At 42.8% G+C, this 69185-nt stretch overlaps 1 protein-coding gene across 1 annotated transcript; it reads right to left on the bottom strand.

The window, feature by feature from the left end:
- Positions 1–9700: 9700 nt before the first annotated feature.
- Positions 9701–68121, bottom strand: ARHGAP20 (Rho GTPase activating protein 20). The gene is made up of 15 exons (XM_015643046.1): positions 67961–68121; positions 57848–57933; positions 40435–40605; positions 35241–35390; positions 33365–33406; positions 32309–32393; positions 29521–29598; positions 26013–26079; positions 23893–24075; positions 19465–19643; positions 16365–16526; positions 15235–15344; positions 14811–15000; positions 14249–14360; positions 9701–12670 (listed from the first exon to the last, which is right to left on the bottom strand). The coding sequence occupies exons 1-15, from the start codon at positions 68060–68062 to the stop codon at positions 11586–11588; spliced, it is 2802 nt and encodes a 933-aa protein (XP_015498532.1). The 5' UTR covers positions 68063–68121; the 3' UTR covers positions 9701–11585.
- Positions 68122–69185: the final 1064 nt, after the last annotated feature.

Raw genomic sequence — 69185 nt, 5'->3', positions numbered from 1 at the left:
CCATCCATCCATCCATCCATCCATCCATCCATCCATCCATCCATCCATCCATCCATCCCACCGCAACGGGCGAGCTGCCTGCGCTCCAACACAGGGACAGCCCTGCCAAAAATGTCCTAGAGAGCAAAGCTCAGCCTGCAGCCAGTGTGTGTCTGCAGAGAGGAAACCAAAGGGAAATTACCGCAGCTCTGTGCTCACATTCTCCTCTTATTCTTTCTCAGAACCTAAAGAAATGGCTGTGGCTTTGTGTGGAAGTTAATTAATGATAGTAAATAATATTCCTTTGTGCTAGGAGTGAATAGCGCCCTTTATTGGGGGCTCTCAGCGTGCCTAATGCTCTGTATTTAATCCAGCTTCCCAGCTAAAGCCAGCTGAATTATTCATTGCAAATAAATTATCTGAAGAATACAGTCCTGTTTTTTGCTGCCTGTGAGCCCAGCCCGCTCTCTTTGATGCCCTTTTCCAGAGCCAGCAGTGTCTTTGCAGCAATTTGGGCAATTTGCTAATTGTGGCAGTGCGTGTGCACGTGTCGGGGCGGCCGTGGGACGAATGGCAGAACCCAGGTCCTGCTCCTGCTCCGAGCCAGCCTCTGAAGGGCGAAGGAAGCAATAAGCAATGCTGAACAGGTTCCTCCTCTGCCCACACAGATGAATACATGCGCATGCATATGTATATGGAGCTTTTCATACGCGTTTTCTGGCGCCCACAAAGTGCCCAGACTCCAATTAAGACCAATTTCGTATGGGAAATCGGCAAATAAGGGATTCAGACGGCATCCTTCTGGACTGGTTTTTGGTATAACGCTCAATGTTATGCACAGAACGCATCCACTCCCTGATATTCGGCCAAATAAAAACCTCTCCCCCACACCCTCAACCAGTAAAAAGCTCTGATCGCTCAAAGAGTGTGAGCTCCATTGCTCCAGGAAAGCAACAGGCTGCATGTGACCCGACTGCTTGAGGTCCTGCAGCACACACGGTCAGGCCTGTCCACTGCTGGATCCCAGGGCCTTCTGATGCCCTAGGTCTGGGGAGGGGGCAGGTTTGAAACTTTGGTTGTGGTTTTAGCCAACCCTTCATCAGCATTTTGTTGCAGGTGGCAGGTTTGAAACAGATCCCCAGGAGACCTTTCTCATGCAGGCAGAGCTCAGCCTTGAACTCACTGCTACCAACAAGTCCGAGATGCCAAAATCTGATGTGCACCCAAAAAGCTTTTTGCAGCACTCCCCTGCATGGAAACATGCAGGCATCACCTGTGCAAGGAGGCAAAGGCCACCACCACAGCTGGACCTCCTCTCCCATGTCCTCACTGCCTGCCCCCATGGAGGGAGAAGGGGGGCAGAGCCTATGCTGGCTCCAACCCCAGTGTTGTAGGGAGGCTTTTCCCACATGGATATCCCATCGTGGAACAGATGCATGGGGCAGCCTCATCTCCCCACCTCCAGAAGGAGTTGCTGCTCTGGGCAATTTTGTCAAGAGCATTGGTTACTTTAGTATTTAATGTGTGTCTGTGTGTCCTTGAGCAGTGAGCCACTCAGACCTGGTGGCCATTGGGGAGCCCCCCCAGGACAGCTCCCTGTGGTGGATGTTAGGGGCTGGGCTGGACATGGATATTCCCCAATCAACAGCTGAAACCCTGAGCAAAGTGTCACTAAACCTCTAGGTTAAGTATCGTGGTAAATCGATATATGACTGAAAATTATGATTTCTGAGGTTTTAACATAAAAATATCTGCTTGCTCTTTTTTGTTGTTTTGCTTATTTATTTTTGAAAATAAGCTCACCATTGTAGGAACTGTTTGGGTTTTTCCTTAAAAAGATCATTCTACACAATTTTTTTTTCCCTTTTGGAAGTAGCTGAGCTGCCAAAATAAAATAAAAAATCATAGGTGCATGTTTTTGTCAGTTCCTTGTAGTCAATAACACCCACCTAAAAAAAGCTGAAATCAGCAAGGGAACATGCTGAATCCATAATTACCGGGCTAAGATTTTGTAATCACGTCTACTGAGAGGAAAATAAATGAAAGTAATCCAGCCTCCTGCCTCAAACCTGGTGGGTTATTTTGGATTTGTTGGGTGGTCACCCAAAGGCCCTCCAGGCACTGAGTAAGGAAAGTGCTCAGACACCTGGGCTGGGCTCAGTGGGGATGTGATGCTCAAGGGATGACAAGAGCAAGATTCATCCTGCCAGGAATGGGCTTCCCAAATGTGCCCCATTCCTGAATTCCCTTTTCAGTTGATCCATGTAGGATGTTTTCATATTGACTTCCAAATGTATGGAAATCCATGGTAAAATGGCTGTCCTGCTCCCCAAGGACCCACCTGCTGGAACTGAACCCTGAGCTGCTGGGTCTGATACATTCCCTGTTGGGGAATTCAGCTGTTCCAGTGTCACCTGGACAGGAGACCAAACAGCAGGAGACTGGCAGAAACAAAGGAGCAGTGGGCTTGCAACAGAATGACAGTGAGATTTTCCAATCTAGTCTCTCACACAGGTTGGCAGTTCCCAGAGTCCTCCTTTCTGCTGTTTTTAAAGATGGGTACAATATTTTCCTTTTTCCAGTTACCTGGGGCTTCACCTGACTGCTATGACTTTTTGAATATCATGGAGAGTGGCTTGGCAGCTACATCAGCCAATTCCCACGGGGATGCACCTCATAAGGTTCCACACATTAATGTACATTCAGGTTCCTCAGGTGGTCATGAACCTGGTCTTCTCTTACAGTGGGAATCTCTGCTGCCCCAGCCCCCATGTTGTCCACCCATGTGAGGTGTGGGAAGAGAGGCTGCCATGGGCAGAATGAGGCAAAAAAGGTTGTTGAGTACCTCAGCCTTCTTGTCCATTATTACCAGTTCACCAGTCTGGGGTGGAGTAGATAGTTCCCACTTACGTCCTGCATGGGCTGAACACCTGAAGTGCAGTCAGAAACAGGCCTGGCAAGGCAACTCCAATACACCTTCTTTTGCTTTTTTACAGAAAATTATTTACAAGATGTTTCTGAACCACTTCTCTTGGAAACAAGCAGGAAAAGGTCTCCTGAGATGCTTCAAGGACAAGAGAAGCAGATCAGTGTTTGTTCTGGACCTGAATCCAGATTCCAAGTGCTCCTTCCTGGCCACCTCTGTCCCTGTCCTGCTCTGGAGGACTGTCCTTTCCCTGTTTCTCCTCAGAAGGTACTTCACAGCTAACTGGTGACACAGACCTGAAGAGCAGAGAGGTGCTGTACCCTGCTTTTGGAAGTCTGGCAGCAAATCCCACCTTCTCCCATTCATTGCAATAAACACAAATAAAATAAATTTGTTATAAAATAAATAGGTTTCAGGGCCTGCTTCTGCATCAGCCACAGAAGAAAATCAGATTTGGGAGCACTCATCTTTTTGTGAGATGGCAGTCTAAACATTCCTAACAGAAAGGGAAGAATGGGGACTGTATCAAGGCCATAAATACCTTGGAGTGATGAGCCTGGACTTACAACCCATTTTACAGTGGGACCTGTCTGCACCCACATCATGTGGGTCTCCTCACCCTGAGGCAGGGCTGAGATTTTGTTCACTGAGACCTGTTTTCAGAATTATGTATTTTATGGCCTTTTTGAATGTGAGAAAAGCAAAGAATTTACACAGTAAAAATTCTTGGCAAAGTCAGAGCCTTCAGCTTCTGCGTAGTAAACCAATTACCATGTTGTTGAATTTACACACTTCAGACAAGTTGACTGTAAATTCATATCCCAAGGTAAAAAAAATGGAAAAAATTCAGACTTTGGCTTTGCCAAGCATTTTAATGGAATTTTTTTTTTCTTTTTTTTTTTTTATTATATCTAGACAGGATGTATAAGTATTGAATCCTTTTTATTATTTCTTACACAATAAAAGAATATTTTGGAAGTCTCTATCAAATAATAGATATACCTCTGTAATATAAATTAAAATTGTAAATGGAAATTTCATAGGAATATTTTTTTTTTCAATAAAGTAGGAACATCTGTTATGGTTTCTAATTTATTTAGAAAATAGGCACGGCTCCAGCCCAGTAAGGAATTTAAGTGCATAAGCAATCTCCTTGGACTTCTCTGGGACTATTTACACATAGAAGCTAAGCCAAAGCCCAGGAACTCTGCTGAAGGTGACCTTCCAGACTCCTCATCTATCTCTGGATGAAAAGCATGACATCATTTAGATGCTGCACATTTCTGTAAGTATTCAGATATTCAGCAGAGGGATAGCGATGCCATGGAAGTATTCAGATGGGCCTGAGCAATGAAAAGCATCTTTCAACTACAACTACCTCTGGAGACCAAGTCCTGCATGGAAAGATGACTTTGGACCACGAAGTTCCTTGTCTGCCTGGTCACCTCAGGTTCCTCAAGTCACAGACACCTGTGTACTTGGTGTCAGATGTCCCTGTCCCGAGCAGCTGTGCCAACAAAACAATTAAGCTCAGCCCTGCCTCCTTCCTGACACCCCCACCCAGTCAGGCCCCCAGCTCTGCTGAGGCAACTTCCAATGGTGCTTTCAGTGGTGTCTCAGGTGAAAACCATTTGTTCAGGGAAAACATTTAAGTTGCAGCATTAACAAAGCTGCTGTTGCCTGCTCGAGGTCAGGCTGCACATGAGCTGCTCCCTGCAGCAAACAGTGCAGGAGAGGGATGATCTCCCCAGATCCAGTCAGAGCCACCAAGGGGCTAAGTCCTTTCAAAGCATTTTACACTACATCTCTGCAAGCTGTCCATGGGGCACTTGACATTTAAAACCCCTCTTCTTGTTCAAAGCTGCTCACTCTGTTGGGAGGCAGCCGCTTGAACGTGGTGCTGGCATGCACATGTGACAGGAACTGCTCCTTCCAGCTCATCAGGATTGACATCCACCAGGGAAATACACACACACACAGAAAATGGGTCTCTCCAGTATCTGGCATTGGCTATTCAGTGTGCCCCAGAGCTGGCCCCTGGTCACCCAGGTGCTGGCACTGGCACCCTCCAGACCCTGAGGTTTGTGGTCTCATTTCAGCTGCTGGCACTTGGCTCAGTTGCAGCTGCCCATCTGTCTGGTTTAAAGGTTGGTGCTGGTCTCTCACGTGGACTCAGAGTAGAGGGTGTGCTTGCAAAGTCAACTGAGAGAATGTAACAGTAATTATTAGTATTATTATATATTAAGTTACATCATTACCTCTGAATATTTAGTAAGACTAGGTCAGGCTGTGGCGATGAGGTACAGGGCTCGCTCAGAGGGCTGTGTTCTGACCAGCCAGCTGCCACCCACACCAGCCCCCTTGATCCCCTTTTCCCTCTATTTTTTCATGCTGGTTCCTCTATGGTCCATCTTAATCCCTGCCTGTCCCTGCCTTTGATCCTTACCCTGAACATCCCATAATGAGCCTGGCACAGTGCTATAGCCCACTTGGAACATCTCCTAAGATGTTGTCCATCCAGTGACCTCAAACGCCTTTCCCCACAGCCCCCCATGAACCTCATGTTCCTGCAGGGTCCCACTAATGCCTTGGTGGGGCTCACCCCAGAACCCTGAGCTGACCACTCTCCTCTGACAGTGCAAGAGAAAGGGATGGGGCTCCCTTGGTGTGACTGGGATCCTACAACCAGCACTACCCTTTGATTCCTGTGTGGATCCTCTTGAGTCCAGGCTTCAGTCACCAGTGGGTGACTCTCCACTTCCTTTAAAGACAGGTCACTCTGTTTATCAGCCCTTACTGTCAGGGCTCATTGTCTAAACTCTCAGCTGGGATGGTGTAGCCTCAGCTGTGCACACTGGCAGCATATTCCTGTTTCTCCCTCCCTGGCAGACCACCCAGCTCCCCCACCCATCCCAGCCTTTGGGGCAGCAGGGAACCCTGTGGAAACTCTTAAAAGCCAAGAGGAGGAGAAGGAGGAGGAGCAGGAGAGCCTTGCCTTCAATGGTCATATCAGAATCATTGCTGAGCCCGAGAGCAGATTTGTAGCACATTGACGGAAATAGTTTGTGACATGAGAATCAAGTGCAGAGAAATAATTTCTGTACTGGAAACACCTCTCCCATGTAGGGTCACAGAATGGCTAAATTCTGAAATATTTAACTTAATGAAACTGGCAGCAGCTACCGAGTACTTGTCCTCGAGGAACTGCTGACATTTGCAGTGAAGCTGCAATGAAACCGACAAAATAAGGCCTGGAGCAAACCTACTATCAAGGAAAAATCATTACAGACTGCATTGTTCATATTAATAAAACACAAATGATGTCCAAAACCCTTAGGCCTTGTGTGGTAACCATGCCCTAACAGAAATATTCAACACCTTTAACCAAAGAATCTTCCCCTTTGGACACCAGTGGGTCAATCAGTTTAGCTTGACAGTGGCCTCGATACAGAGGCGTCGGTAACTGAACTTGGGAGCAAGTGAAATCATGCGAGCACGTCTGTGAAAGAGAGAGCTGGCTCCCTTCCTCTGATGTTGATGTGGGGGCTCTGCTCAGCCAGCAGACATCATGCTCCAGTGCCTCTTACACTTGGCAGGAGCAAAGGACTCTTCCATGGGGAAGTGGCTTCGCGCAAATGCCAAAGATGAGGCTCGATGCAGCCGCAGCCCCTCGCTCAGCCTCTTCCCACATCAGGCCTTGGAGAAGAAAAAGCCCCCAGTGTGGCTGGTGCCTTGGGTCTCCTTCCAGATGTGAATGATTGAGGATGTCCAGTGGTGACTGAGGCTATGTCCTTAGGCAAGTTCAGGTATTCCAAACACAGGATATGGAGAGATGCTAAATACTGGGGGGAAATGTATCATAGTCTGCTCCTAATAAATAAGTTTACTGGGATAACCTGAGGAATGGATGTAAGACTACAGCTTTTGCTGGTTTCTTAGACCTTTTCTGCGTTATTTAAGGCATCATCATCATTACTCTTGGGCACATGGTGTGACTCTTGGGGATGGTGCTGTGCAGGTTGATTCTTTTGGGTCCCTTCTGACTCAGCATATTCTGTGACACTCGATTCTGCAATCATTGTCCCAAAACATTATGATTATTTAATTTATCTGAGTCAGCTGCTTTTAATGCTTTTAGTGAGATTGTTTGGGACGTTTTGTAGATGCACAGGCTGATCTGCAAGACATAAAACAACTCTGTTTGCACAGGTTAAGGCAGCCTCACCGTGTGCATGTATGTGTGACTGCACTTCTGCATTTTGTCCCCAAAAGCACCAGCCACCTCCCAGCCCCCCTGTCTGTTTGTAGGTGGGTGAACAGTTAGGTTTAGAATGGCAGGAAACACCAAACACCACCCTGACCCAGCACACCTGGATACTTACAGATAGTGAGTGGTGCAAAACAGGCAGCAGAGGAGGCAAACAAGTTTGCCAGATATGATAGAGTAGATCATGAGCAGAGCTGGAAACGACGTGTCCACCACCAGGTCCTGGGACCACATGTGTCCCCAGAACTAAAAAGGGTGTGAAACAGCAGCTATTAACAGAAATTCAGTGATTTGGAGTTTTGGATAGACACCTTCAGTTTAAAGGTCATGCTTCATTTCCTGGATCTACAATCTATTTTGCTTGAACTCTACAAACTTGTGTAGACAAGTATTAGATGGTACATGTCTTCCTGCTTCCTGAATTGGGCTGTGCTGGAGAGATAAAGCTTGCAGGGATGAAGCAGTAGCATTTATGAGATTGATGAAGAATGGAAGAGCCCACAAAAAAACCCCAAAAAAACCACCAAACCAAAAAAACTCAAAAAACTTTCAAAGCAGGCTGAGAACAAATAGCTCTAAAATTACCTGAAAGGAATGATAGCTAGCACTTGGGAAACAGAGATGCTCATTAGCAATGAGAACATGAACCCCTGTGGGACAGAAAGTCCAAGTAGAGAGGTAATTTGTCCATTTGCTGCATTTTCTGTCTTTGACAGCAGTAGATGAGAAGTCACAGCCACTGTTTCTTCCCCTAGTTTGGTCATTTTATTTTATGTTGGGTTTTTTTTCTGTGAGGTTTTGGTACTTCACGAAAGAAGTAAGCATTTGGGAAACATCTCACCTACCATTTGTCACAAAAGCTTGAGCAGCTCCTCCAAAGCAGCCACCCTGGTTTATGGGGACGGGTGACCCACAGAGAGCACGATGTGTGGGGGACACTCAGCTGGAGCCAGGGCAGAAGAAGGGGCTCAAGCACTCGAGGCCATCCCTACCCCACCACCTTCTCACAGAATGTATTGGATTTACATGGCAGGGTTTTGGTAGTGGGGTGCTACAGAAGAATGTGTATGGGTGTGGGTGTGGGTGTGTGAAATGCTGTCAGAAGCTTCCCTGTGTCCAACAAAGCCAATGCCAGCCCACTCCAAGATGGTCCTGCTGCCGGTCATGGCTGAGACCAGCAGCTGGGATAACAGAGTTAAGAAAGGCAAAAAAATGCACAATGGCAGCTGGAGAGAGGAGTGAGAATGTGTGAAAGGTCTGCAGACATCCAGCTTGGTGCAGAGGAGGGGCAGGAGGTGCTCCAGGCACCAGAGCTGAGATTCCCCTGCAGCCCCTGATGCACACCATGGTGAAGCAGCCGTGCCCCTGCAGCCCATGGAGATCCATGGGGATGCAGAGATCCACCTGCAGCCCATGGAGGAGATCCACAGCAGACTCAGGGGGATGCTTACTGCAGTGCTCAGATTGGTATCTGACACTCTAAAAAGGTTCAGTACAATCCATTTTGGATCTTACCAGCATTTAATTCCTGCACTGTGTGCTCACAGCCCAGAGCCACTGCAGACAGTGATTTTTCCCATTAGTGCTCTTTTTTGTGATTGTCACAGAACACACCTCGTGCAGCAGCAGGGTGTATGTCTTGTAAGACAGAGTGCATTTCAGATTGTGCTGGGTCTACATCCAGCTTGTCTGCCATACATTTAAAGCTGAAAGCACTCTAGCATTAGCTACATCTCAAAAGCAGAGACATAACTCACTTCACATCGAAGCACACTTTGATATACTCTTTCTTCAGACAGCAGAGATAAATGTCTTGTAGGAAGATACCATTTGCAGGACAGAATATTTATGTTGCAGAGACTAGAGATTTTCTAAAGCTTTCTTATTGATGCAATGAATCAGTATTTGTTACTCAGTGTAATCTTGGCAGCATAGCAATACGCTTTTACTGTTTTGAAAAGAAATGGAAATGCAGAGTAGCTGTTTTATTTCAAAATAGCATCATGTCAATCAGTCTTTTCGCTTGTTTGTTTTGAAGGAGGCGTATATGAAGGGCTGTTAGATGACAGGTCTCAAAATGTATACAAAGTATTTCACCTTTGTAAGGTGACTGTTACAGATCAGATTCTGAATACTACTGTTTTCATTAAAACAGCTGGATATCAAAAAGAAGAACCTGGTAATATTAAAGAATAAATCTTGCTCTCATCTATTGGTTTACTCCCCTCCTTTCCTTGCTCCCAATCCTTCTGTGTATCATCCCACAAGATCTCTCTTCACTTCCATATTGTTGACTGAATCCCATTAGCTGAAAACATCCTCCTACCACTAGATGAAGAGAAAAAGGGTAGGAATTCTTGTTTGAGAATTACTAGAATTTCCAAAAGTCAACAGGATGACGGCATGCCATAGGAATGATGCCACCCAAAGTGGAGGTGCTTCAGTCCTTTCTCACACAGGATTTTCAGTGGCATCATTGGGACTCCTGCTGCTTCAGCAATAGCTTGTAGAACTGACACATAAAAAAATTCCACAGAATATAAACTGAATTTATGACATAACAAATAATATTTAATATATAGCATTGAATGCATACACATCAGTACCAGTGCCGTAACAACAAAACAGAACTTGTAAAATTAGCAGCAGTCTTTTTGCAAGTACAAAAATACACATTTTTTCAGAACATATATAATAGCAAAATTTAACAGGATATATTATACAAACTCAAAGCATTTAGATAATGCATTACTCTAATATATTATATGATGTATGACACAGACAGACTGAGTGCACCCTCGGCAGGTTGGTAGGTGACAGGATGCTGAGATGTGCAGTTGACACAACAGAAGGATGGGATGCCACCCAGAAGGACCTGGACAAACTTGAGAAGTGGGCCCATGAGATCCTCAGGAGGTTCAACAAGTCTAAGTGCAAGGTTCTGCACCTTGCCCTGGGAGGGACAAGCCCAGACACAGGTACAGACTGGGAGAAGAACTCACTGAGAGCAGCCCTGTGAGAAGGACTTGGTGGTGCTGGTGGGCGAGAGGCTGGCCATGAGCTGTCAGTGTGCACTCCCAGCCCAGAAAGCCAAAGGTGTCCTGGGCTGCATCCAGAGCAGCGTGGGCAGCAGGGCCAGGGAGGGGATTCTGCCCCTCTGCTCTGCTCTGCTCAGACCCCACCTGCAGGGCTGCAGCAGCTCTGGGGTCCCAGCACAGGGAGGATGGGGACCTGTGGGAGAGAGTACAGAGGAGGACCATAAAAAACTTTAGAGAAATGGAAAAACTCTTCTGTGTGGAAATGCTGAGGATTTGGATTGTTAAGTCTGGAGAAGAAGAGGCTTCAGAAAGACCTCACTTAGGCCTTCCACTACCTTAATGGGACTTATAAAAGGAAGGGAGATGATTTTTTTTATATGGGCAGATAGTGGCAGGACAAGGGGCAAAGTTCTTAAACTAAAAGAGAGCAGAATTAGATTAGAAAGAAATTCTACTCAGAGAGTGGTAAAGCACTAAAACAGGCTGCCCCAAGAAGTTATGGATGCTCCATCCCTGGAAGTCTTCAAGGCTGGGTTGGATGGGGCTCTGAACAACCTGGTCTAGTGGAAGGTGTCCCTGTCTCTATGGCAGGGGGTTGGAACTGGATGATCTTTAAGGTCCTTTCCAACCCAGTCCATTCTGTGGTTTTATGTTTTAGATGTTGCATAATAAAATTACATGTGTTCTTCTTGCAATAATACATAATGCCATTTACAGCAATGTTAAGAAACTATTCACAACTTAAACATGAACAGAACAGCCAATAAAGCACAATAAATGAAACACAGAGCTGCAAAGGTGTTAGTTACAAGATTCAGCATTTCCCTTTACATATTTTTGGGCTTCCTTTTTACTTTCTTTTGCAGTGAAAAAGAAATAACTACACCTATTGAACATACTGTATAAACATACAGAAAACAACACACTTACTCCTTGGAGGACAATGAAGGTAATATTTATCAGTTTCAGAACAGTAGTATAATACCACAGTTATGGAAGCTATGCTGACTTTGCACGCTACATCAAAAGCACAAAGGACTGGGACTCACATCTGCAAGGCTCAACACTTGAGCGGTCAAGGAGAGAGGCCCAGCAGGCAGCCCGCTGCCCTGGCGGGTCAGGGAACAGGACACTGGCCTTAGTTACCTCCTGGGTCCCTTCCAGATTTTCAGGAGACTTCTGTTTGCTTGCTTTTAGCAATTTTTATTATTCTTACAATGTTCTTGCAAAGCTTTATATTGGAACATTACTCAGTTTCCTAAAAAAAGAAAACCCGTGAGTCTGGGGACTGCTCAATTAAATTTGAACAATCTGGATGTTAAACTTAAAATGAACACACATCAACACCAAAGGCATTTTCTTTATGGTGTTTATTTTAAGCATTAAAATTCCTCTGCAAAAAGCTTTGGTCAGTCTCTTCAAACTTTGGATTGCTGTAATGCTTTTCTAGACCTCCTCTTTGATCATGAAGTCTGTCTCCCCTGGTGACTTTCAGAGGCAATGGCTGAAGGTCAGGCTTAATGCAACAGCCGCCAACTCCATCAGTAGGTTTCAGGGGTGCTGACCTGCTGCTGGGCCCCACCAGGCTCTCCTCAGCCCCAGTGTCAGTAGATTGTGGAGATGGCAGCACCGTGGTGAGGGGAAGCAAACAGTCATCAGCCACAGCAGCAGCAGCATCCTCGTGTTTCTTTAGCGACTGGAAAGTGCTATCGAAAGGGCAGGAGGTTTCACTTAAGGTAAACAGAGCCTGGTCTGAAAACTGGGAGAAAGCACTGTCCAGGGAGCAAATTGATGACACAGATGGAGATGTCCCAGAAGAAGACTGGCTAAAAGAGCTAAATCCTGAGCAAATATTTAATCCCTCTGGCGTTGGAGGCAGGAGACAATGGGACAGGTCTTTCCTTTCAACGTTTTGGTTTGTGTTGTCACTTTTACCAACGTTAATCCCTATATGCAAGCTCTGATTGCCGAGCTTTTGCCTTTCCACCTGCAACGACCGGCGCTGGCAGACACACTTCTCGTCTTCAGGATACAGGACAACGTCACAGCTGGCTTTGCGCGTCGCCTTCTCACGCCCAGCGTCGGCGCGGGCGGAACTGGAGGTCTGGAGGCCAACTGCAGGCTCAGACGAGCGCCGCTGCCTCCTCACAGTCTTGGGAGCACCCGAGGTAGCTTCTGAGGGGAAACCACTGGAGTAGGGAGACTTATTTGAGTTTTCTTGCAAGGAAAATTTCAGGTGTGCATCGGCAGAAATTGCCAGCTTCAGTTTGGTTTGGCTTTGGATTTCATCCACCTCCGTCTGCTCCGAATCGCCGTCGCTCAGAGTGAAGACAGACTCCCTGCTTCTGTTATCCTGATCACGGGTTTTAATCCAGTCACTGGAGGAAGAGTCAGCTTCATCATTTGCCTCATTTTCCAGGCTATCATAGGAAGAGTCATTCTGATGGAGAGAAGCAACATCTGCAAGGACAAACCAAATGTTAACACATCGTGACTGAACCACCCTCTTGACAAGCAGCTTCTTTCTGGCAAGTATCCTTTACTTTCAGGAGCCCTTTTAAAGACTCTTCAAGCAAAAGTACTAATAATTTCATTAAAAATTACTGTCTTAATTTTGAACTGGAGAAGCTGAGGTGAGTACTAATCTACAGTTCAAGAAATAAAGTCGGGATAATGGCACAAATAAGGGTTAGGGGGTTTTTGCTGTAGTTTTGGTTTGGTTTTTTAATGTGGTAATAGTAGCTAATCCATCTGTAAACAATAATTTACATACATATATACACATATTGAATTGATAATTAATTTCATTTTTTCTTTTCATTATTGGATATTGAAAGCAACATTTAGCTTTTCTTTCCTTCTTTCACACAAATGAAGAGAACAGGGCATACTTCTTACCTCTGCTTCTTCCAGAAAATACAGTATTTTTAAGAGCAACACTATGAAGTTTTAGGCTCAGTTTAAACAGCCACCTCATTTGCACTGAGCAGTGCACACCTGGGCCCTATTCTGTATCTGCAGTAACTGGAATTACATGAAATCTCTTTTGCTCTGGGTTAGGCTAAGCTGCCTTATCTCACATTTGCAGCAGACACAGTTCATGCACAGGCAGTCACCATGCCTCAGTGCCTGCCCAAAAGCTCGTTCAGCTGCTGTAACCTGTCGTGGGTCTGAGCTCTCACTGCCAGCACATCCCAGCACAGCAGATCCCACGTGCTTCACTCTTGGGGAGGAGGCAGGCAAAATTTCACCCAATCTCACTGGAGGCAGAGCATGAGGAGCTTGAAACAGCCACACTGACTCAGCCAGACATGCTGACACAAGTGCCATTACCACTTTCAGTACAGGCCACCTGTGATAAAATTTATTTTACAAAAATGCTGCTTTAGAAATACTTTAAGGAGAGACACAAAACTCCAGGCAAAATCAGAGGGCTGAAGAGAAAAAAAAGCATTAATGATTATCTGGAAAGCCCTATCAACTAGTCTGCCAAACACTTTCAGTCACCAGTTCCATGATTTTTCTGTGCTAGAAGCAAAACCTGGATATCTCATTCAAACTCTGGAGAGTTTAGTTTCCCATAAAAACTCTCTCTTTTGATAGTGAATAGACACTTCCAACCCTAATGTAGTGGTGTGACAGCTGTATTATGACCATTGCTGATCAGTGACCTCCTGATATTTTGGGAAAACACAGGCTGATGCAAAAATTCTAGATTTGGGAATAAACCTTTGCTAGATTTTTTTTTTTAAATTTTAATTTTCTTTGTTTCCCCTCCCTCCTTTTTTAACTGTAATGGTTCAGATGACTGGAATAGGAGCAAGAGTCTTTGTGAAAGCATTTTGTGGTATGATCCAGGTCTATGGAAAGTTGAATCAGTGATTATAACCAGTTTTTTTGGGAATTTAAGGGAAGGAAAACAGCAGTATCTGGGAACATCACATGAAGAAGGAACAGCGTTCTTCCATGGAATATACCAATCTTTTGCCTGGCTGAGTTCAGCTGTCTTAATGGAATCAAAACATTAGTCTGCATTACCTGAGCTGTTCTCTCTCTTGCATGTCATCAGTATTTCTCCGAAGAGGGAGGTAATTTCATCTCCAAAAATCCTGCAGCAATTCTCAATGAGGAACTGTACCAGACTAGAAATCTGCAACAAAACAATGGGAGAGAGATGTCAGATCTTCTATTATTCAACCCATGACAAGCTCACCATACAGATGAAGAACAGGAGCAAACTGTCACCCATGAAGGCAGCCAGAAACTACTCTCTCAGTCTCCTGGGCCTGATAAACTGTCCTGTTATACATCCTTGTAAACATCTTTTCCATTCTACTCTGTTCTGTTCCAAGGTCACCACAACCAGAGATCTTCTTGATGAGAGAAGCATGTTGCTGATACACTGGGCATTGCTTTATGACCTCTCTCCTCTTCTTCCAGGAAGATTATGGGAATGGATTGATGAATGTTGCTGGAACCCTGACAAGAGGACAAGTCCTGATCTGAAGAGGTACTGAATGTTCTCATGTTTGTAGCCAACAGCCTGATTGAATGGGATGAAGGCTGGTTTGGTTTTCTGCTACACCAAAGTGTTTCTTACCTTTTTAATATATTCACTTTCTATATCAGGAGTGGAGGAAACAGGAGGCCAGAGCAGGCTAGGTGCAATGCAGACAGCCAGATTAAATGCATTCATCTGGTTCTCTTCAGATCGCATTTCTATCCCATGCAACACTCCAAAGATGTAACGTAAGAGAACAACATTAGCTCTGGGGAGATGCTCAATTAACCTGAAAACATACAAAAACAGAATTCTTCACATTAGTGACCACTTTGCATAGATAAACACAAGTCATGATAATGGAAATGTAGAAATAGGGTAACGTAGTCCACTAATTAAATCAGGAAGGGTGTCAAAGAGATGTTTGTATTAAAAAAAATATAATTGTAAGTTGAATATTTGTGGTTCTGCATTCTGGGATGTACATTTATAGGAAAAGAATATAGAGAAAATAAATAACTACCTTTGGATGCTTTTTATCTTCTCTTCATTATTTCCTTGATCCAGCACAGAGACCCACTTATCACACAGCTGGGATGATAAAATACTGCCTGGGATGTTGCGAAGAAAATCCTTATCAAGAGAAAAGAAGAACAAAACATATGGGCAGCTGTTCTGGGGCAAGTGAGGGAGTAGGAATAAGATACACAGATACAAGAGGATGTATCCATGGGACAGCACTCGCTGGCAAGTATTGTTACACACAACCACCAAAATCAGAAGAAAATCATCGGAGATAGAGGCACTTTAGATTATGCTTAAAGTGAATATTTTCCAGCCTTTCTCTGAATTTTCCTGTCAAAACAGAGCTATTTGAATGCTTCATGTGATACTGCTGAACTAAAAAATCTGCAGTGAGACCAGTTATTTTGATGTTGCATAATGTCTGTCTTTACTTATCACTTAACTTCATCTGTAGTCCCTGTTTCTTCTCCTCAGCTGACAAGCTCAAATACCTCCAGATCATAAGATCACTCCAAGGCATCCCTACATTCCTTCCCCTAATCAATGGAGTACTTAAACTAGTCATTGATGGTCTTGCTATTCCTCTTTCCTAACACCTCAGCCGTGGGCATGGAAATTGTTGCAGGAATTTTAGGAAGAAGGCCAAATCCTAGCTTTCCAAAATAGCTAGGGTGATGGAAGCTATGATGGTTTTTTTGCATTGGTTTTGACAAACAAGACTGTAAAAAAAGATAATGCATGGAAAAAATAATCTAAATATTTATGGCAACACTATAAACTCACTAGGATCTGCAGTGTAGGGCAGTACTGATGTGTAAGGAGACAAGTCTGCAAACATGCCTTTTAGTATTTCATATGCAGAGGGTAACAGGCCTAGGCTGTAGCAGAGACCTCAGGAAAGCTGTCAGAAAAACAGACTGGCTACTCCTCTTCCTCCTCCTCGTTCAGTGGTATCCTCCTTTGGAGATCCTCACAAGGTTAATGTGCCAACCCATTCTTGTTAATTCAATCCACCAATTCCTCCTTGGGCCTGTCCCTGGAGGAAAGGCCTCCCTGGCTGTGCACAGGATCTGTGCTGCTCTCATCAAATGCAGAGCAGGGAGGGAGTCAGGAACGTTCCTCACATACCTTAAACAAAGATGCTGTCACAAATATGGATTCACGGGCCAGGTCCACTTCAGTGCCTGAATCAAGCTTCTCTTTTAGCTCTTTGAATGTTTTTGCACTTCCAGAGCGCCTGAAAATACCCTTGGTGGAAGGCCCCTCTTGGTAAAGGAGGGAAAGCATGTCCTAAAAAAATTAAAAAGGCAAAGAGGATTTCTCATAAATATATTTTATTCTCCAGTGACACTAAAATGGAGTTTTGCCGTTTTTGCCACAGCTGAAAACCTTTTAGTCCTAAAAAATATCAGAAATCAAACACAAGTCAAGGCTTGCCCTCCAAACCATGCCAAACTGCCCAGCAAAGCTGTGATTTGGGGCTCTCATTTTGGAAAATACCCCCTCAGAAATACCGTGCTGCCACTGCTGAGCGTTAACTTTCTGCATGACCTTCCAGGAGCTGTGCAAGTTTCAGCCAAGTCATTTAAATATATAAATCCTGTGGGGTATGGGAAAAGGAGAGTGGTCTATCTAACTCAAAGCTTTGCATTTGACAGTGGCCTCAGCCAGACACTACTTTTCAGGAAGATATGAGACCCTCACTGCTCATCACTGTAGTTAATATTGTCACCAACCACAGACAGAATTCTGTTTCACTGTTGATATCTGAAAAAAATTAGATTTTTATCTAAACTAGAAAGTGCTTTGTTTCTTAATATATATCTGCACTTCTACAGCAGATCAGAGTCAGGTTTTTACCCCCTTTGCTGCTTGTGAGTGGTATCAGACTCTGCAAGCAGCCAGGGCTGTCAGCAGAACCAACTCTGAGGCAAGGTGCTCCTGCTTGAGAGGTCATTCCAAGGGGGATAATGCTCACCTTGTGGCTCCCCTGAAGCCAATGAGGCTGCATATGATTAAACAAATAGGCAGCTTATTACAGAGAAGGGAAAACAAGCAGATTCCTGCCTAGCTTTTAAAATAACAGGAGGGACTGAGTTTTTTATGTTAAATAATAGAAGCAAGAAGAAAAGGAACTGCTGAAACTTCTTCTAAGATAATATGTTTAGGATGTTTGCCAGATGCTTAGTTCTCTGCAGTCTCCTGTGGGCCATATCTCAGACATGCAGGTCAACTCTTGCAGGCCTGTTCCAAGCAATGTAGAATTTGTCAGGTTTTTCTCTTTGAAAGGGGAAACACATGTAGACAGTCTCTGGGATTATGTGTATACACGCAGTGGCCTGAGGACCAAGTTATCCAAAATGATGCCAAGAAAAGGGACACAGGGGTCCTGGGACACAGGTCTATCATCACTAAACTGAGTTAGTGAACAGGAATGGGTAAGGAATGGAGTCTGGGGACTATCCTAGTCTGGGCTGTAAGGTAGGTCTTCCTGACACACAGCAGCACAAGTAAGTCTAATGGAAGCTATTACTTTTGCTTGTATTCTTTAATGTTTCTTTCTCACTCTTGCAGAAATCCAAGATCAAGAATTCACGTAAGTGCAGATGCTTTGGAGCAGCACCTTCACGGCAGCAGGACTCATGTCAGCATTTTCATTCTCTTTGCAGGAATTTAGAGCTCTCCCCTCAAAACAGGCCGAGTCCCACAGCACAGGATGTTAGCACATGAACAACCTCTTTGAAAACACATTTTGAACAAAGTATTCAGGAGATAAAAATGGGAAGCCCCTATTAAACCAACAAACCCAGATGAAATTACATGAACGAAGCTACGGTGCAAGTTAACTCAGTGTGGCAATGGCTAAAAGAGAACCCTTCAGCTGTGAAAGCAAGCTGGAAGCTCTGAAGCAATTATCCAGCACACCTGCAGCATTCATCCCTGATATTTTCTTTCTCTTGCAGGTAAATCCCATTCAGTCCCCTGGTATTCTATTCTCTGGAGATGCTGCATGAATTCAGAAGTAAGTTCTATTTTGTGGCATAAACACAATGTTTAAAATTCAAAGCACAAAGTCTACCAAGCTTTGATTCTATGCTTAGTAACTCCAGGGATTTTTTCAAATAAAAAATTACTAATATTTATGTTTTGGAGAAATTTTTGAAATGCAGCATTGGCTCATCTCTTAAACAGAGAGAAGGAGGGATCAGGTGATCACAGTCATACAGAGTCCATCTCTGGAAGGCTTATTTAAACAACGTAAATAATGAAAATGCACACTTCTCCTTCAAAAGAAAACACTATTAATAGACCTGAAAAATCCCAGTATGATTCACTATTCAGGCAGTGATAAAGCAGCACATCAAGCACCAGCTTAGGAGACAAAACATCTCTTCCTGTAAACTGGAGTGACCTCATGATTTCAGTGGGGTACTGGCAATTTCTTCCAGCCAGAAGTCAGGTTGTTAGGATGAGGGGCCCAATCCTGCAAGGCTCAATCACACTCCATAAATACTTTATTCGCTGTACTGACAATAGGGCCCTCTAATGACCAAAAATGTCATATCCATGCCTTAATTATGCCTAGGAATGGGCTCTAGGATGACCTTTTTCATGATCCTAGGCTGCTTTTGAGAGGCACCCACAGCACCAGAGCTCCCTCAAGACAAGATGAAAAGATGCTACTGTAGCCTCCACACTCCCACCTATTTTTGCAGTGGTGCTGTCAGACCAAAAATGAGGACTCAAGAGTGGCTGTCTGCCCTGGAATGACTTCAACAAAGGCTCTGGAATTGCCTAGCTATGGGCAAGTGGCATTTTTATACATGCGTGGGCTGCCTATATGGGACAGTAGATGAGACATTTATGGATGTGGGGATTTTACAGAAATCTTGGGAGTGGTTTAAAAAGTATGTGTGAATGTGGCATTTATTTACATGGTGCAAGTGAGGATTAGGAAACCAGCCTTATAGCACGGGCTATAAAGGAGAAATAGCCCAGAGCAGCAGACTGATCATACACATTTCTCAAGCTGTTATTAACAGGGCTTGACCACAGTAGATGTTAAAAAACAAAGTTCTTGCTGGGAACCAAAAATGAGGTTTCCCTATGGAAACCTTTCTGGTTTCTTTGCTTGGGTAATTTCAATGTCCCATTTGCAGACATATCCTCATTTACTACACAGAGAAATTCCACCACTCTAAGACCCAACCCTGAGCCTGGGACTCACCAAGAGGGGTTTGGGCAGGTTGTCATCCTCACAGATGGTTGTTAGTAAGAGGCCAAAGAGCTTCCCAGGAGCAGCAGATGTTGAGGAGAGGGGTGCATTGTCCAAGTGAGTGCCTGGGCCACGCCAAAAAGCCCAATTTATGATAGATCTTTTCCTTTTAAATGACTTTTGGCTGAAGTCTGGGGAAAGAGAAAGGTGTTTATTACAAGAAATGCATTTCAATTCTAGTTCCAGTATTTGGGTTTTGGTGGTTGCTATGGTTTCAAAGGAAAAAATGTCATGAACTCAACCAACTCCTTGCATCCAGCTAAGCCTAATCCACGATGTACATACCTCTGTGTGTGTATGTGTGTACAATGTGTTGCCTTACTCATGCCCTGAAGAGCATCACCAGGATCTGCCCTGCACTGCTGGAGCAACGTCAGCACTCTTCACCAAGTGCAGGATAGCAAACCTCAGCCTGCTGACTTCACACACAGCTGTACTCTGCAAAATAACTTGTTTTCCACCTACAGGTGCAAATCCACTGCCCCCACCTCAGCATGCTGTCCAGGGCCATCCTAGCTCTCCTGACAGTGTGGGAGACTCCCCACAAGTAACACCAGAGAATCAACTAATGGGCTGAGCCATTTTCAGACCAGGAAAAGCCACTGCCTTTGCTCTCTTGCCCACAGCGCAGGAGTATCATCAGTGTCCTCACTCCAAGCATTTGCCAAAAATGGCCCAGGGACGGTGCCTGCCGTTTAATCAATGCCTTCCAGATGGCATTTCAGCATGCTGCTGGCACACTGCTGGGCTCTGCTTGTCTTCATTGTAACATTTCATGAGGTATCAACAGAGCTGTACTAACTGAAACTCTTGTTTCTTGAGTGTGGACAGAAGGAAATACTGGTATAGGGACACAAAAAGGTTTTTTTTTTTAATATGACCTTTCTCAACATCAACCAGTGTGAAATCTTAACAGCATGGGTTACTGCTAAAGGGAAAAGGAGTGTGGACTGTTTATGACAGTAGTGCTAACCGGGTAAAACTTATTCTAATATATTTTTCCTTTCTGAGGTGTTTTCTAAGCCAATCAGCATTGATTTAGTTGCTTGCCTACCCCATACACATTTTAATCAGCTGGTTCCTCCAAACATTTTACTTTCTGCTGTTGTGCAGGCCAGAACCAAGGCTTGCAGAATTAAGGATTGTGGTACAATAGCAGATTTTTCTCTCCAATATTTTATTTTCTCCTATACTTTATTAGAATTGGGTTTTTAGCTCAATGAGTGATTTTCAGTATACGTCATTCCATCCCAAATCATGGTCCTTTTGGGAATGGGTGGAAGTCTTTTCATTAGATGATTACAGGATGAAAAGTTACAGTTTAACTCAAAATGTGAACATATGAATGTGAAAGCCTGAATAAAAATGCTTTTCATAAAAAATAATGAGGATATACATTGTAAGTAGTCCAAAGCTTCAAGAAATGTAAGTCCGGCAGCGTCTAAGGTTTTACTTGACACATCATATTTTGGGAGAACACAACTGACCTGTAACTTTCAAAATGACAATTTTTTTTCCTTCAGATGAGCTGAATATTAACACCTGAATATGGTTTGCTTCACAAACTAAGGTTTGCCAGCATTCTAGTGACACAATGGCAAACACATACTGTTTGGTTTTTTTTCTGTAAACCCCTTAGATCTCAGTGGAAGCAACAATGAAGATGCTATTTTGGAGAACAAAGAATAGCAGAAGTGAATAAAAAAGTCTTAAAATTAGGAACTCTTCTCAGTCTCTTACTGATTGTTCCCCTCTTAACAGCCATGTCTCAAACTGAGAATGTGAACAAGGGGTCTCTGCAACTAACTGCAGCTCTCTCCTGGGACAGGAAGGAAATCTTAGCCAGTGTTCTTCAGCATATCAGGGCAGAAACCAGCAACTGATGTGTGGCAATGAAATGTTCTGTTAAAATTAATATGTTAAAGAACACTAAAATGTTGTAAAAATTAACATTGAAAAATATGGAAAAAAAACATTAACATGAAAAACAGGAAAACTCCTCCTTTTCATACCCCCTTTTAAAGGATGTTTAGAATTCTTAAGCTGAAGGGGAGATGAGAAGGGATGGATGTACACTTTCCTTCCTTGAACCTGTGCAAAGTTGTAATACTAGGAGAAAGCCAGACTCCTCTCAGCCAAGACAGATGTCAATTACTGCTCTGCAGATGTACTTCCATACAAAAACTTCATGGCCTTGTTCTGGTGGATTATTCTAAGCCATAATCAGAAAAAAGTAATACCAGTTTTCTGGAAAATTTTGGTCAGAGCTCACAGCAGCCACCTCTTCTGCTCATATTTTATATGAAGGGAATGTCTATTCATAGTTAGTGTCCTAGCCATGGAAATGGCATTTCCTCTCCTTGAAACTAATCAGAAACTTCTAAATAAATCTTCAGCTCTATTTAATATTGTGTTCATGAGCATAATTTAATGGCTATGTTTAACTGGTAGGTGACCATTCCTGTTACAAGCTGAAAGGCTACAGCAGAGGAAACAGAAACACTCAGTTTCTTCCACACAGAAAATTCTCCTGTGCTTTTAAAACCATCCTGCCAGGACAGTTGATGCAATTACACCACCACATTTGGTGTCCACACAGCGACATACTTGACATGAGGGCCAGCTGTCAGTCATGCCTGCCTGTCAGCGCCTGCACTGCTGTCTAACCATGGTGCACAGTGGTGGAGCTGGGCAGCTGCTCCTTGCTGCCTCCAGAAGGGACAGCATGTCCAGCACAGTGGCATCCTGCTGCAGAGAGATGATGGGAGGGAGGACAGCACAGCATGTGGCAGTGAAGTGGGGGGTTACAGATACTACTCTCTGTAAATGCTCTCTGTATGTGGCAGTGTGCTCAGTGGGTACCAACAAAGATTTTGGCTTGCTGTTTTGAAGATCAAAAGCTAGATCATAGCCTTGGCTTGCATGCAGGTAATTTTTGCCATTTTCCAAACCCAAAACACTTAGGAAAAGCACAAGGAACAGTGCTGTATGTGAGATAACCTGCTTTGCAAGCAGTTACACCTATACATTCCTTTAACAGGTTTTATCTAATGAAAGAAGGAAAGGTGAATAGACTAAAAGCCTTCCTCCCATTTATCACAGTCCTTGTGCATGACCTGCAGGCTGCCCCAGGCTTCTGCTGCCCCTAGCCAGGCTCACTCCACTCCTGCAGCTTGCACATCACCGATGATAACACATCTGCATTAGAACTCTACAGGCCTGATTTGCATTTCTATTTTCTTTTGCCAGTCAACATCAGCTGCCAAAGCAGGGCCTGTAAACCTAATTACACCCCTTTGCAAGATTGCCTCACTCTTAAAATATGCCATGAAGTAATATATGATACAAATTACTGGGAAGGGGGTGGATGAATGCATGTGGAAAGGAAATTAATTTATATAAAATGTAATCAATTTCCAGAATAATTTGTAATGGACTCTGGTATAGCTTCACTGTATTTAATTTCTAAAAACATTTCAAAAGGATTCTATTCAAATCCATATATTGTGGGAGATCTTGGGTATTGGGGAACACCCAAGATAACAGTGTGGATGTTATTTATTCTATGATATGGTTGTTAATGGTAAAGTAGGGCAGAGTTCCTAATTGAGCTGAGTATGGTAGTGTGTTAAGAACAACAAAAACACACCATGGAATGTATCCTTGCCCTAAGTCTAGTTCCTCAATCCTGTCACTATCTCCTTATTTGTTTTATCATGAGCAGAGCACAGTCATTATGTTGTTGACAACAGAGTGCAAAACGGAGAGCAGGTGCTCATATTTTTGCAGCATCAAGGCCAAAGGCACAAGAAAATATTACTTTCTTTATTTTACTCAAAGAGCACTGAAATAAAGTTTTATTTGCTGACCTCATCTAGACCCCCATGTACCTGCCTAGACTTTGCCACTTGAGGGTCCCAGTGAGGTCCCAGTGAGGCAGGTGTGTAGTCCTAAGTACCTTATTGGGATGAAGGATGCTGGCAAATGTTGCATGGGAATTCTGTGCCAAAGTCAAGCCTTGACTCCTGAACTGTGAAACCACCCTGTCTTGTTACAGAGCACAGCAAGGGCAACAGAGGGAAGCTCAGCTAACACACTCACAAAAATTACAGGGGAGGGATTCTGTCTTTCTTCTGCTGATTTTAGAACAATCACTTGACAGGCAGCTTGTCAAAATGTAACACACGAAGATGCCACATATACAACAGCACACTCAAATCAGTGAGAGCTACACTGCAAAGTCCCCTGAGCAGCTGGAAGATACACCTGCACGCTCCTCTGCGCTTCCCACTGCGCCCCCAGCCCGGCACATTTGCCTTCTGCAGCAGAGCCAGGTGGCCAGGCAGCGGGGAGAGATGCTGGGGTGAGAGGACAACGTACCGTTCAGCTGCTGGCACACGGCCACCTGGCTGGGCTTCAGCACAAACTGGCACTGCAGCTCCTGGGGCAGCTGCTCCGTCAAGAAAGGGCCCTGAAGCTGCCTGGGGCAGGCACAGTGCTTTGATCCGTGGGGCATAGCATCACGAATGTGGCTCATTTTAATTCCAAAGGGATATTCATGTCCTGTTCAAAGAGAAATCGTAATAATCTCTGTTGGATTGACTCAAGACTTGCAAAATTCCATCTGCCCTGGAGAAAAAGCAGATTTTGCTTGCTGGCCCGCAGCACTTTCTCAGTATTCTAAGAATTGTTGCTTTTCTCCATATTTGCACGGGCATAAATCATACGCTGGTAGATAGGGAGTTACTGAGTTTGGTGTAGTTAAACAGATGTAAAAGTAAAATCAGATTTATTACAGCTGTATCACATAAAAGTCTGTCAGAAAAAAATAAAAGTGACTATTTCTGAATTCAGTGTTTACTCTTTCTACTGCTTTTATTGTGGCACTGAAAGTTTAGGTACTGCTTGCTCATATCATTCTGGAGAGAAATGAGATTTTGGGAGCAGCCAAGCCAAATTTTTGCTGAGCATGCAAAACCAAAAAAATTCCAGTGTGAAAGTGATCTTCCCTCCCATAACATGTTAAGTCCAACAGCCATTAACTCAGTCAAGTGAGACACAATTATAGTTCCTGTCTGAGGCTGAAACAGGAAGGAAACGTTAATCACAGGGCTGATGCAAATGAGCTATGCTTGGCTTTAACCAGCATCTTTGGGGACTACACAGAGGCAATTCATTTCTGGAGCTTTCAGAAATGCCACCGGAAAGATGCTTTTCACACTTGTCTAAAGACCTGGTGGATTAAATATATTGAATATGGATGCAGTGCTAAGATGCTTTAGTTAGCTTGCAGTTAGACTTGAACACTAAGAGAATGGAAGAGATGTTAGTTGAGATTAAAGGTAGTATGAAACTATGGCACAGTCAAACTCTGCTTCTGATGTGCACATATGATAAAAGTTTGCCTAGATAAGGCAAACCTTTGCATAAGTATCAAGAACAGCATCACTTTCATGTCAGACTCTACTTTTTTAAAGACTGCAACTTGAATTTGCAGTGAGAGTCAGTCAGTTAGGAAGACCTTTCCCATTTCTGAATTCTCTCATTCTATGTTTAAAGCCATGGATGTGATTTGATATGAAGAAGATGCAATAATGGTCAGAAACCCGAAGTCTGGTATGTTTAAAAGGCAAAACAGTATGCACTCTCTATAAGGTGCACAAGTTAGACATTTTATAAATATTAGTGTTGTCTGACTCCAGAGAAGCATTTGTAGCTAAGGCTGCTTTGAGAAGGAATGTTAAAATTTACTGGGATTAGATTTGCAAGAGGAAAAAACCCAGAAAATCCACAAGTTTTCCTTGTTCTAATCATCTGCAAACTCATACTGCACAAGTAATGCTGGGCTTCTACAGGGAAATGTTCTTACTAATGGAAAGGGATTTGTTCTTAGTGAATCATGGGCCAAAATCAAATCACTCCATCCAATCACTTGTGAGATTTGTGTTGATTCCTGGTCCTGAAATGTTCTGAAAAGCATTTTAGAAAGTTAACAAGCACTAGTTTGCTCCTACTCAGAGGGGAGCTGTCAGCCAGCATGAGAAATACAGGATTGAAAAGGACTCCTTAAATGAGTGAACTTGAGTTGTGGAAGGAAAGATCATTTCTCAAAACTGCTGAGTTTTGCTGAGGAGGGGAGTAAACAATGCTATGGAGGTGTAGGAAGAAATATGGGAGAGCTGGACAACCTCCAGAAGAGGAGGTGACTGGAGAGGCCAACTCTGCAGAAACACTGGGGCTCATGCAACAAAACTGGGGCAGAAATAAGTGAACTTCCTCAACCTCTTAGTGACACAAGCAGACAACTGCTCTTCAAAACAAAGGATCAGCATTTCACTAACTCCCAAGATAGGCAAACTTGCGTGATAGGGAAGTAAGAGAAAAAACAGGAATAACAAAATAAAAGAGGAAACTGAATTTCAGTCTTCTCTCTAATTCTTGCTGCCTACAGCAGTAGTGACCGAGTGAATATTAAAAACAAAACAATTTCAACAACTTACCAATAAGAGGGTAAGGAGAATGTTCTCTTCCTGAAATCACCCATAGCTTGTAGTCTTTTTCAGAGCCCTTTAAAAACAAAATTAACAATCAGTTTGTCAGCCATTAAGGACAGGCTCTCACATAAAAGTTTCTCACAATATAAGGATAATCTGCACCTTGCCAGCAGGGTCTAAGGAATCCCCTTTACTTTTGCAGTGCCCAAGCCTGCCACCAGCAATATTCCTGCAGTGTGTCTGTCATGTGCAATGTGATTTGTGTGATCTGGGCTCAGCTCTGAGCAATGAGAGGTGCTGGAGCCCATCATTTCTGAAGAAAACAGGGAGATTTGCCCCCATTTCTTTCCCTCAGACTAAAGTGCCTCCTGGCATCAGAGGGATGAATGTCAGAGCCCACTTCACTACCCTGCTCCAGTCTCTCCCCAGGTTTTCTATATCTCTAAGCAGGAGGAGCTCAGGCTGGTGAGCCAACAGCATCCTGTGACTGACACTGGAGCACAGGGCAGGAGCACCTTCACCTAAGCCCACACTAATGATGCCAAGACAAGGATGGAAGCCACAGGCTCCTGGCACTCAATGCTACCCCAAAATTTTGTCGTAGGGCTGCTGTCAGCCTTTCTGTGCAGCCTTTATGTGGAAGGTCCTGGGACTGCTGGATGGTGTTGCAAGACTACTGAGCCCTCTTTAAAATGTACAGCAAAGGGGATAAATTTACATCAAAAGAGACAATTTTCAAAAGACTGGGGAATGTGATGATTTTTGGGAAAAGCTGTGAAAACCTCTGATTTAAATCAAATCAAATTAAAGCAAATTCTAAATATTGCCTTTAGCATAAATGTACAAAAGAAAATAGAAAGTGGATAAATACACTGCATTAAAAGTGATCTATTTTGCCTTAAATCCCTTTCTGGTGACATTACTAAATCAGGATTGTTAAAATCTAGATGTTTTCTAGCTACAAAAACTGATAAATACCTCATGACAGCATTTATTTAGACCTGAAGTTAATTCCTACCTCCTTTTAAACAGACTTGCCTACTATCCTGCATTTTCTGGACCTTCACCCAGTGTTCCTGACTTTTGAGACTCTTCCTACTTTCTGCATGCACCTGATGTAATGCTGATACACCCAATAAAGCCTTTGCAGTTTGCTCTCTGACTGCCAGAGCTTTCTGGCCCATATTAGCACTGCTGTTAAGTCAGCTAGCAGGGGGCAGAAGGAAAATAAATAGGCTTTGGAGACATCTCTGATGCCTCAGGGCAAGCAGCCAGGAGCAAATAAATACAGCTGAAGAGCACAAGAAAGGGTATTTACTTTTCCTTTCACATACATATATGAAAGGGTTCGTTGCTGTGAAGGGGAAGCAGGGGGAAGGAAGAGTCAGTAAGCACGGTTCCAAGAGGCAGGCTGTTCATCTTTGACTGCAAATGCTGTCCTTTATGGCTTTATGAGGCCATTTGTCAGGATAAATGTGACTGTCCCAGAAAAGTCAGCAAGTGTACTTACAAAGCTGGGAAACCCAAGGCCCTTCCTTCTGCCCCACTTGGTAATTTGGAACAGATGATCAATGCCATTTTGCACGAGCTAGCTGTCGTTTTATCAGAGAAACCACAGAGGAAAAAACCCTGATGTGTTAAACCAGAGTGAACTCAGCCAAAGTAATAGCCCCATTAATCACACAATATGTGAAATGTAGTTTTTATAATTGCCATTGAAAAGTCATGGAGCTCCTTTCAAGTGTTTCTCTGTGGACAGAAATAAAAAACCTTAATACAGTGTGTAAGGCAGAGCTTCCTTACAGCCAGAACAATCCTACCAGGGGGCTGGGTGTTTGATTGATATGCAGGCTACAGCTTAATTTATTTAGCTTGTTTGATTTTATTGCTAATCTTATGCCGCTAATGAAAAAAAGGCTTTCTGCTATAAAGTGAAAAAATGTAGTAAATTACTTGAGCAAATAATTCTGCAGGCAAGATTTTACATCTTTCAGATGGTTTTCATTCTTTTTCCACTTGAAATAAAAATGTAAAGAGGAGGAAAAGGTTGATTGTGATAACTACAAAAGAACACAGCGCTGAAACCAAACCAGCTCCTCCTCCTGCTAATCTCAAACAAAGTGTTCTCATTAAATACTACCATTTTTCTGGGTTTTTTCTGTACACAGAGTGAGGAGGTGCAAATGACACCCATAAGATGGGTAAAAATGAAGCACATCACAATGAAGACTTGCAGCTGTAATAGCATTTAGTCTCCTGATTTTTGGTGCAGAGCAGGGGAGACAATCTGCAATTAAAATCCTAATTTTATCCACCTTTTATCCTTTTCACCTTGCAATCCCTCTATTGACTCCAGAGATTCCTTAATTAAATGGACTACTGGATTCTGAGCCAGGGCCCAAGCCCTGGTGTAAATGAGATGTCTGAACCATAACAAGATGGGTAGACACAAATTGCTGTGCCTGGGAAATGCCAAGCTTGCAGAATAGACCCCTGCATTAAAAGCCTGTATAAATTAGGGATAATGGATGCTGGGGAAGGCAAAATCTGAGGTTACTCCAACTTCTGCTGTGAGTCTCCAGAAGCCCCAGGGAAGCATAACAGTGGCATTTTGCTCATCATATTTGACTCTTCACACTCAGGGCTGTGGTAAGGAAAGACTTGTCAGACTCCATGCAATGACATCGTCACAAGTAAAACATTTTAAAAAATCCCGTAACCCAAAGAGCAAGCTGATAGACCAGTTAAAAAGCTGTCATCCAGGAGCTTCTACATGATCACTGGTATTGGTTGGAGCCACACTGTGAAACACAGTGAGAGAGCCAGAACTCTTGTCCCTGGTGCTGATCCTCTACTACACCTGAGGCACCACCTAGTCTGGTTTAGGGTAAAGAAAGCCAGTTGAGGCAGTACTTGATCTAGCAGGGATCACTGCATCTATCTGGTACACTACCCTGCATTATCATAAGTTCTTTAAAAGCCTTTTTCCAAAACAGTTTCATTGTTTAAATTGAGTACAATCACTTAGTTACATTCGTACCTCACATAACTCCAAAGGTCCATGGATATTTAGAGTACCTGACTGGGACACTTGAGAGCAGTGCAATGTGAGCACAGCTGATCGTGCATGCTTGCACACTTTGAAACCAGCTAACAGGCAGACCAGCAGGTTTCTTGTTCATATTAAATGCAAAAGGAGCTCTATCAAACTCTCACTTCTTGTGTCAAGATATCTCCTCTTAGGCATCAGCAAAAGAGATTTAAAAGCAACTTGAAATATGACTGATCCCTTACAAGGATGAGAGTCTCGTTTGAAACTTTTAAGGCACTTGATAATCTCTGGAGGTCTATATGTTAACAAGGCACTTCTGCTGCATTTCAACAACTCTGAACTACCATGTTAAAGGATTTAATTAATGTTCATATCCTAAAACTTGGAAAAAGTGCAAGGGAAAATCTGATTGTTAAAAGTAACTACAAAGAAAGACTCATTAAAACTGGTGCAAGGACTTACATTAATTCCCAGCTGCTGCAGGGCCATCAGAATTACATCATTTGCTGTATCAACATTGGTTACACTTAGGGTTTTTGACTGTGAACAGAAAAAAGGAGAAGGGGAAAGTGGCATTAAAAGTTTGGATTTGCAAAGAGTATCTGAAGTGCAGTAGCACTGCATAATTCATTGTTAGAAAAAATGAGAAGATACTGTTAATATTTTACTTGATAAATAAATTATACTACATAGATAAAGGTCCAGCTGTCTGAGACCTAGGTTTGGCTCCTTTGCTTTGTCACATACTTTCTGTATTTGCTTCCTGCTTCCCCAACAGCTCAATCAGAAGAGAGAGTATTACAATTACCAGGGACACGACTTCCACATTAAAATACGCAAGAAGTCAGAACCACTAACTGCACTTTTAGACACTGCATAAGGGAAACATAATGGTTTTATTAATTTAAGAGCATGGAAGCTTCCTTTGAAAAATGAAACATTTCAGGGACTTTTTTTCAGTGAGATATCAATTGTTAATTTCTGCCCTTTTCAACTGAACATCTCCATGGTAAGAAAGTATTGTACACAGGCTGTTCATCCCCATAACCTTTCCCACATTCTAGATAGATTTCTCAAAGCTAGATTTGGCTTAGTACCAGAAGCACTTCCTCTTGGTAATGTTCCATCCAGTTAAAACATGACCTTTCCAGCATCCTCCAGAATCTGCTGATAGGCAGTTTGGAAAAGCACGGAGCAGCAGAGACCCCACTGCCTAACCAGCCACAGCAACCAGCACAAAGCACCAAGCCTGGTGTCAGCCAAAGTGCCACTTTGCACAGGCAGTCTTTCCAGAGTGATATTTCAGCACCTGCTACCTGGCACCAGTGCTGCTCCTGTACTGCTGGGCAGTGCTCTGTACCTCAGCTCCGTGGGTTGCTCCAACGCTTGCAGCACCACACCCACGCTGGCCTCGCTTCCCAGCCAGCTCCCACACACCAAGCATGGGTCACTGAGCCTCTGTTACAGGCTGGCTTGGCTCTGCCACCAGGACTACACAGCTTGTGGATTGCAGCTGGTTCATGGTTCAAGCCTTGGCAGAACAAAGACAAGCCCACTGCAACAAACTACCCAGGCCCACCTGATGGCCCAAAGAAGGGAAGGCAGCAGAGCTGGGATGTAGGTGTTAACTGCCAGTCTCAAGACAGTTTACAATACTCTGACACCTTGTGTAGCACATCAGTTTTATGCTGGCCATAAGATGTTCAGGTGAAACAAACACCTGACATTTTGCATTTAAAAAAGATCTGAGCTGTACCTTTGTGTAAGACCCTGACAGTAACAAGCTGCCATGGCAATGAAAGGAAAGTAATGAGAATACTGTGTATCTTGCTTCAGGACAGATCTAACGTTCATACCATAAAAAATTTAACATTTGCCTGAAGCAATGACATCTGGCTCTCAGGAGTAGGTCAGCACATTTACATAAATTTTGCTCTTGGCTAGAATATAGTTTGTGCCTTGTGTTCAGCCTACCTTACTGTCCAAATATGAAATAATTCTTGGGCATCTCCAGCTGCTGTAGCACAGGAACCACAGCACCGTAAGAACTACGTGCATCGCAAAATTTCCATCTGTTCTGTTCCTCCTCTGTTTTATTACTGATAATATCTAGACTGCAGTGTGTGGTTCCTAGGACTGCCAGTATCAAGAGACCATATATGGCACAAGAACTAATTATAGCTAAGGAGAGAAGACAGGGCAGAAAGCCCCAACAAACCCTGGTACAAGACTGCAACACCTGAGTGCATGTATGATTTATAGACTTTTACACCTGAGCAGACCTTGATCTACAGTCCTGCATTTGAACTGTCACATTACTAGTATTGCTTATTAACATTTGTTTTAGCAACATGGCAATTCTATCATTGTTTACCTTAATAATGATTTTCTGGGAGATAAAAAAAGAAAAAAGACAGACTCCTTTATGCGTACATTTATGATAATATAGAATTCTAAGTGGAGAGTCATTGTTGGGCAAAGACTTACAGTGAAATCTAACTTCTGCAAAAATTTCTTATGCCCTTGCCCATGCTCCTTAGGAATCTAAGTTTGAAATACAGATGTCACAGGCACAGTAAGAAAGAAAAGACAAAAAGCAGGGGAAGAATTGATTGATTATCACTGAATGGTAGGGTATCTCTATGGAACTGGCTATATCCAAGAAAGTAGCTTAAATTGGTTAAAATTATATAGTCAAAAAGGTACAAATCATGCTATGGATGACTTTCCTTTACCATCTACTCTTTGTCTATAAATTCACTGACATCAATTACTTGATGATTAACATGCTTAAGGCAATTTCAGGGTGTTCTCATACACTGCTTTACTGACTAAAGATCATTATAAACAATAAAACAACCACAACTTTGCAGAATTTAATGACGGCAGCTGTGGGATTAGATAAGTTTTACAAGCAAAAAAATAAAGGAACATTATACTGACATTTCTAGAGATGCTTATGCATAAATTCTGCAAGAGGTGTTTCTTGGGACTTCACACTGTACATTCTTTAGTTCATGTGCCAGAACCAGTATTTCTAACCAAGCACACTGCCTTTAAAACGGAAATCATGTATTAAAGACAAAGAACAAACATTTCAGGGCTGTCTAGGACAAGACTTTTCAAGGGGCTGAATCCTTAATGGAGATTGTAAATCAAAGGAAACCTCTCAATAGCCAAAGGATTGGCAGGTGAACAGCACTCATAGGTGATGTGGATTTAGAACCCGGTTTAGCTCAAGAACACTTACGTATGCACAAGTTCCCACGTCCTTTGCAATTATTGTCAGAGGAATGCTTTTAGGATTGTCTTTTTCCTTCTCTTCTCTTATTCGACTGACAAAACAAGTACAAAAAAAGTAAATTTTTAATATTGCACACATAAATAGCAAGACATAGATTTATACAGCCATCAAGCAGTAACTTGGTAAGAAGGAGAATGTTTGCAGATGTACTGCAGTACAAACGTCTCTGAGGACAAGAAAGCATCCAGCAGTATCTGGAAGAGATGCTGAGTGTGGTCTCCAGTAATGCCCTCTTGTACTGAAGCTCATGGCAGAAATCAGAGTAGGCAGCAGAGAAAGAGAATAGGAAAAAATCAAGCTAAAACTACCGACTATCATGATACCTCAGTCTGCACTACAGACTCCTACTGGAATCAGTTACATCAGTACAGACTAGTTCAAAGGACTGAACAGGAGAACAGAGAACTGGAAATCATCCCAGCAAGGATGATTTAAACAACCCAGGTACTCTGAAGAATCAGGTAACGACACAAGCCTCAACCAGAAGAACTGGGTGACCAGAAAACAGAACCATCACTAGTAGTTTTCTGTCCAAAAAACTGAATGAAATAAGACAGCTCCATTTATGCAAACCCTCCCACCTTACCCTCCAGCTTTGGGCATGTTTTTTCAGAGCAAAGTACAGCCAGTCTTGAGCAGCAAACAGGTTAGAGCAGGGGTTTCTGAGCTGGGCTTGCTTGAATGCCACCTCCATGGAAAGAGCTCCAGGCTCAACTTGAGCCACAGTGGCAGAGGCTCCTGCTGCTGTGTTGGGAAGGATCAATGTGTGATAGGAATTGCTCCAGTTCTCTGCTGAGCACAGAGAAGCAATTCCCTCCTTGCACAGGGATTGTTGCATGAAAACAAACATCTTCTGAGGGAGAAGATATAAGATTTTTTTTTTCTTAATATCACTTTGAAAGAGCTTATCTATCATAAAGGCATAGGCACCACAGCTTGGGGGAATCACTGGTCTAGACCAAGACTCTTTCCAGTGTCTTTAAAGACCATATAATAAAGTACCTTTGCAAAAAAGACAGCCATGTTTCCTTTTGTTCTGCAGACCTAAAAGAATTAAACAAAAAACAGGACAAATCAGCCATCATTCTAATACCAACATAGCCTTTCTACAAACCACAATGGAATGGACTGTTTCCTGTTTGCAATTACATAAATACCTACGAAAACTAAAAGGTTTATCCAGATTTGAATGAAAAGTCTGCTTCTCTGCAAAGTCAACTGAAAAGCCTGTCAGGGAGATCAAAAACCCCAGTTTTTGCCACAGAAGGTAAAGATTCACCAGTGATCTCAGCAGGAAAAGTGTTGAGTTCTTAAAGAAATGTCCAACTAGAAAAGGAGGGTACTTTAAAAAAAAGAGTTTAATTCAAAAGTTTAAAGGTATTTCCTCAGGTACACAGATTTCTTTTCACTTTCACTATTCTAATTATCTTATTTATTACTTGTTTTATCAGCACATCACAAAGTATATATAAGCCCATTTTACTTAGTAGGGTTTAACTTTAGACATTTTGATGCTTATCTCATTTATCTTTATCTCATGTATATACTTGGAAGGATACAAAGCTGTCCAGTAAAACATAGCTAATAATATGGCAGTTCAAGGAATCTAACCTAATTTTGCTTCAACTTTTTTGATTTAAATCCTGTCCCAGATGTAACTGCTATTCCCACTGCTGCTTTTGCAAATCAAGTTTTTCAAATTTCTGCATTTAGGGAACTACAAACCTACTCAGTGCGAGGGAAATGCATTTTTTAAATGTTACAAATATGATTCTGGATTTGGTTGTATCAGTTCTGCTGGACAGACATCTGTGCACTCATGCATGGCACTTCAGATTTTTCTGTGTACCTCCAGACATCAAATAATTTCATTTCTATAAAATCTCTGTCTCTTTTTGACTGAAGCTATTGTTTTTCTATTCAACTACTTTCAGTTAGCTATAAAGGATCACATACTGTCTTTAGATCAAAGCTCCTGTTTATTGGCAAGATTTCAATTGAAAATCAACAGAAAATTTAATCTCTGTCTCAGGACTATTAAGTGTAAAAAACATAAACAGCACAACCAGCTCCAGAGAGTGCAGTTTGTAGACAACATTGTCCTTAGGTATGGACAATGGGACATAGAAATTAAGCCAGATACTTCAGCTTTTGCTCTGTGTTGATAAAGAAGAAAATGCCTTTTCCAAGACTCAGGCAAATTAATGTAGCTAAGCAGCTGGGATTTCAGGGGGATGGTGCCCTCCCTCATCCAAAGTGACGAAAGAGCCCTCCTGCTGAGACTAAAATTATCCTAATCACTGAAATTACCTCTACAGCCCTTATGTGTCTTACAGTCAATGCTGCAAAGACAGAGAAATTTTTTTTTCTCTCTATTAAAATTCAGAGATTTGGCTTTAAGAGGAATTTTGACATTTTCTCTGGCACAATTAAATCGAAAAGAGAAATAGGACAAAATCAGTATTTCACTGTATGCTTCCTGCTACTTCCAATACATGGCCTTCTGTTTAAAACTGTCTTACCAGAGTGTCTTTGATCCTTTCATTAGCTTGGCTGTTTAATATTTGTAGTTCATCTTATTAATTAGCCAAGGTGTTTGTCAAGTTACACAAAAACCAGGTAATTTCTGCTAAGCAAGTCTGCAGCACAAAAGTGCTTTGCCAAATCACTTTTTTCTCAATTTTTAAAATGATAAGCGAGATGGAAAATAAGGTATGGAGAGAAACTTGCTCTGAGCAGTAGAAGGAACTGGTTTAAGAATCAGCAAGTCCCTGCTCCCCACATTCACTGGTGCTGAAATGAATCTGTGATAGTCTCGTTACCTGTCAGCCTGGAAACATTTACATAACTTGTTAAATAAAATACATCCAATTCTTACCTGAAATTTGCCACACAGTTTGTGGTGGGCCAGCCCAAAACAAAGGACCGGTCTGGGTCTGTGCTGCCTTCACAGACTTCTTCTGTACAAAATGCTGTCCACATCTCACAGAGACGCGCTTGGCACTTCAGTTTGAAATGAGAGTGTGACCTGCAGGTGGAAATTCACAGGTGTGTCACACACATGGAAACACAGAAGGCAGATTTAACAAATAGAGGGTCTTTTTCCTTCAGGCACACGTCAGGCTTGCACTGGAGCTGATAGAAGAAGCACTTCTGCCTCAGTTAATCTTTTAATGGTTGCATGTTAAAACATACCATTTTTTCATTTAAATGGGATCAACAAATCTCTTCTCTGTGGAATAAGCAGATTGCTTCTGGTGTCCCTGGACATGGCCCTTCTCAGGAGAAATCTGTCCATGTCTAGAGTTGCCCTCCAAATCTTGCTATGAGAAAAAGATTGCCACTTGTATTTGACTTTACCTTCAGTGACTTTAATGCCATTGAGGAGGTCACAATACAGTTCTATTGCTTAGCCCCAAGTTCAAAAAATTATGATGAGTTTAAGTAGTGACAACAAGGCCAGGACAAATGAAGCAAACTGGAAGAAAGAACAAGCAGAAAATTGCCATTTGTGTTAACTACAGCACAGGTCACCACAAAACCTTCACAAATTTTCTACGTGGTAACTTTAGGACCACACCACTTGAATGAGCTAAGACCTTGCACATTCTCAAAATATTTACTCATTGACATAATTTTCCCAATTTTTAAAAATTTGGCCCTTGCTATGTTTTATGCTACTAAACAATTGAGTAAAGGACAAATTTACAGAATTTCACATGTTAACTTCAACTCTTTTCTTCACATAGATTTCTCTTTATAAGTGTCCTTCCTTTGTAGGATTGGTGAGTGCTAGTGCTATGTGAGAAACAAGTAAAAACTCCCAAAGTCAATCCAGTTCTGTAGCACTGCTACAGCCACTCTCTCCAAGCCCTGCAGAGTTACCTGAGCTATGGTTCTCCTGGGCCAGAAGGGAAAGGCTGGCTCCCTGAAACCAAGAGCACATCAGCTCACCACTGTGCTGCAGATGTGGATGGGGACAGCGCTGGGCACCATGGTGATTAGTGCTTTATAAATAAATACTCCAGGTAAGCAGTTTCTTAGGCCTTTGGCGCACATGGACTGCCTTCTCCGAGATTAGCCTCGTCTACAAGGTATTTGATTTGGGGCAGACTGAACTAATACAGTCTGAAACACGAAAGCAGTTGAACCTTGTGGCTTTAAAGAGGGCATAGATGAACTTGGTTGGTCTGAATTTTCCAGCTGACATTGTGCTAACAGGTGTGGTGGGATAGTGTAGCACATTCAGAGGAAGGCCAAGAAAGAACCATCATTACATACCGAGCCTAAGGTTATGGTGTCTCCTGATCAGCTGAACATTTCACCTCGCTTTATGACATTTTGCTACCCAATCAAAGAGAAACTTAAAGTACAGGAGCATATTTCAACATTCTTGTTAGCAAATCAGTTTACGATGCAACAAGTAAGATCTGTCAAGAATACAAAAATAACTGTATTCTGACCATGGAATGAATTGAGAAAATGTAGATTTACAAAAAAATAAAGCTGTGAATTCTAATGTAGATATTAATAAGTGGATGTCTTGTATGACTCCACCAGATAAATCTGCTGAACCTCCCTTCCTCCTCAACTTCTTTTTGCCATTACCCAGTACATTGAACACTCTACATGCTGTTTGATTTTTTTTAATATTTACAGTCCATAAAGCCAGATCCCTACAGTGCCAGTAGCAGGTGTCAGCAGGGCGTTGGCAGAAACACAAGGATGTTCTCCAATCATGCTTGATGTATATTCTTACCCTGTTTGCCATGCCTAGTCACAGCTTTCAGCTATTATCAGTATTCAAGTGGCCTGGTTTCCAGAGGTGCTGAAACAGTAGCCTCCATTAACATCTAAAGAGCCTGAAGTATAGTTCTATCCCTATCTGCCACACCCTTTATGCAATCCATGGCTTCTCAGCATTTGTGAAACATGGGTCTTCTATTTAAATGCCAAAGCATTACCACTGGACATGAATATATTGCTGACTTAGGAAGCAGCATGGAAGAACATTTAAAAAACGGGTACAATAACAATCTAATGAGTATTGTTTATTTTTTAAGGAAGTCCCCTAGCAGATATACTGTCAATATCTGGCAGATCCCAAATCAACTAAAATCAACAGAAAAATCATGAAGACCAATGCTGTAGATATTGACACACCCCAAGTTGTGTACTCTGCAAAGCACACACAGTTCCTTTTGCTTACAATCGGACACCTTGCAGCCAATAACAGATGGAAGATTATTTTCTCTCTAGATTTGCTAGTCTCCTAAACTGAATGATCCAATAAAACCATTTATGGATCTACTGAGAGACTGCTACCGTAATTCCATGTATGAACTCAGCCATTAATTCCTATGTCCTGTCACTTCAGGAAAATACCCTTCAAAGGCACGTGTATGTACACAGGGGCACATTACAAAGGAGAAAAAGGAAACCCTTTCTCTGTATCTCCCACACAAAAACTTACATGAGACACCTTCATCATTGAATTGACAGATCCTTGAAATATTTACTCTGCCAAATAAAAGCATACACTGTAAGAAATCTAATCAATATATAAAAAAGAGTATAACATTTTATATACTTAACTTTGGTTTAGTTAGAAAAATTCTTTCAGTAAATTCATTTGTGACTTAACCCTCAGATAAAGGTGGTGACAGACAGGGCAGCAGAGGAACACAGCATGTGAGTATCATTCTTATTTTTTATAAACTGGTGTAACGCATCATTGTAAAGAGTAGGAGTTTGTATTTCAGAAATTATTAGAAAATAGCAAAAAAATTAACCCAGAGGCCCCTTGTCCAAAGTCATATATGGACCAATTCTAGAGAGGACTCACCCCTCACAAATTCCAATGGGAGCAATGCCAATTTGTTGCCTTTAAGCAGGAGCTCAGCACTGTACAAGCAGTTTACTCAGCAAGCTCAAAGGACACAAGACACTTGTTCTCTTTAGAAAAAAACTGTACCTATTTGCTGATCATACAAAGCTGATTGTCTGAGCTCCATTTGTACAGTGACTGGTCACCTGCAGCTGAGCTCACACCCGCACGGGGCCCAGCTGGACCGAAGATACCCTAGAGGTTCATATGGCCCAAGCTGAAAAACTACTTAAGACAGAATTATTCACAAGGAATAATTCTGATGTGAAGTCAGATTCAACTGTATCATTAATTCTGTCCTAGTCTTACTGCTTTGACTCTGTACCAGCTATTAAAAAGTCAATAGCAATCAACAGTCACGGCCACATAGCAATATACACACTCGGGTTTTCTTTCTAGGAATCAGCATTGGCATTTTAGTGTGCGACAGATTTAAAAATGCTGATTTTTAAGTAGTATTCATTAGTGACAGCTCTGATGCTTTAATTGCTGACAGGGCAGCTGTAGAGAGAACATCCCAATTAGTTCTTCAAAATACATGAAATCACTCAAAATACTATTTTTACCATTTCTAGAAAAGACTTGCTCACCCCACCCCCCTTTTTTCACATGCTAAAGCACAAATTGTCCTCTTCCACCTTTTTTAAACATTTTGTCTCTTCCCCACGTTAAATCACATGCTGTAGGAGCTGCTATTACTCCCTAGGGACCAGATTTTTGTGCAGTTACACCAACTAGTGCTTTCCTATGCAAATAGTCCCACTGGGATACATCCAAACCTGCAGCAATGTGCAGCTCAGCCTGGGGCTGTAACACATCTTGTGCTCAGCAGGCTGACCAGGTAGAGAGGGCTTTATCCCTCCTGACTCTACTCTCCCACAATTTAGAAGCTAAGCCAGTGGACAGAGACGGAGACCCCCAAGAGCATGACCCCCCTCATCTACTATCAATGCTCTTTCAGCACAGGTGAGTTTTCCACAATAAGGAGCTGGTTTTGCCTCAGTGACTGTAAGAGGAACCCAGAAATCTATGTAAGTTGGAGGTATTTCACTTTACAGCTGAATTAGGTGAGGTGAATTCCACCCTGAACCAGCAACAAACAGCAATGAATACAGTAACAGTGCTGTTACTGCTGGTGCTGGTAGAATACCAAGATTTCCCCTAAATATCCTTATGCTCTCCACCCACCCATAGCGGAACATGTTTGTGTAAAATATCCTCTGTGTTGTCACACCACATCAAGTGAAGGAGTTCAGCTGGGAGGGGGTTATGTTGACTATGTATGATTCAAACAGACACAGCTCAGATTTCTACATAAAACACAGATTTCTTCTGGCTTTTCCCAGAAGCCCCTGAAACAATTGCTTAAGCAAAACAACACATTGCAAAAGCCCAGAATTCACTTTAAGATTGCCCACCCTGTGAAACCACAGCACAGTGCCTAACAGAGAGTGAAGCTACATCAGGATTTTTTATTATTATTCCTCCATAACAACAAGTGAAAGCACCCTCTAAAACTGCCTTAAACCACAAATGCCACATGAAGCTGGCATGCTTCAAGCCTGTAAATGTGATTTAATTGTGAATGGTAGAGTGAATAATCAGAGCTCAACAGCAAACCTGATTACACATGAACGCTACCCAGACTGCTCAGCATGGCTTTCCCTTCCCCAAGCTCCTTCTGGCACAGAAGGACAACCCACAGAGACAGACACTGCAGTGCCGCCTGCAATCTCTAGTTTTATACAGCTGCTCATCCCTGGTGTGCATCAAAGCAGCTTCCAGGTAAGGGTTAAAACCTCTAATTCCTCTACAACACAACCACTGGTGTTTTCCAAACCCCATAAGACTGAGGATGACCTGTCTAAAACATGAAGTTGAAGGTAGCACACTGGACATAGCTGAGCACCAATGAGTCTTTTGTGACACTGCATTCCCAAAGTGGAGAAGATGACAGAAAACAAGAAATATATCAAAAAATATCTGATACTTCCATAAAATGCTGCATCCTGAAATTTCCCTATGGCTATGAGGTTGTCAAAGGTCCCTGGAGAGGTCAAAAGAAAACATTTCCTTATGATTTAGGGAAAATTTGCTACTAAAAAAGCATTCTGGCAATCTGTGCAATGTTCCACTGAAGGAAAGGTCTGCTCTGCAGGAGCAGTGCCTGAGGGGCTGTACTCACTTGGACTTGGCAACAACCAGAAGGTCTGTGAAGAGGAAAAGGTGTCGCTCCTGGGTTTGCAGACTCGTCTTCAGCTGCACGTGGCCGTCCAGGATGAACGTTCGGTTGTGGCATATGAAAGACTGCACAAGGGGCCATGCCTCTGGGCTGATGGGGGACAAGCAGCCTTCCCTGCAAAAACACAGAAAAAAAATGGAATAAAGGAAAGCAAATCAGCTAGTTGCCTGTGAGTGAGAACCAGACACTGACTTCCCACACCCGCTGCCAAAAAGTAATTTATTTGACCACATTTCATTGAAAGGTGAGAGACACTTACAGGATAATTCAGCAGTCAGAATCTGACACAAAATCTGTTAGGGACTGTCCTCTCTGAACCTTTACAGCCCAAGCTGTAAAAGCTGTAGCATTTAGCATGACTGCATTCAGCAAAGTACAACCATATAGACACAGCCCTTCCCATTTTTGCTATTTGTATTTGTATACAAATACAATTTGTATACAATCCCTTTGTATTGAAGTCTTAGAGAAAATTTTCTGTCTCTTGTATGCTCTCCAAAAAGACAGAGGACACATAGGCATGATAATTGCACATCTACCTTGATCAGAATAGGGCTCATGCTCAGGGTTAAAAGCCATTTATAGAAATTATTCAGAAATGATGACAAATAAAAGGTGTTACTGAACCCTGCTAGAGACACACCATGTACTAGATGCAACATGAGAAGGCTGCTCAGCCTTTCTATCTCCCAGCACACAACCCACAGACACTGAAGTAAGCTCCTGCTGCAGGGTTTGGCTGTGTGGCTGGAGCATAGCTATGCTCATTTGAGGCTGCAGGGCAATCCAAACCCAAGCCTGTGGGGAAATACCAGGCTCTCCCCTAGAAGACACTGATCTTGTCTAAGGAGGTATTGAATAATTTGCAGCCCAAGGTGCAGACATGATTCTCTCAAACTCTCCTGATCTAACTGTTCTACATAAAGCAGCTGAATAGTTATTAAAGCAGAAATAGATTTTCTCTAACACAATGGTCAGGTTTACTCACTCAGACAGGATATGCCTACTTTCTGAGCCTTGCTCTAACAAATGACCATTTTTATGGAGCCAAACCAAATTATTGTGAGGGTCTAAGAGAAGGACACTCCTTCTCTAGGGTTCCCTAGAAGCTTGTAGCAGGTCAGACTCTCCCTTGGAAAGCCAGAGGGATGGCCTCAAGTTCTCACAAAAAGCTGACAGAACAGAACCTGGGTCTCCTATACCCTGGTGTGCCTTAAATAATGAATTTCTGGATTAAATCCAGGAACCATCAGTATCTTTACTCATGATCGTAAAATCCAACTTTTCAATTATTTGCTTTCCCATATGATGCCTCCAAATGAACCATTTCCCTCTGGCAAAACAAATCAGTTCAATTTGTATTCAAATGTATTTACTTTTTTTCCCCCTCAAAATATAATTCAACTAATTAAAAAAAATTAAGCTAACACTTATCAGGCAGGATCAGCTTGGCAAGGGCAAGCTGAAGGGAACAGTTCTGCAATTCCAGTTTATTCCTGGTCCCACTGGAATGGATGACAAACACCTAATGACTTTTCTGGGAGAAGAGATGAAGCTTTATACAGTGAAAGACACAAAACAAAATAGGTGGAGGGAAATGAAAGAAAACAAGAGCAAGCACAGGAAACCTTCAAAGAAGGTCATAAACCTTGTACCTCTCTTAGAGCCTGGATGACTCATAACCCTCCTCTCCTTGATACCTGTGGCTGGATTATGCAGAAAGTTATTTAGGAAATCCTAACAGCTGGGAGAGAAAGGATAAGCTCTAAGATTGGCCTACATTAGCAGGACACACTTTCACTGATGTATAAGGAGCTGGCAAGGATTTCTACTTGTTGGGAAGGGCCTCAGATTTGGCCTTGGAGCCTTCAGTTTTTAAAAGAATTCCTCAACTTATTTTGCCTTAAACTGTGTCTTAATCTTGTCTTTCATTACCTAGCCCTTCAGGTAAGAGAGAAAGAAGAGGAATTACTTACAGAATTAATAATGCAAACCTAAGTTATTTGATCATTCCTATGCAGAAGTGGTGTCCAGACGCGTGGAGGCTAAAGCAGAGGGAGGAGTTTTGGTCCAGCATAACGGGGATACACATTGTGTGCCCATCAACAGGAGCCAACAAGCACCTTTCCTACCCTGCCATTCCCATAGGACTAGAAATTGCCACCTCACCAGTTGATCAATGAGTGTTAGGCAACTGTGACTTCATTTCATTAACTCCCTAGCAGCACTTGGCACAGAATTCAGGAATGCTGATGAGTCTACCTTGTCAGCTGCATGAAAGTCATGCACGGTCTTTACCTCATAGATTATGCTCACCTGTACTTGAACCCAGTAACAACAACTCTGAGGAAAACCCTTTCCATGTTACACTGCTGTAAGCAATCTTACAGTCATAAGGTCCGGCTTTTGTGTCTCCATATAGGCAATTCTGTTTGATGATTCCTATTTGTACGTTTTCCACATGATGATTCATAAGCCCAGGAGCCCCTCAAATTAAACTAAGCAAAACTTTTGCCATGTTGGTACACAAATGAAGGTGTAGTAGATTTAGTAATGCCAGCAGGGTCAAGCAAATTAAACTGTCTTTTTAGCCAGTGCATCTCAAGCACATCTGTCACCTGAACTTTAATAAGCACTCTTACATACACTAATATTAGAACTTACCTGATCAGCCTTATTAAAAAACAAAAAAAGTGCCAATATATTCTTCAAAGTGGGGGGAAAAAAAAAATCAAAGCCATTAATTTAGCCAGAATCTTCAATCTTCTAACACCCCAGAAACAAGGAACATGGAGGAAATTCACGTCAGCAGTGACAAAAATGTCTTTTGGAAAGCAGGCTTTTGATCCTCTCAATTAATGTTCCTTTGTTACATGACATGAATGACACCCAAGTGTTGTTACATTGAAGAAAATGCAAATCAGCAATATCCTCAGGCATAGGGATTTATATGAGAGAGGTATTCTTGCAGTTCAGTTTTTGATGGCTCAATAATTTTTCTGGCCATTAGATGGGTTTAATTTTGAAAAAGTGCTAAGTACGTAAATACTGACTCTCTGAAAATTCCTTTCAATAAAATTAGGCAAAACTCAGGTCAACATGATTCCTAATATTAATAAAAAATGAAAGTCAGTGATGTAGGGCTCTGCCTTTCCTGTGTTTCCGTAAAAATCACTTTATGATTAGCACATGTAAAAATCCCACACAGTAACATCTTTCCATTTTGGCAGAAAAAAAAAAAAAGCTGTCATCCAGGTTTGTTAAGAAGAAACTATGAACTGATTCTGGAAAGATGGGGTTAGATGAGGATCCTGTAGAGCCAGCGATCAGTCATGTTCCATTTTGTAAGGAAGCAAGGCAGACACTGATGTTTCAATGGCATTGCCATTAGTCTTAAGTGGACATTTTTTTTCTAAATGTAGTATCATGGGGGTCTGAAATTTCCATGTGGGATTTTAACTAAGGAGAAAATTCTGTAATTTGAGGATATCTACAGAGATATTCTTGAGCTCTTCAGGCAAAGACTAAAATCACTGTGCTGGATGAAATCAGTAGAAAGATAATTGAAGATTTCTCTCTGGGTGTTTCCAGAATATAAATTTTTACACCTCTTATTTTTCAAATTAATCAAAATAGTAATTTTGTGCCTATTCAAAAGACACTATGATTTAAAAGACCACTTCAATTTTGTAGGTGAAACACATAAGGGTGAAATCTACAGCAGTCAGCCAAATACTGAAAAAGACATCTTGGATGCATTCGGTGTGAAAGCAAACATCAGAGCTCACTTCATTGATCCTGTATTTACCAGAAACCACAGAAACACAAAAAAACACTTCTTCCCCCTGAAGAGCTTCCTTGGGGTTTCCAATAAACCTGATACCTGAATGGCATTACCCACAAAATGTTTATTCTTGGTGTTAATGGAGACATCAGCTTCATTCTCTATTTATAGTAAAAACAATAAAAGAAAATACACTTTTTGAAGGACAGCTTAACAGTCCATGCTAAGTTGTTACTAAACCCATGATCCAAATGTCATTTATTCCAATAGGAAGCTTTGCACTGATTTCAGCTGATGATGACTTCAGCCTATCATTGGTTTAGATTAAGCTCTAAGATGCCTCAAGGGAACAACCTGTTCCAAGGCAGCTAAGCTGGAATAAACTGCTGCAGGTATCTCAGCTATATGACATTCCTCTCACAGACTGCTCATGTTCCATCCTAAACCTCACTCCATTTTTTTTTGTTATTGTTCTCTGCCAGAACTTTTCTCCACTGATGATCTCTCTGCAGCCACAGAAGTCAATTTCCTCTTACGATGCAGCACCAGTGCTCTCTGCAAGACTGTTACCTATTGAAATAAAATGCCATTTCTCTTTTTAACCTCTGAAGTTCTTCTCAAGATGTAGGTGAGAAATTCACCTTTTCATCAGCAGAGCAGTGAAATGATAGCTATTCAAAAGGCTGAAATTTGATCCAGCCCAGCCACGTGTGAGGCTGCACTTGGTCTGTCAAACACATATGTAATACCTTTCCAAATCCTCTTACTTGGCCTACACTCATTTAACAAATATGTACTGTAGGTATAAATCCTGCATGCCTCCACTGGTGCTGAAGCTCAAGGAAGGACCAGAAGCTCTTTCCAGTTTTCATAAAACCAGTCATAGAAACATGGAATATCCTGATGTGGAAGGGACCCATGAGAATCATTCAATCACAGTCACAGAATAGCCTGGGCTGGAAGGGACCTTAAAAGGTCATCTAGTCCAACACCTCTGCAAAGAGCAGGGACATTAGACCCCTGACCAACCTGACCTCGAATCCTTCCAGGCATGGGGCATCTTAACATTCCTCAAGGAAAACCATGTTACAGGCCACTTTTATCTACTGGAAGGCTGCTCTAAGGTCTCAAGAGAGCTCTTCTCCAGGCTGAACAGTTCCAACTCTGTCAGCCTTTCCTCTTAGGAGAGGTGCTCCATCCTTCTAGTAATCTTCATGGCTTTTCTCTCCCAGCTCCAATAGGTTCATGTTCTTTCTGTGCTGGGGACCCCAGAATTGGACTTAGAACTTCAGGTAGGGTCTCACCATAGTGAAGTAGAGGGGGAGACTCCCCTCCTCAACCTGCTGCCCGCACTGCTTTTGATGCACCCCAGGACATGCTTGGCCCTCCAGGCTACCAGGGCACTGCTGACTCATATTCAACTTCTCATTGACCAGAACCCACAGATCCATTTCCCCCTGGGCTGCTTTCCAGCGTCTCACTCCCCAGTCAGTCCATACATCCACGATTGCCTCATGCCAGGTGCAGAATCCAGTGCTTGTCCTGTTAAACTTCATGCAGCTGGTGACTGCCCATGTCTCTAATTTGCCTACATCTCTCTGCAGGGCCTCTCTGCCTTCCAGGAAGTTAACAGTTCCTTCCAGTTTGGTGTCATCAGCAAACTGATGTTAAGTGTACCTTCAAGTCCTATGTCAAAGTCATTTATGAAGAAAGTGAAGGGGATCTGCCTACAGGCATAGGGCTTGCAGCTTGCAGCATAAATCTAACCTTGTTTTGGCTACAGGCTAGAGAGGCCACCAAGCAGAGCACCTGCTAACCCTCCTCATCGTGTTTAGGGACATCAGACTTCCTTTGTATATCTCAAAGGCCAGTTTTGGATGGCTCTAAAGAATAAGCAATTTATCTTCTAGGAATAACAAAGCCAATGAACTTTCAACTCCAGCGTCTCTCAGTTCTCGTCTCTCAGATTATTTTACCATCGCTGAATCACAGCTTTGGGCTAGAGCAGCCCACTGAGAGAAGCAGGAGCTACTCACATCCTTTCAGGGCTAGTGAAAACAGCAGCTATCTGCACCATAAGAAATGTTTACAGTTCAGCCCACATTACAGATTTTTGCCAAAATGGATCAGCAGTCAGGGAAAACATGTCACTTGTGACCAGCAGAGATACCCCTAAAAGCAAGCAAGATCTAGAAAGTAAGTTCTTCCACTTTGTTAACAGAGCTTATATTGTACATCAGGTGACAATACTTGTACTTTCTTTCTGTGCCACCTACTCCAACCCTTAAGCTCCTAAAGAGTCCTGTGAGAAGGAACTTCAGTAGGATCTCAATAGATGGTTTCCTTGTTTTTTTGCTAATGAGGCAGGACCTGCTAACTGGGGATTGGAAGCCAAGATGGTTTACTGCTGAAAATCCATTAACACTCAGACATAGACCCCATACGGTGGCTAGAGAGTGTTTTGCATTCAAGGTAATTAACTTAATAAGGTAGTGAGAATAATTCTTGAACTAACCAAAAGCAAATAGGTCCAATTTGGTGTGCAAGAGCTCGCCAAATAAGGAGAGGTAAGGTGGAACAAAAAACCCAACCAAATCTGTAACTCAGCAGGGAGTACTGACTCACTCACCTTGCAGCACTCCTTACAGTGCACCAAAGGGCAATGTTAAGGTTTCAGGACTTCAACACACATCAAATTCCATCATAAATGGTAATCTGGTTATGACTTGAACTATATTCTAGCCAACTTGACAAAATCTTTGTCAAGACTTTGCCAAAATAATCACACAAAACAGATCACTGTGTTCTGTACACTAAAGGAGCAAAGTGAAAAACTAAATGAAAGAAGAGCTTTTCTTGTACACTGAAAACAATTGTCCATGCTCAGGCCTGAACACAGGACAATGGAGACAGTCCTGTTTAAGCTCCTGATTAATTTAGTTTCCATCATGTTGGCAGCTTGTTAAAGCATATGCTTGAATAATCACTCCTCAGGCTAGAACAGTTGTAAAGAGAAAGCAGGCTACAACTGCACTACACCCATTTGCAGAGCTACCTCCAAAATCTGTCAGCAAGGGGCTTTGTCTTTGAAAAACAGTTGAGGAACAAGCAAAGCCCTGTGTAAGTTCTTGCTCATTCCCTCAAACCAGCTGTAGATGGAAAAGGGTAGAAACAGGGAGATACAACAGTACTCCTCAAGAACGCAATCTATCTGGAGATGTCCTTGTAAGAGCTTCTGGCTTGGCACAAACTATCTATAGATGGTGTAAGGAACTTAAAATAGATGCCAAAAGCCATGCCCATTTCCCATGATTTGCTCAGTCCAGCCAGCTCCATCTCCTGCTCAGCACAACCACGCAAAGCCCTGTTGGCCTCAGGGATGAGCATTCACAGCTCCCATTACCATGAACAAGGTAACACAGACAAGGCTCACCCACACGAAGCAATCTGCAGCTCAGAGCCTTACTTAGACAGGTAGATATATATAGCTATAGATATATATAGAGATAGAGATATAAAATCTCTGCATTTTTAAAGGTGCTAACTGCTCCTTTCTGAACCACAACCAGTGCCCTTGGCGAGTCACCCACGTGCTCAGGATCTGCCCACTTCAAATCTTCGTGATCCTGAATCTACACTTGTAGGGCACTTTATTGTAATAAATAATAATTATACTTGGAGGCCAAAAGAAAGAACAAAAAGCATGAGCTTGGAGAGTAGGAGTGTTTTCCAGGAAGGTGGTAGGTAAGATGTAGGCCAGCACAAAGTTAGTATGCAGTTGTAAACTTACACGGACTATTTATAGAAGGGACTTTAATAAGCAAGCATAAAACTCCCTTAATCACATGGGCTGCCAACCCATTTCTGAAAATCTGCTGTCAATTGATCCCTGTTATGCCAAGGGAGCTTCGTTCTGAAGATGCTGGGCATGTTTGCATGCTGTTATCTTTGGTAAATCTTATGCAGTTGAAGCAGCACTTTGTGAAACAGGGCAGCATTCCAGAAACAGCAAGTCTATTTTCTGCAGCACTCCTTTAGAGTCCCCTAGGCCATCACCGTTGTGGGCACAGTAGCTTTTGTACCATGAAAAAAGTGAGATCTGCTTAGTTTTTCAAAGAGCATTAGTTGCTAAATTTTACAGTGCCTGATTCTACTTTACATGTGTTCTTTACTGGTTCAACTTCATTTTTACAAGCAATGTATTTGAACAAATACAGGGCAGTCACTCCTCACCCCTGCATTTTCCCTTAGGGACCGTGCCTCTGGATCCCACAGGGAATCCTCTGACCTGGAGCACGTATCAGCCTCAGTTCACAGCCTCTAGCACAGGGCTGTCCTCACTCTACCCAGGCAAGCTGGACCTCAGAAAACTATACCCAAGATCAAGCAGTGAGTCCCAACAGGGTCACAAAGCCTTCGGACTAAAATGTGCTGCAAGCCACTCTCCAGCACTGTCAGGGCAAGCACAAGCCTGGACAATGGAAGGAAGATATATTAGTTGAGACTGGGAGCAAGTTTTACTCAGATAAATGGACAAATTTTTATTTTAGGGCAGAAATCAAAGCTAAAACTTGTATTTATGAAATTGGGTATCACTTCTCTGCTTCTAAAATTCAGTGTGTGCATTTTAATGAAATATATATTGAGAAAAATATTCCAACTTAAATTATAATAGGATTCTAAAAATTGTCTTGTATCATCTCTGCATGATGTCAAAATCTCATCAAACATAATAAAAATTATTATGAAGAATAAGGTGGTTTGCACCAAACGTTTCAGATGTTGAGGCACATAACACTACTTTTCTGTAGTCTGGCAGTAAAACATATCATAGTTGTAGGGTAAAATGCATCATTAAAACAAAATCCTCACACTTTGCAGGACGGAAGGTTGGCAACTTAACTGTAAACAAAGCTGCACTTAAGTAATTTTTACATAGCCAAAAGGACAATATTCTCTGCAGAGCAAGCATGCACTACAGTGTGGAGGCTGGAGACAGGAAACACGCTTGTGGTTTGGTTTGCTTCCAAGACTTCTTGTTTTATTTTAACAAACAGCTGCAAGGTGTTTACTCTGAAAATTTAACTCAAGGGCAAAAATTCTCTATTGGTATAAATTAGCACCACACGTTTTGGTCCAATTTTGCCTATTTCCACCAGAAAACAATTTAGGGCAAGTTATTTAAATCTTATTGAAAAGCTCTTGCAGTGTGGGTGTTCTCCAGTCAGCCAACGAGTTAAAGGGGCTTTGGTCTAAGGACAACCCCTGAGAAAGGGAGGCATTTGGGAGAGGACACATTCACATACAGAAGTTAATAAAAGCTTTCTGGCCTTTGGAAGAATCAATCCTCTGTTCACCACTGCAGTTTCCACTCACTTTTACTTACTGACATAGCAGCACCACCTTGAGTTACTCTCTCTTTGCAGTTGAACCAGGGAAATGCCATTCCAAGCACTGTCTACCCAAACAGAGGTTTCATTGTTCAGACAAAAAAAAAAAAAAAATCACCAAGAAAAGTGACCTTTTGGGGGGAAAAAGAGAAAGATAATAAAGAAAACAAAATACGAAAAAAGTAGGATGAACTGAAGGGAAAGAAAAGCCCAAGACTTAACATCCCAGCTCTACAGTTCTGCACCATGCCTATCTGGACTTTTTGGAGCTTCTCATGGCCTGTAAGAATCCTGGATGCACAGGCTACCTTTGCTACTACCAACCAAACTTCTTCCAACCTGTTTGGAAGAGGAATACAGAGGACCACTCTGGGATCTCAGTCCCACCAGGAGATCCAGTATTATTTTAGTCAGCTGAAGGGATAAGGTTTTGTCCTACCTTAACATTTTGAGAAGCAGTAATTGCAATTAGGAAAATTAATCCCACTTAATCATAACTGGAACATTTAAAAGCCTGGCTTAACTCCATTGACTTTGACTTACCTCATGGATGAAACTAACCTTTTATTCAAAAGAGGTTTTCATATACCTTCTTGTAAAGTGTATTACAAGAGTTTAGCACAGGTCATATAACAGCCAGGAATTCTGGGTTACCAAAAAGAGCTAGGACATTCTACATATCTCTACAGAAGCAGGTTATTTAAAGCTGATGTGCACATGAGGTAAAAAGACTGGTTTAGAAATCCCTTCTGGACCATCATGAATGGCTGTCAATGAGCCTACATGTTTCTGCTGACCCTAACATCTCCAGCTACATGTCACACAGGCTGTAGATGGGCACAAGTAAGGCACTTGTGTGACCATGTCCTTCCAAAAGGGAAATGGCATTTTCTAGTTGACTGCCTGGGTTTACTGCCTGTCAGTCACCCTACTCAATTATTGGGTAATACCAGTGGGGCTGCTCATGGTCTCTCAAAGTTTCACTGCTCAATAGTCCTTCCCCTTCAGGCTCTCATTTTCCCATTATTGAAGAAGCAATTCAGACAGGTAGGTTAAGATCAGATCTTAGGAAGAATTCTATACTGTGATAGTGGTTAGGCACTGGCACAGGTTGTCCAGAGAAGCTGCAGATACCCCATTCCTGGAAGTCTTCAAGGCCAGGTTGGATGGGCCCTCAGCAACCTGGTCTAGTGGAAGGTATCTCTGTCCGTGGCAGGGAGCTTAGAATTAGATGATCTTAAGGTCTTTTCCAGCACAAGCCATCCTATGTTTCTAAGAACTGTGGGACACAGTGGGGTGAACTCCACAAAGCCCCACCACAGACCTGAATAGAGGATCTGCTCAGCCTCTGTGTACTGGCTTCAGTTTGTACGAACCACTTTTCTAAGAGGGATGATCAATATGGGTGCCAACATGGAAGACAGGACTGTCACTTCACCTATCCAGCTCTAACAGGAACAAATCTGGCTTTGCTTTGAGTACAGGGCTTTGAATTTTATTTTGATACTTGTACAACAGCACAGGAATTATCCTATTACAGTGAAGAGATTACTTGATATGCCTGCTGCTACCAGCTGTTACCAGCTGTGGCAAGCGTAGTGACCCAGATTCCTTATGGACATGCACAGAGCCACATGCACCATAACTAACTGCCCACCTATTTATTCAACAAGTTTTTCACATAGCTACTCGGGCAGATTAGTCAGAGGTTCCTACTCTGCTAGTGATCTGAGCTGGGGAAAAAAGCTGTTAGAGGATCGCCTACATCTCTATGCTTTATGATGATAATTACCTGTTCAGAGCTGCCAGCAGTTAATGCTGTACTGGGACGTGCAAAAGCAAAACTTCAGGTGTTTGGTAAGCAATCTGGTCAGCAGGACAGTGTCTAAAGAATAGAGGCACTTGAGAGGTCAGGAAGCCTCTGAGATATCTTTCTGTCATGGGTTTAGAATCTTGCCCTTGAGGCTTATTAACCTTTATTGGATCTAGCCCCCAGTACTCAAACACTAAATAATGGGCACAGAAAATACCTAAATACAGATTATTACTCCCATAACATGATTAAAACCCCTCACCAGCAGCTTTGTGCACCACATGGTTGCAGCTGAGCCAGGAGAAGCAATGCCATTTTGGCCCAGAGGAGAGTCCAATGGGTATTTAACACTGGCCCTTGTCAGAGGTGAGACCACCAGAGGCTGCACATCAGCCTGCACATCATTAGAACCTTTCTGCTTGTTTACACAAGATAAATGATCACAAAGCAGACTGAGCAAGTTGGTCTGTGATTTCCTCAGGTATGCTGTTCCCCAAACTGCTTGGTCAGACTGTCACTCGGCAGAGATTTTGTTGTCTAAAATCAGCAATACACAACGGCTGGACAACACCTGCATTCTGCCAGACCTCAAGGCCTAATCCAAAAAGTCCTTTAAATGGGCTGCCAAGCAGCCAAAAACACAAGGGGACACTGAGACATCTGGACAAGCAGAGCCCTGCACTCATCCTGATGAGCACTGCCCCTCACTGTCTTCACACTGCCCCTCACTGTCTTCACACTGCCACAACTTGCTCCAAAAGAGAACTGGCTTAAGGCACTGGTGTTAAACTATTAGCCATTTATTGTAAAATTAATCCCTTATTTAAACTCCAATCCCTCCAAAATCCTGCTTCCAAGCCTTCCTTCTTCTTACCTCCAGTACTTTCCTTTTAATAAAAAAGCAGAGTATCTCTGAAAACTGCAGCTCATTTCAATCTCCAGATGTACAAACATCGCTAAAAGCCAGTTTTGTAGGTCGTAAATGAAGAACTGAGGGTTTTTTCAAAAACAAGCATATGCACATATACACTCACACAAAACATAACAGAAAAAATGCAGCAGAAGGGCAGGATTGCCAATCTCTGAGTTAAAAGGTCATCTGAGGCCTCAGAAAGGTCACCTTGTTAACAGTTAATAAAATTTTATCCTCAGCTATTATTATGTAAAAGTAACTTTTGTGTTCAAACACATGGTTTAAGGAAGCAATATTCCAGTGTTATAATTAGCTTTAATCAAACATGAATTAGATATACTAGAAAGTGACAACTTGTAGAATATCATCACAAGTTGTTTTACTTTAATGTGTAATTCCATTAAAAAGGAAGAGCAATAAATACAAAATAGCAATTTAAAAAAAAATACTATTTTTCTACAATTTCATGTATGCTTACCTTACCAGGGAAACATGACATCTTGAGGGGAGAAATCCAGGGCAGGTCTCATACAGAGACTTCTGCCCGTTGGGATTAAGCATAAAATGCATCAAAACTTTTCATGAAATAAAGTCTCAGAAAAAAATCCTGATCAAGTGTTTTGGGACTGAACTAAATCTAAGAATTAGACCCATTTGCTTTGGTGACTGAGTCTCTAGGAATAGGATTTTTCCTCCTTTTTGACGACTCGCTGGAGCCAGCCGGGCTGGTACCTGTCCATGCCAACTCCCGCTCTGGTTCCAAGCCCTGCTCTCCCCGCTGGCGGCGTGCGGCCGCTGTGGAGGCAAATTCCCACTGACCACGTGTGGAAGGCATGTCTGGAAACCGGCACACACACACAGAGCGTGGCCTTTGCCCCTCACAGCCCTGCAAACTCACGGGCGAGGCACTGCCTGTCCTGTGCCACCGCAGGGCTGACCCTAGGCCATGTCCCCACCAGCAGCGGCACCATCGGCCGGCCAGGCCATGGCAGCCCAGGCCCATGGTGCCACTTCTCTGCCAGGGAGGTGCCAGCCACAGTCCACACTCCAGCAAATACTGCCAGGGTGCCTGGGGGCTGTGCAAGAGCAACACGCACCTCTGCACGGGCAGACAGGAGAGCAGGCAGCATCTCTGCATCGAGGCCTCGTCCTGAGCCAGCAGGTAAAAACGGCCGTGACGCGCGGCCCAGCGGCCTGCGCTCCCTCTCCAAATGCACCGTGCAGAGATTGCACTGTGGAGCAAAGTTATTCACTAGCATGGAAATGACTGCAGAACGAGCAAAATTATCACAGCTGAAATATTTATCTAACAAGCTGGTTACCTGTTACTTACTAATGGACTTTATCCCTTTCCTGCCTGCCATCGGTTTTGCCTGAAACGCCAACTACTCATCTTCCCTGTGAAAGAGAGACAGTTAAGGCCTTCTGGCAGTTTACATTTATTAAAAGTCTCTATTTTTGTCTTCTTCTAGTCAAATAGCTTGGATCATCCACATATCTTCTAACTAAAACCCTGAAACACAATGTCCAAGACTCTGGGAACACTCTGTATTTGACTCATGCCAAGTGGAATGTATTACTAGATTACACATATGATCTTTGTTATCTGGGATATTTAGCCTTTGGCACGGGACCCCTAGAAGATGACATGCCAGAATCACTGTGCACTGAAGAAGGAAAAACAGCCTCTCTGTGAATGGCATAACATTACTTCTATGCAAACAAGGGGAGAAAACACCTTGGAAACTTGTGAAATCTTCAGTTTTTACCTTCAAACTTCAAGCTTACTTCTTCAACCATAAAAGCTTCATAACAAAATTGAGTAGGGGTAACATTTTAGGAACTTCCTTTTCAGGTTCTTTAGGGATTTGTCCATAAAACTTTCTAAAAAATATCCTTTGGGATTTTTTTTAAAAAGAAGCCTGTGCTTCCAGCTTACACCAAAATAACATCATAAACACTCTTCATACTGTAAAAAAGAGTTGTTACATTTTCAGTATTTTAACACCTTTAATGTGTAGAGACACAGATCTATAAATGGTCTTCCAGACTCAGAAATTGTGAAATTATATTACTTGGTTTCAGAATGTAAAAATATCACTTTCAAAGATCTGTTGAGGTGTGCAATAGGAAAGGGGAAGCTGCTGGCAACTGCAGCCCAGAGTTTGGCTGTTCCTGTGAAATATTAGAGATGCAAGCATAAGACCACCAATGCAGAGCAAAAAACTTGCATTTTGTCACATGTGAAAATTGTTTTGAGGGACAGCAGAACAGAAGCTGAAAATTTGATTTGAAACAAGTCTTTATTATTCTGTATCAATTATTTGAGATGACAATAGCTGATGCTTTAAATCCAGGCCTCAGACATTTCTGCTTCAAGCATGTAATTTGTATTGCACTGAACTGTATCATTAAATTGTGCATGTTTCACTGAAAGACACCAAGAAAAAGTAAGAGGAAAATTACAACTGCAGAACAAGTCTGAGGACAAATATAACTAACCCAAATCCTTTGCCGATTTCATACTCATTAATGGGGTTATCAATCAAATTTATTTTTTCTGCACCTGAATATGAGCCAAGAAAAATACCAAAAGCTTACTTTTCCAATGTATTTCTACAATAACCTTGCTCAAACTGCTTCTGAAGAGTACATCTGATGATGTGCAGAGTCTTTACATGGCTATTCATCACATTTTTGTGATGAAAAAGATGTACAGGGAAAAAAGGAAGAGAAACAAGAACATGTGGCAACAGCGGTGTACATATCTTCATCTCTTGGATGTAAGGGCCAAGATTCCACTATAGGATCTGTAATATTTACTGTGCTCCTCTTCTGCCTGCAAGTACAAGTCAAATGAGGCATGGATTACAGCACAGTTTCCCTTCTGTGCACCACCATGCCATGCAGCCATCCCAGAAATTCTTCTATAGGCAAATATCATGCTACTCCTTCTATATGATTGACAAGTCAAGGCAAGATTTATAAAAAAAGGTTGAATATTCATTAAACCAAATGATACAACTGGAGAAAAAGACAAACTTTTAAGCACATAAGACTTTCAGACTTGTTTCTCTTTCAGGACTGGGTAAGAGGACAGTGGCACAAACAAGTATCTGGTTTTTCCAGCTAGATCATCTTGTCTTGCTCACATCCTTGTGTCATCACAGCCACGATAACACTACCATCAAAAACCTTAGTCCTCTGAATGCTAAATAGCCATCTCCAGATGTCACAATGGTTTCTTTGAATAAATACCATTAATAAACTTTAAAATGCCTCAGAGTAAGTCTGTCCAAAGTGCCACTACGTTTTATGAAAGTGCCCTGTATATAAACCGGGACACCTGACATATAAAGTGGAATAAAAACACAAACTGACTCGGCTTCTAAGTATTTCCTGTCCTTTTAAACTTTGCACTTGTTCATTAATTTCAACAAATATTGAGGTGAGCCAGCTGCTGAGGTGAGAGTATTCAAATAAATCCCTCACAGATGTTTCTTAACTTCAGATAGGAGCTTTATTATCTACAAGTCATTAATCAACCATTAACAAGTAAGTGTTATGGAGTCCCAGTATTAAGGTTCACTGCCAGAGAAGAATAATAGATTTTGCAGACTGGCTGTGTCTATAAGAACTAAGAGCAGAGACAGGTCTGAGGTAAAACATTTGGAGGAGATTAGAAAACATGAGAAGTCATTTTGTTGCTCTTCAGCTCTCCTTCAGAGAAAGCACTTCACCAGAGTCAAGCATTTACACAACAAACTGAGTGGAAAGATCAAACTCGTCCATCAGTTTGGTGATGAAGAGGAATGTGCTTTGCACAGCCAAACAAGGAAGTCAGGCACAGGTGAGAACTGCTGCTCCTGTCACCAATAATAAACACCATTGAAAACGTCAACCTCTAAACTGAAGGACACTGAAGCTACAAAATCACTTGCTCCGACTTCAGTGTCCTCGGACTTCACCCAATACCTCTCACAAAGGCCACAGACTTCAGTTCAAAACAACAGAAACAGCTAAATTTTGCATGCCACAGGCAAACATGACTGAGGCAGCATCCATCAGTTGTGAAAACAACATCATTTGTCGAATAGGATAAGTACTGCTTACTGCAGAACAAGGAAATGCATTCCCCTCCACCACACTGTTTCTACCAACTGGTCTTACAAAAGAATCTTTTCACACACTAGATTTGGAAATAATTCTGATCTGGGCTATACAAACAAGACACTTAAGAAAGCATAATTTTTTATATAGGTGAAAATGTAGCGTGTATTACACCCAGAGTCTCTCCAGCTATTTCTGATACTTATGGAGCAGGCAACAAAGTAAATTTAAAAAGTAGAATTGAAGAAAAATATTCATGTCTGAATACCAGCAGGTAAATGGATTTTGACCTTCCTATTTTTCAACTCTGATTTTTTCACAGCATACTTTCACAGGTTTCTGAAATACTGTGCAATTCTGCATGATGTCAAACCAGGTATTAATTAGATCAAAGACAAAAAATTTTCCAAAGCTCACGTACTAATTGCTTAACACATCACAGAGTAGGAGAAAATATTCCTTACAAAGCCATACTTTTATTTCCCTCAATAACATTTCTTCATAAAGAGCAATGCACAGCTGGAAGCATTAACAGTCTACCAGATGGTTCACTTCTCGATAAACACATTTTCTAAGTTTAAAGTCTAATGAACTGTAGTGCAGGGAGAAAAAAGTTACGTATGCAGAGCAGTTCAAATGGCAGGTCAGGGCTGGGGCTGGACAGGGAACTAGCTGCACAGAAACTTCCATTTCTATGGCAGCTTTACATTGGAGGAGGGAGGGAGGGAGGGAGGATTCTGGCAGAAGACAAGGACAAAAAAGGCTGAATGTTTAACACCAACCTATTCGACCCCTCAAGTGCTAATACTGGACAGGGGAAGGCTGTGATCACCAGATCCTTGTCCACAGCATCGTACTAAACCAGCAGGTGCTGCCAGAGCCCTGGAGAGCCTGTACCATGCAGCAGGCAATGATGGAAGAATCTTAGCTCAAATTAAATTGTGCAATTCTACAATCAACAACCCTGAGTTATGCCTGACACTGTGGAAGTGTCCAAGGCAACAAGCATTCATCTTCCACCCATCCCATCTCAGCAGCAGGCAATCAATCACAGCCAGTCACAAACTGGTCACAGCTGAGCAGCCCAAATGTTGCATGCCCAGTTACAAACTGCAGAGCTGCCCTGCCCACCCAGTCAGGTATAAACAGCTCAGTGTGGCAGCACTGGGGAAACCCCCTCTAGGAGACCAGCCTCATGCCTGGGCTGGTTCTGGCACATCTTTCAGCAGGCTTTATAGCTGTGCAGATACCAAGGAGCCTGAATGGTGTTGAACAACCTGGTGTGGAAAACAGTTCAAAAACCTTCCAAGTTTTGGGCTGAGGAACTGCAAAACTCACTGACTCACCTTGAGGCCGATCTAGATCTGCTGAGTGCTTTGACAAAGATCAAAGATGGTGCAGACTGGCGTCTTTGGGCCAAACTCTTCATTTTCTGATTGGAAAGAGAATCAAAATGAAATCACAGGTGAGATTCAGAACAGTAACTGCATGCATACAGACTGGAGCTAGACTCCAATTTCAGACCATGGGGATAAGGCTAAGTTGTTGCCCTCAGCAACCCTGGAGGGGGCAAATATCACACGGTAAGAAAAGCAGGAGCACTACCAGAAAGCCAGTGTAAAGAAAAGCTGAAAATTAGTGTCTATATACAGATACTTGAGGTACCCTGCACACATGAAATAAACATCTAGAGCTGGTTCTCAACCACTTTTTTGTCTCTTAGTAATTTATTGTGCTTTAAATTTATCAAATATCCAGGCGGTGGTTTAAGTTTCAAATGCTTCATACACTTCTGTGTCAGATCTGACATCTACCATAAATTAAGGTTTGGATTCTACCCATCTGACCTTACATACAACATTAGGCTACTCTTTTTTAACAAATCTTTAGAGATGAGAGCATTTTCCTTCCCTGCTAATCTATCTGGAGCATATCTTGCCCCTCAGTAGCCAACAATGACATTTTTTTCATTCCTGATTATATATGAGAAAAATAAAATAGGGAGAGGCAGAACAGTCATTAGCACAGAACTAATATGAGAATGAGAAAAAGGAGACACTCAAAGACAGAGAACACCACAGGGAAAAAAAAAGAAAAAGCAAAAGGAAGAGATGAAAATGTCAGTAGCTAACAAGGGAGCACGGGTTTCTAGTCAGTGAAGTTGAACACTACAATAAAAATACTGAACAAATAAATACCACCGTTTTCCCCAGAGGTAGAAATTTTCAAAAGCACCCACAGGAGACAAAAACACACATTTCCCTGAACACAAATGTATTCACCACGATGCATTCAGTCTTCCTCCTGCAGACAGAAGCAGGACCGAGTAGTCCTGGCCCTAACCATGGAGGGCTGTGTTGAACCGGTTGTGCAGCCTGCTGCCAAGGTGCATGACCTCTCCTCTCACTGACCCTCCACCAGAAGGGTGACTGTTACCTTATTTAGCTCAAATACTTTTCAGAATAAACTGATGAACAAAAGAACCAGGGTCAAGCTCCTCCTGAGACCCTGACAGGAGAATATCCAATGATGCAGTGGTACCTTACACTGCCCTGGCCACCACTGAGAGCCAATAAACAGGTGAACCTCTGACAGTCATGAAGTCTCTTGTTCTCAGCTAATTAAAAAGCATGACTCTCTTCCTTTGTACCAAAAATAACCACTCACTACGAGGACAAATATGTCAGGACAGTCAGAACAACTGATTTTTCTGCCAATGTATGTGCTGGACATGGCATACATTTTGTTTGGGCAGGTGCATGGTGTGCTTCCCTCAGAGAAACTGAACTCTGCATATTTTACTTGCTTTTGACAAGTGCACTTCTTTTACTCACAGCAGTCCATCTGTTATTGTGTCATTTTTTTGGTTCTCTCTTTATTGATGTAGAGCATGCTTGTTTTGACACTCAGTTACAGCTTTTGTGCAGCAATTGTTACGAATTCAACGGTGTAATTTCAATTCACCTTTAAAAATTATCCCCTACTCCCTATTTTATCAAAAAATAACCTTCTCAAAACAGATAAATTAAGACTGGGAACATTTAGCTGTCTCCAACTGCACTATAACTGGATAATAAGAGATTACTAATAAGAGATATGCCCGTTTTTAATAGTTTGTTTTTTTAAAACAAATAAATAAATTATTCTAGTGAATTAAATCTTTTTGTCTTACTGCTAGCAAATCTGAAAAGCTGACAGAGGTTTTAAAAGTAGCATACCTGCAAATACAAAGACAAAAATAGATCTGTGTAACAAAGCAGTGTAACATGCTACAGAAGACCAGCCACATATGTCACTCAACAGGCAGATTTTAGGAGTTTATATAAAGCATGAATGCCCAGTGGGAAATTTACTGCAATTTACTCATTACTGAGCAGGTGGCTTTTTTTGGGGTAAAAACCAGAGCATCTCAGCTCCTGCAAATTCATTGGAAGTTCGTTATGTTTTCAAAGAGATCTCCAGGTCTGAAAAGAAAGCCGCTGGAAAAATTACAGTATTTTTAAATCTATGGCAATTACAGCATTTTTATTCTTAATACTTGGGTAAGCAGTGCTGAATAATGCCTGTGCCAGCGAGATCCCAGTCTTGACTCAAATGTCTGAAGACCAAAGTAAAGTCTAGACCACAGCAAGTTTATTAAGAGCTCAAATAGCTGGCAGAGAGAATCCTGGTGGGAGGGGACCCCAGCAGGTCTGTGATCCAGTCTCTCTGAACCTGCTGGCAGCAAGACCCATTCAAGCACCTCCAGCACAGGTCTGTATTCCTCCAAGGATGAGATTCCACAGCCTCTCTGGGCAAAGTCTTAGCACAGCTACTAAACAAATCTTAACAGGAAAAAAAAAATACCTTCGAAACATAAAAAGATCACTGATGAGAAAAGGAAAATATTCACAGCACTCAAGTGAGTCAGGTCAGCTGTATGCAAATAAACACATTACACAGAGACATTGATTACAGACAGAAAGGGGTGTTTTATTTTTATTTTGCTATGTACAGAGTTTGGGAAAAGAAAATAAGTGACCTTCATGACAACTTGAATTGATTCACTTTGAGAAGGGAGAGGATAAATTCACTTTTCATTAAGTTGGATCCAGTTGCCTGCTATCCTCATTTTTATTGCTTTTATTATGTGCAAGGATGGCAATGTGGAGAAGAGGAGATATATCCTGAACAGCTGTAGTGAGAGCAGATGTTTGGGAGGAAAAGGAGATGCATTGACCAATTATCTAAGCATGGGACACAGAGAAGCATTTCTCAAAGTGTCCCACATCATTACCTCCTATTTTTTCATGTAAATATTAGAAAGGTCAATACAGACAGAAATTCTCGTACTTGCTGGCTGAGTCACATCCATGTGAAATGTATCATAAAATCAGTATCTATAATGAACGTTTACAGTGTGCCAGATGCAAAGATGATAATCTTTTGTCAGTCAGGACGAATAAGAGTTATTTCTGTCTTCCTCAAATTCAAAAGTTTGAGTTCCTGCCCCCTCCCCTCCAATTCAGGTTTAACTTCATACTTTTTGCATTTCTGGTTGTGGTTGTCTTGACTTTTTAACAGGAACAAAAAGGTTTTACATTTTCAGTTGTTGGACTGGTGGTAGTATTTGGCCAGTTTCTCATCTGGTATAAAAAAGTCATAGGCCTGTAGACTGGAAAAGAATGAATTTATACCAGATATTGATCAGACCTACAATCTGACACACTGTTCTGTAAACTGGGATGGTAGGCAGTTTATGAGCAGATCAGCCCACCATGCTGAGGACAGAAAGCTTGCAAACCATCACTGAAAATATGCTGTCTCTCCTCAGGAATCAGAACCCCTATGGATTACGGTAAAATCTGCACAAGTATCTCACAAGTCATCTGCTGGAAGAAAAATCTGTTCCTGGATGCCAGTATTCAACTAATTTTACCTCGCAGTTTAAGTGGATGATGGTACTCTATGAAATGTATATAAATCAATATATTGCCAAGTTACAATATTGATTTCCACTGTGGAAAAGGTAACACATAATAAGATCAGAAAAACTGGAACTGCTCCTGCACTTTATTATTATCACGCTTCTAAAGAGAATGGTAGAGCATGAATTAAATAAAGAATGCATGAAAAAAATAATGGTACTTACTATTTATTTTGTGTTGCCAAGTAACTTAAGTAATGCATATATGGTGTTTATCATATTTTCAAGTATCTAGAGAAGGTAGAAATCTATGCAATAAGTGCTGCAGCTACTGCAGATGTACTGGAGGTCAGAGCAGGCGGGCTAATTCAGGGACTGTGCACGGTGATTCCCCAGGAGCACACTGCCCACATTGCCAGGTTGTGCTACCTCACCCATGCCATGGTCAGACACATGCAGGAAGATTCCTCTCCCCCAGCCTCTGACTCACACACCTGAGCTGTCTGCCCTGTGCTCCTTTTTCAGCCCTCAGAGAGAAAAGGATAATTTAGGGCACAGTTCATCTTGTCTGAAGTTCTCCTCCACTGACTGTAAAAGAAAAGTAAGGTGATCAAGAAAATAGAGTTAGTTAATCATCAATCCTCTCCTTGCTATTGAGCAAAGACAGGGAACAGAAAAATGTATGTGCTCAGTAACACAGGGAAAAAGGAAAAACTGTCTTCTTGCAGTGTTTGAGCTTAGGATGAGAAAACTATGCTGTATGATGTCTGTTTAAGAGACACACACAAAACAGTTGAAAAATTTATTTAGTTCCTGAGTGACAGGTAAACACAGCAGAAATGCCTCCTCAGCAATGTGCAGATAACCTTGTTAAAGCCTCCTCAGACACTGAGGGATTTCAGGCTTCTGATTTACAGGCTCACTCCAGAAATGGGTCAAGGCTGGGACATCTGCCTGGGTCATTTAACTGGGTGACAGGGACAACCCTCAGATGTGCCAATGCCTCGAGCTGAGGATTGCTTTCAAGTGGCTAAGCTCTCCCTTTCACTGCTTTATTTTTCTAATGAAATGAAGTCTGATTTTAACAAATCCTACTCTCTAAATGTATTTAAGTTAATAACTGTGAGGGATTTCATCCATGCAAACTCTGCTCTTGTTGTCTGAGCAACAAAACACATCTGTAGCACACACTCCTGGTTTAGCTAGATATGAACCAAAGCACAGACAACAAATCCTTACCAAAAACTGGGAGGCAAAGTTCAGCTAACTGCCTGATAATCAAAAAAACACAACAAACCTCAGCATATAGCAGTTAATTTTCCAAGAAAACTGGGCATCACTCTTACCCCTGTATCACTGGGCCACTTATGACAGGCAATAGATTGTATTTTCCTATATAATATAACCCAGTATTTGTTAGACCTACAGACTTGGGGTGTCAAAAAGTACCAAAAGTAACTATAATCTCTCATACTTTGTTAAAGCAAGAAAAGGACCTATGCTGACCTATAACATTTTCGAGCTGTCATAAACAGATGAGGGTGCATCTCAACAGGGTGAGAAGATGACTGCATTTGAACTGCTGGCTCAAGCAGCAGTGATGTAGGTCCCACAGAGACCATTTACCATAAAGGCAGAGCAGGTGACAAAACTATGTTCTTTTGTTTATGCTTGCAGAATACTTGTACTTACAAGGACCTTCCTAGAAAGAAAGCCATTTTTGGATGGGTAATTCAATTGGACAAAACAATTGTAGGGGCACAAGAGAAATGGAAAAGGAACATCATGGAACATCATCATGGAACAGCAGCTACTAGAGAGCACAGCAAAGACTGAAGGCCATCTCAGAGTAGAAAGAAAAACGGATTAAAGAAGCTAAGAGCAAAACGTGTTGCACCAACTACTTCCCAAAGGATACAAATCTTTTTAAGACTGATATGGATGTCTTCAAGATTCCACTCATCTACATCACAAGATGAAGATATGAAAGATTAGAAAAAACATCATAGAGGAGGGGAACATCAAATATGTTGCTTGTGGATCCTACAGTGAGTCAGGGCAGTGCTCAGACCAGTGACTCTGTGGTGGTCTTGTTGAAGCCCGAAGTTTCCATTAAAGCCTGCCACAAAGCAGGAAGGTTAAAACATGGAAAAAATTCTGCCCCAGTTTCTGTACATAAAGACTTTCTCAGGAGCAGTTTATGGATGACAGAGTGAGGAGATTTCCCCCCATCCCACATCCATACTTCAAGCAACATTAAGAAAAGAGGCAGTAATTTGTTATTTGCAGCTGTTGGGTATTAGATCCCACATGACTTATCGTGCCCCTCTCTTTCCTACTGCCACCAGGAGGGGCAAACAAAAATCCCAGGAATACGAAACTCAAGAACTAGAACACATTGCTTCCTGCATAATTTTCAGTTTCTATCATGGACAGAGAAATGAAGGATTGCTAACACTAGTTCATAATTAAATCAGCACCAGGAGGCACATCACAACACTAAATTACCATAAGCCAGCACAGCCTACCAAGGTGATTTTAACCTAACGACCCACTTCGTGGGTGATTTCATTAAAGTAGGGGCTTTTTCAGTCATCATCAGAGACAAAATAGCTACAGGATGTGTCTGCAGGATGATAGGAATTGTTCATCACTTCACTAAATAGTGCCAGAAGTGTTCCTAGGTGTCTGAAAATTCCAGCACTAATGGCTGTGATTTTAGAAACAGCCCACCAGGATCCTCAGCCAGGACCATAGGACAGTCTTGCAGGAAGAAGAAATCTCTGTTTAAGGAGATTTATGTTAAAAAAATACATATATTGGCATGAAATCAAGGTATGATAAAATACAACGGCAAATATATACTTGATTCATCTTTTCAGAGTAAAACAAGGGATGAAGATTTTGTATGATTACTCTTCCAATGCCATTAACTTGCTTGAATTTATCCATTAAATACACTGTTGAGGAACACTATAACTCCCTCTTCCCTGCCAGTAAACTGTTGCTGTATCTGTGATCAAAGAAACACATATTTATGGTGATGGAATTGCCAGATTTCAAGTCTCAAACCATAAATGCTACTCTGATTTGTGTTCAAAATGGTTAATTTTTCGCAGACCCTGTAGATGCAAATATTAAAAATGGCTGAGCCTCCAAAATATCTAAAGCAGTTACCTGAAATCTTCGAGGAGGCACCAAAAATCCAATAAGTGACTCCTTTTGCTACCAGATATTGTTTTATGTAAAATATTCAGGGTTGGTTGGAATCTAGCCCCTCTGAAAAGAGAAAAGTGAAATACCAGGAACTTATAAATATGGTTAAATGATGCAGCTGCCACTGCTGACACAGTTACACTGACATAAAAGACATCTCTGCTGCATAGTTTGTTTTGACAAATTTGTAGAAATAAGCTCTATCAGTATAATCACTTTTACTCATGCTAGTTGAATCCACTTTAGAGTTGGATCAATTTCCTGGTATTGGTTACTAAGCTAAAGAGTCAATACAAAACTTCTCCGTAGGTCAGTCACACATAGTGACTCCAGTCACTCCATCAAGTCCAGTAAAAGAGGGGAAACTAGCCTAGAATTTTCCAAAAGCATCAACTAAAATAGCGCACTTCAATGTCACCTTTTAGCAGTGTCTTGAGTGCCTTGTAAGCTTTTAACAGAGAGAACCTCCCACAGACTGTGAGGTAGGTTAGCAGTGCAAATTATTTTGCATGCCAAGAATAGGCAAAGAACAGCTTCCAAGATATTAGTTTAAATGGTCACATAAACTACATGAAAAAAGCCCTAGACATTTTCTGTCCCTATTCTGGTTCTGTGGTGTGATCAAGCACGTGATCCTTCAGCTTCGTTTTGACAGCCAAGCAGAAGACAAAGTAGGAGTTCAGAAAACCACAGAACAATGCAGCAAATCTCAGCTAATTTGAGAAAATATAGTCACGGTAATAAAAAGGGAGAAAGGTTCAGTGGTCACCTAGCATCACATACTTAGGGGTAGCTTTTGCCAGAAAGTGAAACAGTTCATGCTAAACACATATTTGCAACAAAATTGTTTAACTTGACATGCTGTGTCACCAGTATCAAAACTGATTTCTCGCCAACACATTCTTCCATTTCACTGCATGTAACCAGTACAAACAAGGTAAGCTCCCTGGTACCAAAAAAGACTTTCTGTATTGTGAAAAAAAGGTTCTTTGGCACTGAGTGGAAGACAACACAGAGAGTGCTGTCCATACAGTGTATATAGAGTTCAAAGGACCCAAATAGTACAAGAAATATTTGAACTGTCACTAAGATCCAGCTTCAGGCAAAATTAGGACTACTCCTTCCCTTTACATGGATAAAGGTAGGAATCTTCTTCCCCAGAGAGGCATAAAGATGTGGCATGCTAGTAGTCTCAAGGAAGCACCACAACCATGGACAAGCAGCTGAGCTGTTGGCTGGATGTCGGTGGCTGCCTGTGTTGGCTGTGCATGGTGTACAAAGCTGCCATATGCTGCAGGGCCCAGCCAGGGTCTCAAGCTGCTTCTCCACAGGAGGATCTCCATCTGTACCCCTGCTGCATGTGCCTCCACGCTGAGGAATTCCAAAAGGGCTGCCAAGATCCGTAAAAAGTAATATCCCTGCTCTCTTGTCAGCGTTGGCAAAAACAAGGTCTGCATTCCTCTGACTGTGGGCTCTTTGGAGCAGGAATAGGAAACACAAGTGCTACCATTAATATTTGTCCTCAGAATGCTGAATAATGAAGTGGAACTTGCACAATAAAAACGTTTATCTTCGCAGTACTTGAACATAACTTCTCATTTCAGATGGGTGCCTAGCATCAGGGCTCTGTCAGGTTGGAAAGCACATGGTATTCTGTCTTCAGCAAAAATGAAATAAATGTTTGCTAAAAATCAAAGCTGCAGATGTAGCCATCTCAAATTAGACCACAGTACTTGGAGAAGGTATCTACTCCATTGTTTTGTCCAGCTGGGCAGCAGAAGGTACTCCAGCACCTTGTGTAGGTATATCACATGCCCAGTTCAGAAACCAGTCAGGTATTAACTGAAGCAAAGCGTAGTAGAAATTTTGGCCAAACTCTCTCCGGGCAACCATTCCACTATTGACAGCAACTGCCATGCGAAGAGGTCCCCAGGGCTGCAGTCAGGCTGGAGCACCATGTGGCTTGGTGGGACACAGCACACATGGACACAACCCATGGAAACACACAGCATCACCTCCCAGCCCAAAGACACACATCAGCAGGATGTTCTCTCTGCACTGCTGTGCCATGGCCAACAAAATCCCAGTGACTGCTTAGCCACAGGACCGGACACAAGCTCAGGCTTTACTACCATCCTATATTGTCACTAGGTGGACAGATTTACTTAGGGACACTGAAACCTGGCCAGTCATTCTAATCCTGCCAGCCTATTTGGCAGTCGTCTGAAGTGCACCTCTAAAGACAAGGCAGTGAATACATTTAAATGCCATTGTGAAGCAAAATCCAGAAGGCAGAAAGGTACCAGCTCTACTTTGGATAGAAAAACACTACAGCACTTGCTAAACCCAAGAGAAAAAAAGAATTCCTGTTTTATACAGCAGGAAAAATCTGGTTATCACAGCTCGCTTGTTACAGCTAACTAGAAGGCAGAAACAAGTGCTTGGCTGTATGCAGAAGAGAGCATTTTGCACTTCATTATGTCAGATGCTGAAAAGCAATTTGAGACACCAAACACATTTTACAACCAGTTTTGAAGACGGGATGAGGCTCTTCCGCTATCAATTGTATCCACTTTGCACAAGGTGCTTCTTCAGGAAGCTTCTTATATTTATCTTGCACAAAGCACGTGTGAGAGTAGCCACCAAACATCCTCATCTCTACCAAACCCTTTCCTCGCTCTTTCCAGGCACACACGCGGCAGATTCCTCTTCGATCCCCTGAAAAACCACTCTGCAAACCCTTCCTAGGTCCCTCTGATACCCACTGAGCAGAACCTCCAGAAATCTATCCAGCAAAACGTCCATTAGGTTTCCCCATGAAATCGATGTAGCAAACCCCCTTATCGCTCCAGCACATCCATGCAACAACACCGTCCGCGCTAGATGACCGGGAAATCCATGCAGTAAAGCCCTGTGACACCGCCGGGCAGCACCCAGCAAACCCCCCGAGCTCCTCGGGACAGCTGCGCAGAGGCGCTCCTCACCTACCGCGGACATCCAGGCAGCAGCTTCCCTGTGCTCCCGGGACATGCGTGCAGCCACCACCCCCGAGCTCCCCGGGTTATCCACCCATCAGAAGCCCTTCGGTCACAGTGGGCACCGCCGCACTCCCGGCTCCCCGGGCAGTCCGTGCACGAGCCCTTCCCGCCGGCAGCCCCGGCTCTGCCGCCGGCTCCCCCGACCCCGGTTCCGACGGCGGCGTGCAGGATCCAGGGAGAAGGGGCGGCGGAGCGCGCGGTGGGGCCGCGCTGACCTGCGGTGCCCGCCGCGGGAAGCTCCGGGACAGGGGCGCGGGCCGCGGGGCGCTTTCCCGTGTAGTCTCCGGGGGCGGCCTCACCTTCTTGCTGTCGGCGGCGGCGGCAAAGCCCCTGCTCTCGCCGCTCACCGAGGACGAGCGGCCCGGGCCGAGGTGCTCCTGTTGCGGGGACATCACGTCCATACAGCCCCGCGCCGCCGCGCTCCCGCCGCGGGGACACCCGCGCCGCCGCCGCCCGCACCATGGACAGGGCGCGCCGCGCCGCGCCACGCCCCCCCGCGTGGCCCCGCCCCAAGGGACACGCCCTCGGAGCCCACGCCCCCTCCTCCGCGCCAAGCCCCGCTCTGTGCAGGGGGGCCGGGCAGCGGGAGGGCGGTGGCGCGCATGCGCGGCCTCCGGGGGGCGCGGGGACACGGGGGTGGCGGGGGGCGGCGGTGCGCGCGCTCGCGTCCCGCGCCTGCGCGCGCTGCGGAGCCGGGGGGCGCGCGGGGAGCGCGGAGACGCGGGAGCTGCGGGATGGCAGGAATGGGGCGGGTGTGGCAGGGACAGAGCACTGCGGGACGTGCCGGGGGTCACAGCGCTGGGGTGCGGTAGGGACAGGGCTCTGCGGAGCCGCTGGAGGCTCCCAGGAGCGGGGCGGGGGTGGCGCGGGGCCAGAAGTGTGGTTCCCCGTGTGTCCCTGTGGCAGCCAGGTCAGCACAAGGCATGGTTCTCCCTCCCGCGGGAGGGTCCCGTCTGAGGAGCAAGCCGTGGCTCGGGTGCGGGTGTGGCGGTCCCTGGGGCAGAGGAGAAGCGACGGTGGCACCGCAGGCTCCCGGTGCGTTGGGGGAGGCCAAGGCGATGCCATCGTGCTCCAGAAAGCCGTGGGCAATAAGGAGGAACCACTTGTTCCACTAATGGATGGTGTTGGCTCAAGAACAAATGGTTGTAAGTAGGCTATAAATAAATCTCAGCTGGAGAAGGGAAGAAAGCGTACTGATCGTACTGGTCCTAAGAGGAGGAGGTTGTGAAGGATCCCTGCCAGCCAGGAGCCAAAGGTGGTGGTTTGATGGAGCTGGTACATTATTGCATACTCTCATTAAACACGGTGTCTTCAACGGTGAGGGGCTACTCCTGATCACCCAGGAGGTTCTTTCCAACCCTTCCTACACTTTGTGAGGGATATTTTTATCTCCAGCCTTTCTAGCTGTTACAGACTCTACATGCATTTTCTCCCACGTTGAGCACAAAAGGAAAAGCAGAAAAAGTGAGATCCTACCATCTCATGTGCAGCTTTTCAAAACCACCGCTTTCCTTCTGCAAGAAG

This window comes from Parus major, chromosome 1 (assembly GCF_001522545.3).
Source record: "Parus major isolate Abel chromosome 1, Parus_major1.1, whole genome shotgun sequence".
Taxonomy (NCBI): Eukaryota; Metazoa; Chordata; class Aves; order Passeriformes; family Paridae; genus Parus; species Parus major.
The sequence above is the reverse complement of the archived record's forward strand: the minus strand, read 5'-3'. Positions and strand labels throughout refer to the sequence as shown.

Coding starts and splice junctions, on each gene's coding strand:
- ARHGAP20 (XM_015643046.1), bottom strand. CDS start 68,062: ATGGACGTGATGTCCCCGCAACAGGAGCACCTCGGCCCGGGCCGCTCG. Junction 24,076..26,012: donor TTCTCCTTACCCTCTTATTG/GTAAGTTGTTGA, acceptor CTCTTTGAACAG/GACATGAATATCCCTTTGGA. Junction 14,361..14,810: donor AAAGTGAATATATTAAAAAG/GTAAGAAACACT, acceptor GTTTTGTTGCAG/ATTTCTAGTCTGGTACAGTT.